The sequence below is a fragment of the Neospora caninum genome, chromosome VI (assembly GCF_000208865.1).
Source record: "Neospora caninum Liverpool complete genome, chromosome VI".
NCBI classification, from domain to species: domain Eukaryota; phylum Apicomplexa; class Conoidasida; order Eucoccidiorida; family Sarcocystidae; genus Neospora; species Neospora caninum.
This window is the reverse complement of record NC_018392.1, coordinates 3,050,161-3,117,985: the sequence shown is the minus strand read 5'-3', so window position 1 is coordinate 3,117,985 and position 67,825 is coordinate 3,050,161. Positions and strand designations below refer to the sequence as shown.

The following is a 67,825-nucleotide window of genomic DNA, read 5'->3' as shown; positions in this document are numbered from 1 at the left end:
GACTTTGGAATCAGCAAGCTCCTGGACCACACGAACGCCCAAGCGAAAACGTTCATCGGCAGCCCGTTCTACCTTAGTCCCGAGTTGTGTGCGGTGAGCGAAAAAAGCGGAAGGAAGTCCTCAGAAAGCGAGGCCTTCCCGTTACCTTGCTTCCATCAACCCCGTCGACAGATGACTCCAAAGCGTACAACGATTCGAATAGTCTGCGCTACATCTAGACTCGCTGCAGAGGCCGATACGTTGGTATTTAACTTTTCTGTTTGGAGCGCCTCCGCCAATTCCTCAGCGCACTCACATTTACTTCTGTTCCTGGAGGGAAGCTTCTAGAATGTGGATGCATGTGGAGGGCGAGACGCTACCCGCCGAGGCTTTTCCGTGTCTTTCGTTCTCATCTGCTCCCACTCCTCGTCTCTCTCTGGGGGTTCCGCCGGAGCGGCAGGTGTCCGGTTCGTTAAAAAAAGCTTCTCTTCATGTCTCCACATGCAGGGAAATCCGTACGCAACAGCGAGCGATATCTGGGCAGCGGGCTGCGTTCTCTACGAAATGGCCACATTCCACACGCCGTTCCACATGGCTACCAGCATCCCCGACCTCTGCTACAAAATCCAGAATATGCCGGTAAATCCCCCTTCACATCCATACGCTTTATCTGCATACAGAGCTACCGGACAGAGTCCATTTGTGCTTCTCCGTTTTTCCAGATATACATCTATATATATATATATATGCATATATGTATAAATGTGTATATATGTATATATGCATATGAAAATGGAGATAGGTGTACATCTATATTTTGCGGTATCATTGCGCATTGTTTTCGTTCCACGGGCGACACTAGCGGCACTGTTCTGATGGTACAAAACGCGTGTTTCGCTCTGTTTTTCTGTCCTCGTTGCGTGCCTGTTCTAGCCCTTGACAAAAGCCTGCGATTTTCGTCTGTGCTCTGTTCGCCTCCCTTTTCGCTCGTTTCTGCTGTGTGTCTGTCACCTGTTCTCCAGATAGCGCCGTTGCCGAAGATCTTCTCACCGGAGATCCAGGCTCTGGCGAACCTCATGCTTCAGCGGGATCCTCACAAGCGCGCAACCGCAGGCGAGCTCCTTGAGCGGCCTTCTATGCAGGTACATTTGAAGGATGTTTGTTTTACTGTTTTTGCTCCGGTGTCAAGACACCCCGCGACAACAATTCCTTTCAGCGTAGGGAGGTTTCTGAGCGCAAATAAGGCGGACGACGCGAACAAAAAGGAGAGGGAACTAAGTACCTCTCCATGGCGATGCAGAGTCCCTCTTGAAACCACACAGATGCCGCCCTGCTTCTAAAGCCTGCACATGACTTCCGATTCGCCAGCTGTAGAGAGCGGGGTTCTTTGCCGGGAACTTTATCGTCCGAATTCCGTTTCCTGGTCGTTTCGCCAGTGTTGTCCTGCAAATACCGAAAGGCACAAGCGAACGCGTTCTCAAACCTTCGCGTCAAAACATCCACACGCAGTGGCACGGCAGGGCTCTACAGCGACTTTGTGTGCGTGTGTGTGTGGAAAGAAAGTGCCTCCAAATCACTTCGGATCTTTTCTTCAACTGTTTCGTCTGCGACGCCTCGCATCTCTCTCGCTTCTCCCAGGCCGCAATTCGCGAGATGCTGAAGGAGACTCGGAGCAGGGGCAAAACGCTCTGACGGGCGCCAGCGAGACAAGGCGGAGACGAAGAAGCGGCAGGGAGAGAGAGGCAAGGAATACAGGAGCACAAAGAGGGGGGAAAAACGAGAGACCACGAAAGAGACTGAGGCACGATGCGGCGGCACACAGGGAGCGATGATAGACAGCAGGTCGGAAAAAGACAAGGGGGAGAAGGCGGGCGAAAGGCGAAGGCAACGGCAGAGGATATTCCGAAAGCATCGGGGAGGAAGAAGACGCAGGACAGGAAGGTGAGAGATATGGAACGGTTGTGGAGAGCCCGCATAGGAGCGTTTCGAGGAAAACTCAGAGGGAAGGAAGGTTCCGACAAAGGAAGAAAACGAAGCGCGGCAGAATACCGAAGAGCTGCTCAAAAAGGGTGAGCAAAAGCCGAAAAAGACGGTCAGAGGCGCAGGGAAGGAGCATTCCGCTCTCACCTCTGCTCTGTGTTGAGTTATCAGCGTCACGCCTGCTACCTGGAATGCAACACCACGAAAAGTAGACAGGCTTCTACAGAAAGAGACTTTCGTGCACCTGGAGAACCCGAAACTTTCGGCCGAGCTTTCAAAGCGCGAATACAACTCCTCGCCTAGTTGTTCATCACAGGCGTGCACGTACATGAAAGCAAATCTACAGGGATAAGTACCTCCAGATATGTTTGTACACGAACTGTCCAATATCGTCTGGGGCAGCGGTCTACTGAATGTTGATGAGGCATATGTGTGCGTGCAAAACAAGCATGTCTACGCTGAAAGGCAAATGCAACTCTGAAAAAAGCGCAAAGAACGGGCAGTCTGGTCTAGCAACAAAGACCCATCTACTCGGGGGTAATGTTTCATCGTTTGGAAAGAAACGGACGCTTGAGCGGCGATACGCCCTGTCGCTTGCCGCAACCGAGCCTCAAAAGAGCGGGGCGCCTTTCGAGCATCCGACATGCATCTGAAACAGGGATTGGAAACTGAACTTTCAACTCCAGTCGCTGCACTTCAACGCTTCTGTGGTGACCTCGCCACATGCATGTATACATAAAAATACATATGCACATAGACACAGACCAACGCATGCACATCCTCGTCATCATTTATCCATATATATATATATATATATATATATATATATGGCTCTAGTGTAAACAGAGTCGCTCGTACGATCGCCTCTCGACAAGATCTCCCAAAAACAGGCGTTCGCATCTACATCGTCTAGAGTGTATGCACACCGCTCTCCGAGGGTCTGCGTCGAACGGGGGATTATTTCCACTTTTGCTGTGGCAGTGAGGACCGTAATGGAGTTCCCCGTCGGGACGAAAAGGCGAGCGAAAAGTTCCTTCCCCACGTGGAGTCTGTGCCGCCTCTGGAACCTCGCTACAGAGGCACGACTCGCGTCTACCGGTGAAAGAAACAGACGGCGCCTGCTACCCGAAAAAGCTTCTCGGCGAGCCTCAGAACCACTGGATGCTTGTTTGATCCAGTCCCGCTAATCATGTTGAGGACACACACTTTGCATTGCACATGCGCAGGAAGTGTATTTACAAAACATCTCGGGCAAACGAGCGTGGTTTCTCATCACGGGATCTTGAACGATGAAGAGAGACGCGCTCGAGGACGAAACGGGTCGAGTCACCAGAAGGCATGACGCGGGGGACACCCCCAAAGCTTCAACTTCGCGCCCTCGACAGTCTCGGCCATAAAAGCGAAAATTCTCCAGAACTTCTGGTGCAGGCGACTCAAACCGCCATCGGGCAAGCCGGTAACGCGGAGCGTTCAAGACAAAAAGAAACGCCTCCTCGTCATGCTTATCATCCACGCTATCCCGCATATATTTATAGATTTATAGATGTATCGACACATGCAGTTAAATGCATTTAGATCTCCGTCCCCGTATACATGTATATATCGTATATACATGGATGCCTGTGGTTGTACTACATGCACACAATTAGCTATCTCTCTGTATACATGCCTACGCCTTTTAAAAAACAATTTCAACCTCTTTTTTCTTAAGACACGCGTGGTTCGGGCGCGTCGCGTATACCGCTCTAAAGTTCCGGTACTCCTGGGCCCTCGAGAACGTCGACTTGAATCGCCTGGTCGGCGCCTTCTTCCCTGGAAGTTGCGAGCGCGAGGTCGCGTCCCTGCTCTGGGGCGACACTCGACGGCGAGCGAGAAGGAGACAGTCGCGCCGCGGGGCGACTCGTCGGCGAGGCCTTTGCTCGGCGTGTCGGGACGCGCCTACCACTCCGCGTTTCCCTCCCACTCCGGGAGAGTTCTGAAGGCAAAAGAAAGAAAACGGAACGCTTGACGAAGAGACAGCCGCGAAGATACAAACTTGAGATGTCGAACGCCTCTTTGCAAAGCTGTTCCCCCACGTGCACGTGTGTCTTCCGCCCCCCGCCGCCCATCAACTCTACCGGCCCCAGGAGTCATCAGAGAGGCGTGCATGCAGACGTGGAAAAAACAGAAAAAACGCACGGGTCACATGACGAATGTGTGCTTCTCTCTCCGTCGCTTGCGCAACTCCACCGCAAAAACGAGACGCGGACTCTGCAAGTGTCTCGCGAGGTTCCCGCTTCTTTCCTTTTTTAACACCTGAGAACGGTTCTCTCCGCTCACTCGTGGCAAGGGAAACAGGCTTAAGAATGTTGTTTCGATCCGGCTGAAGACGGCGAGCGAACGCAAACGCCCGAATCCCCCCCGCGTCGGTTTCTCCCTTCGCACTCGCGCCGTTGGCCTCGGCAGCTTTGCTCGCGACGTTCTTCGCTCCAGGTCCCGGCTTTGCATGACGCGCTTTCCAGAGACAGACAGTCGTCGTCTGACCGCGACACAGGGGACAGGACCGGCTCTGACGGACCCACCTGGGAGGCGCAGAAAAACACGCAGTTACATGCATCGAAAAACGCTCAAGTTCCTTGAATCTAGCTGACAGCCCACGCTGGACCAGAAAAAGCCAGAGCTGACGCGGAGGCAGTGCAGAGCTGCTTTGTGCACGCAACCGGAGAAACCGGACGCCGAGAAAACACGGGAAACCTCTTTAAAACGGCCACTCAGAGCTCTTTTCTTCAATGGCCCATGAAAATGTATATATATATATATATATATATATATATATATATATATATGTATGTACAAACGATACGAGACGAGTATGCAGTTTCTTCTGCTTCGCTCCACGTGTTCCAGATGTTTGAGCACATGCATCTTCCGGCTGTTCCCTGTCTTTCTCACGAGGTACATGAACATACATATACAACAGAAATATATATATATATATATATAGATTCAGGTATCGAGTGTATGGTCAACTCATACATGTTTTAAATGCAAACATTGTGAATGCGTTGCGTGTATAGATCCCTACACCTATCCTATCAGATAGGCGCGACATTGGGCAGCGGCATGCATTCACGACAGGCGTTGGCTTTCGTTCTCACTTTGAAATGCAGCGGAGACAAAACGCGTGGCGGCAGTCGTCGACGGAAGCGACTTCCGCGACGGCTTCGAATTCAGTGAGGCAGACGGGACACTCTTGCGCTTTTCCGAAGAAGAGACAGGCGCCAGCCAGTAGCTTCGAGCCCGAAAGAGGAGCGCCTCTGAGGGGAAGTTGCCGCGTCTTTTCCGGCGGCGAAGCGGGAGCGCCCCGCACACTCTCGTGCTGTGGAGAGACACTGGGGAACGGCATGCGAGAAGCGCCTTCTGGGACAGAAGCGTTCGACGAGGAAAAGGAAGCCGAGGAAGAAGCCGAAGAAGGAGAAGGGGGAGAAGAGGGAGAAGAGCGAGCACGGAGCGGAGACGACGGAGGGGATATAGGAGGAGGAAAAGGAGAGGAAGGGTGAATTCTGCGCGGGGAGGCTGGGACAGGTGGAGCTCTCGGTCCCTGGGACACATCAGTCAGCAACGCACAACCTGAAGAAGCTGAAGAACCCGAAGAAACTGGAGCGACACGGACTCTCGATGTTGTCAGGGGGAGAGACGCTGCAGGTTCTGGCGTCGCTTGGCGCCCTGGTTCGTCGCCGTTTGAAGTCGAAACCTGCGACGTTCCAGTGCACCGGCGTCGCGACTGCTGCGCGACAGAAAAGTAATCGTCCAAGGACAGCGGTCTTCGCCGCAACCGCGAGGGACTCGAGTCTGCCTCGGCCTGTCCGGAGTGTTCATGCACTCGAGACGGGCGCGCTGACGGCGCCTCCGGGACGTCTCGACCGGGTCGCGGTTCCCGTTCTCTCTCAGCTGGACTGTTTCCCACTTCTCGCCGAAGGCCCTCCGCAGCCGAGGCCGAGGAGACCGCTGCATGCAGCGGAAGCGCATGCATCTGGCGGCGCGCCGCGCCCGGTACAGACAAGCCCGACGGCGGACAGGGACGGGGAGCAGCAACCGACGACGAAGACGAGCGAGAAGGAAGAGAAGGAAGAGGAGGACTGCGAGAGGAGAGAGAAGCAACGGGGCGACTCGCGCGCACAGGCGGAGGGGAGATGGGGGGACCGGGAGCGTGGAAAGCGAGGAAACGGGGCGCCGGCGAGGCGCAAGGCAGAGCAGGCGCAGGAGGCCTGTCTGCTTGCGAGAGAAGAAAGTCTGTCCAACTTTCCACGCTGGCAGGCGGGAGCGCCGCGTCGAAGAAGGCGCCTAAAGTGTCATCCAGATCGAACGGATCGTTCACGCGTTCTTCGCCTCCACTCAGTCCTCTTGCGCTCGCGGCCGTCTCGAGAAGAACCGGCGAAGTCTCCGCAGGTCGCAGATCCCCTCTCGGCCCCGCCGCGGAAGAAACTCCGCCTTGCGAAGCGAATCCTTCCCCGCCCCTCGCGGCGCTCTCTCGCTCACTGTCTCTCGCGCCGTCGCTCTCGCTTTCTTCTGGAGAACCCAAAAAGGCGACGCGGGGTCTGTCTCCTTCCCCTCCGTCCGCCCGTCGCTCTCTCTCGTCGGGAATCAACGAGGGAAAATCCAAAACAGCTCGCAGAGAAGGCGTGGAAACTTGCTCTGACCCCTCTCTTGACGTGAAACCAAGACGGGCGATCCTTTCTCCTCCCTCTCCAGCGGTTTCTCTCTCTCCCCCTGTCTGTCTCTCTCCCTCTATCTCTTGAGCGTTTTCGGGCTCTTCTCTTGACCTGTTTGCCGAAGAAGGAAAGTCTCTGTCGGAGTCGGTCTCTCTGTTGGAGAGCTCAGGGAGAGAGTCAAAAGCAGCCAAGAGGTCCGACAGATCTTCGGTCTCCATGGTGGAGACAGCAGCACGCTCCGCGTTTTTCTCGCTCTCCTCTGATCTGTTTCGACTTTTGCGTCTGCTCGATCCTCTAATCGCTGGCGTCATACCCGTGCCGGAAACCGTTTTTTTCGCTGTTTCCCCCCATTTTTACACCCGCACAGCTCGTGTCTCCTGTCTCTGCTGTCCCCTTCGACGTCGCCGACACAGGCGCCTCGCCCGCTGTTGTTGCCGCAGTCCCGCCTCCCTTTGGCGTCTGGCTCTTCGTTGCGGTCGTCCAACGCTTGTCTTCTTTCAGCCGTTCTTCCTGTCCCCGTTCTCTCTCGGATCTTGAGAGCAGAAGACGCAAAGGGTGCGAGAAAACGCCGGAAGAGACGCAACTGCAGCAGCGGAATCTTCGGAGGCTAGGCTGCGCCACGTCTTTATCGAAGAGAGGGAAAAAGAGACCCTTGTGAGAAGTTAAGGATCCAGATATCTTGAGAAGAAGCTTTTCCCCCGCCCCCCTTTTTCCCGCCTTTCTCTCCACTAAGCGAGTAGTTCGCGACCGAGCACAGAGGCAGCCGTACAAAGCCGAGAAGAAGCAAAAACCACACGAGAAGAAGAAGAGAAGAAACAGGACAAGCGAGGACAACGCGAGACTGAAGAAGTGTGCAGTCCTGTAGAGAAGAAAGACGAAAACGGCAGTATGCCTGGATGGCTGGTGAGTCCTGGTGAAGCGCACGAGGAAGGAAAGAAACCTCTCAAAGAAAGAGACAGCCTTTCTGTTTCGTCTCAAGAGCCGACTGCCGACCAGAAGTTTTGCCTCCGCGTTTGTCTCTCTCTCTCTCTCGCCTCAACGCGCATGCCCCAAGGAGGGGCGAACCCTTGCTGGCGCTCTCGGTCAAAAGAAAAGGTAGAGAGAGAACTTCGCGCTTCCGTTCCGCTCGCTTCTCTCTCTTCCAGGACATTCCTTTCTTCCGCTTTGCTCTCCGTCTCTATTCAAACACCACAAAAACACCAAGATCTCACGCACCTCTCCTTCACACCCGAGCTCTGCGTGACAGGTAGAGATACACATATTTGATTTACCTGGACCAAGAGATGCACGCCACCGCTTTCTGTAGCAAGCTGAGAATATTAGAGATGGTTGGCCACTGGTAATCTAGCAAAGAGCTGACATGCAAATCCATGGAGATTAACCTGGAATTCTTCTCGGTTCGTGTCCCTTTGTTTACACAAGGTTTGTCTTGCGCATTTCTTCCGTCGATTCGAGACTGCTAGCCTCACTCTGCGCTTCTCTACAAACGGCGCATCGTGCATGCGTTGCAATTTTCACGCTTTTCTGCGTGTCTCGCTCCGTTGCTCAGCTGTACGCGAATCGACCGTCCCTTTTTGTGTCTACCAGTTCGCTCGTTCTCCTTTTTCCCGCGTTTTCTTTTCTCCCTGTTTCGTTCTTCTCTCGTCGTTCTCCTCTTTTCTTTCCTCGTCCTTGCTCTCCAGGCGGCGGCGATTTCTCTCCTGCGGGCCGCTGAGTCGCCGCTCCGCGAAAGCTTTTTGCCCAAAGGAACTCACAGACTCTCCGGAAGGAAAAGAAACTTGAGAGAGAGGCTGCTTCTCTCCTCAACCAGACATTCTCCCTTCTGTCGAGCGCTTTCCTCTGTGTCGAGGACCGCTCTCGGGTTCCACGTCGTCCGGGGATTTCTCCAAGAGTCTTTCTTCTCCAGAGCCCCGTTTTTCCTTCTCCACAGTTTCGTCTTCACCTCCTTGCCCTCCTCTTCTTCTCCTTTTTCTTCCTTGCCTTTGTGACTTCTTTTTCTCTCCTTCGTCTTGATATTTTCCAGACGGGCAAGCGCAGCACGCCGCAATGCCTCAGACCCTCGCCTCCGCAGCATCTCTCCCGTCCACCGGTCTCGCTACCCCCGCCCTCGAAGAAGCTACAACTCGTCAGAGCAAAGACGACAGACAAGAAGGCAAAGAAGAGAAAGCGCATGCGGAATCTGAGGGGGAATCTGAGGCGGAATCGGGGGAGGAATCCGACGAGAAATTGGAAGAGAAATTCCAAGCCGAGGACGGCGCGTTGAAGGGTGGACCACCACCTTTCCTCGAAGACATCTCGCCTCATGTCTCCTCTTCTCTCTCCTTGTCTCTCAGTTCTTCTGCTTGCAGAGGCGAGCAGCCTCGTCTATCGACGACCTCTGAAACTTTAATCGGAGACGCGCCTGGTTCGTCTCTCGCCGCATCCACCGCGCGAGATGGCTCGCCTTCCGCGAGAAGCGAAGAAGGCACAGCTGAGGAGCTGACGTCTCCGATCTCTTGTGTGCGCCCGGTGTCTTCTTGCGAGAAAAGGGAAAACGAGTGCCTCTCTCAAGAGGCGCAAGCTGCGCACCTCCCGGCTTTCCTCTCTCAGGCGGAACCCTCAGTCCCTGCCTCGTTGATCGGCTCCCCGTCCTCTTTCTCTTCTTTCTCTTCCTTCTCCTCTGCGTCGTTCTCGTTCTTTTCGAGTGCCCACCTCGCGAAGAGTGAGAAGACGAGAGTGCTGTCGCATGCACTGGAGGAGAGAGAGGCTGTTCCTGAACGGGACGTCTCGACTCCTCTCTCTGTGATTTCGCGTCCTGTCTCGCTTGCCTCCTCTCTCGCATTGTCTGCTGGCTTGCCCGTCGCCGCCAACAAAGAGGCTTCCCTCAAGTCGTCTCTCATGTCTTTCTTCTCCCCTCCCTCTTTCCCATCCCTTGCTCCTGCCTCTTCTTCTGCCTCTTCTTCTGTCTCGTCTTCTCCCTCTTCTTCTCGCTGTTCTTCATCTGCCTCTTCTTTCCCTTCTGCGTCATCAGGGGTGGAGGGTGTTGGAGACGCGGGGACTGGAGCGAGGGAGACGGCGCGAGAGAAACCTGTCCGAAACGAAGGTCTAGAAATGCGCGCGATTTCCGAAGAAGGGCAACTGTCGGAAGAAGAAAGTCTCTCCCCGTCGTTCTCGCACCCCCGTGCGCTCAGTGTCTCTTGTCCTTCGTCTTATGCTTCGGGTTCTCTTGCGCCGTCGCCTTGTTTGAACGCGTCAGAGGAAAAGTTCGCACCCAGAGCCGCGGGCCTCCGAACAGCCTTTGCAGAAGGACGCTTCGGGAGAATTTTTCAACGCTTTGGGAGCCTCTCCTCCGGAACGGCGTTGATTTCTCGTTCCTCGTCGTCTGCCGTTTCCTCTTCGTCTTTCCTGCCTGCTTCCGACCAAGTCTCGTCTTCCTCTTCTTCGTCGTCGTCTCGTTCGTCTTCCTCCTCCTCTGCGGTCTCATCTTCTTCCTCTTCCTTGTCTGCCTATTCGTCTTCCCGTCCGCGTCCTGGTCGTGGAGGGGATGAGTTGGAGAGAGAAGAATCAGATCTTTTTCAGGGAAGAAAACACGCGGCTGCAATGTCGCTCGTCGCTTCTCGAACGCGTGCACAAGGCGCGCCCGAAGGCGCCGAAGAAACGCCACCGTCGGATTTCGTTCTTCAGCCGCCTCTCCTGTCGCGTCTCCACCCGAGGGCCGTAGCGGAAGACCCGAATTTCGTGAGGCATTCGCGCCTGTCTACCACAGGAAAAAAAGAAGAGAAACAAACAGACGCTTCCCGCAATTTGTCGCGTGCCCCTAGCTGAAGTAGCATATCTATATAGACATGAATGTACGGGTATATAGGTATATGTATGTATAAACATATCCATATTCCTACATTTACATGCATATGTATACATATATATACATATATATATATATAGAGAGAGAGAGGGAAACACCAGCATATATACATATATATGTATATGTATGGATTGTCGATCGATTTATTTTGTTGCGTATGTAGGGGTTTTTACGTTTTTTTCCACTTTTGCATCGAAGTGTGACAATGTGGAGATCGGTCTGTGAAATATGGAGCCTTTCTGTGGCCGTTCGAGGCCGGAGAAAGCGTTTTGGCGGAGGCACGGTTTCGCGCAGAGGCGTTGTGCTTCGGCTTTTTCAGTGAGCGTTTGGTTTTTCTCTCGCAACTGGAGTTTGCCTCTCGTTTTTTTTTCTCTGACTCAGTTTCCGTCGCCTCATGACGAGCGCGCACAAATGCTGATCTTGATGGAGCTGTCCCGCTTGAGAGGAGAAATGTTGCAGTTGCAGTTAGCGACTGCGTCGAAACCTGCCAATATCATCATTCAAAACAAGACCGAAGTTGCGGCATCCACGGAGACAAACATTCAACAGAGCGCGCGAGATGAGGAACCTCGCAGTCGATTTCTCGACTGCCTTAGCCGGTAAAAGTGACGTAAAAGGGAACCAAAAGAAAATAGGAACGAGTCAGCCTCTGCATGCCTAATTTTTTGTATATGCGCATTTATAGATGTAGATGTAGATGCATTTATCTCTGTTTTATACAGGGGTATATGCGTTCGTTGGGGGTGGGAGAGAACAGAGGCCGTTTCGTGAAAGGAGTGGTTGATCGGGGAGATAGCAGGAGGAACGACACAGACCTGTGAAGGTTAATCGCAAGCTGTGAGTGGAGACGCCAGGGAGGTCCACAGGAAGAGACGGGAGGGGAATAAAAAACCGGGTGTACAGAGGGTCTGTGATCGATGGACATCTCTTGGAGCTTGCGTACCCAATGGGGCAGTAAAGAGAGCGGAAAAGGCACAGGACAGCCAAGTGGGAGATGCGTTTCCGCTTTTAAGCAAGCATGTGAGTGGGTTTCATATCGTCATAGCGGTGGTGCGGAGGAGCCGTTGTGGACAGCGTTGTCCCTTTTCACTTCAGATTCTTCAGCAGTCGCGTGAATCAATTCGTTCTCCTTTGCGGAGTCGGCCTTGGGTGCTACATGCTGCTCGAACACTGGCGACACACTTGGCGGATGGCCCAGTTGCGGGTGAGACAAAAGCTAAGAAAGAAAGAAGGAGAGAAAGAAAGAAAGAAAGAAAGAAAGAAAGAAAGAAAGGCGCGTAGTCGGGCATTCTGCGATCGAAGGCCCGCAGAGGGAGCGACGAAACGCCTCCGCAGCAGGAAGGATCGTGCACACTCGCTTTTTTGTTTTCCTGGGGTGAGGAACGGGGTGAAACACGATTCCCGTGTAGCCTCTGCATCAGGAGCAGACGACCCCGAAAGGAAGTGCAACCGCCCAGAAGACAGGAGGAACTTTCTAGGAGACCAAGGGCTCCCGCACAGAGAGAAACAAACCACCATTAGCGGGAAAGGCTCACAAGCCTATATATACTTAGATATATACTTATATATACTTACATATATATATATGTATAAATGTATAGACATGCATACATATATATATATATATATATATATATATATATGTTTGTGTGGAGATATTGGTGTGTATTGAGATGTATCTGTTTGACTGCATTTCTCGCCCATCTGCAGCTTTTTGGAGACTTGCCTGTAGAATATCGAGATGGAGATGCGAGAGGGTGCGCCCGAAACTGTAGTGGAGACGATGTGTCTGTCCGAGATTCTCGAGTTTTTTTTCGCTGTGCGAAAAGGCTTGATGCGGCCGCTCGTCTCCTTTTTCCCCATTTCGCTCTTGCAAATGTGCGGCGCTCGTTCCATGATTTGCTTTTCGTGTCTTTCCAGAGACGCGTCGACAGCAACATTGTGCTCCGAGGCGTCCAGATGCTGGAGGAGACCATCGGAGTACGGCGGCCTTCTTCCATTTTTTGATGACCGATTTTCTTTTCTCCCCTCTTTCCTTGTCCTTTTCTTTCCTTCTGTCTCGGAATTCGTTTGTCCCTCTGTGCCTCTGGCCTTTCTCTTTTCGCGTCTTTGCGCTGTCTTCTCCGGTGGCGTTTGCTGTCCCTTCGGTTCGCCGTGGATGTGTGCACGTTTCGCTGCGGCTCCAGAGTTTTCCAAAGACGGGAAAGGAAATTTGCGCGAGAGAAGACCCGCTTTCTTCTTGGAGGGCAGACACGCAAGAGCGGAGGGTACAGGTGGTTTTCGCGTTTTTCTCGGTCTCAAGCACCAAACTCCCTTTCGTTGATCCGCTGGAGTCTCGCCGCGGCCTCATCCCGAAGAGCGAAAGTTGGAAGATAGTCTCGCTGCACTTTCCTCGGCAGCTTTGCGTCGACGATGTGGATAAAGCGTCGGTGGTTTTAGTTCTTTTGGGGCGTTTGAGTCTTTGGATCTGTCGCAGCACGCGGATGCAAGTTTTTTGAATTGTTTGTCGGCATCCGTCTCTCAGATGAACGGGGAGGTTTTTCTCGAACGCCGCTTTAGGTGTCTCCAAACTTTTAACATTGAGACCTAAAGCATTGCACGTGCCGCATGCTTCTCTCACAAAAGAAAGGCACGTCGAAATAGCCGACAAACGATTTCGAACCACGTGAAGCTGCTGAGGCCGATCAACGTTTTTCGCGGAGTCAACGCTCAACTCTCAAATAAGAATCCCAGATGCATTAGGCTCGCATTTCACTGGTGTGCTCCACCTCTAAATTCGTCTAAATCTTCCCTGTCTTTGTAATTTTTTAGGGGGGAGGAGGGGTTCCTTTAGCTCGCTGGTAACGTCCTTGCCGCTAAACTGTACACTTCTTTATTCGCCATTAAGATCCTTCCTCAGCGGCCACAAATTCGAGGCGTAACAGATGGAGGAGCCTTAACACTTGCCGAGAGGAGGTGTCGGAATTCTGACGTTCGCCAGATTAAATGATCAGCATTCCACGAGGAGAGGAGTCTTCATCCCAGTGGAGTTCTGGAGCGTGTGCGTGCCGTTGATTTTCAGGAGGTCTAGATTTTACGCATTTTCGCTTTTTGTGAGGGTGTCGCTCGATAAGCTGATACCTTCCTTTCGGGGGAGGGGTGTTTTAGCACGTGACGCTACAGAGCCGGTGGAAAAAGCAACCTTAGAGGAAGAGAGAAGACGCTCGAACCGTTGCATCTGTGTCTGTGTGCATATGCGGCGCCTCTGCACTGTGAAACACAGATCTTTCTCTTTGGAAAAGTTGACATGTTGCCTCGTGTCTGTGTATGTCTCTTTGGAGTCGCCTGTGGTGACCGGTTTTCTTCGAAAGAGTTGCCGTGGTTCGATGAGACAGACGAACAGCAAAAAGCCGTGTTTTCTAGACTGCCGCGTGCTTTTTGTCTAACCGCTTCTTGCCAAGTTCCCCAGCGCTCAGAGCCAGGGCGACAGGCTCCTCTGCTTCAACCTGAGATCCGGATTGTTCCTCACCCGGATTTCTCACTGGTTCTGTCGCCGTTTGGAAACTCCAGCGGCAGTTGCCCAGAAAACGTCTATCCATCTCTGTATCTTTTTATAGGAAGATATGCAGACACTTGATAAAGGTGTTCATATATATATATATATATATATATATATACTGAGAGAGACAAAGTGATGCATCTAGGCATGCATATAAATCTATAAAGATAGGAAAGTACAGCGACACATGGTCACCAGCTTAGGCTCGGCGTTTTTCTGTTCCCAGGAGCTAGGAACACGGAAACTCGCACATCAGCTGGACTGTGTGTGAGTCCAAGCGTCGACGCATTCTTCTCCTCTGTTCGGATCTTTCATCGGCTGCCAAACTCGGCGTTCCACCTCTCAAATTTCGCGATCTCTGCGGCATGCGTTGACGGGTTTGCTTTTTCGAGGGCCTGGTCGAAGTCTGCCATAGTAACCCGCGTTTCCTCCTGTCACAAGGAAGAAAATAACCTTGCAAACCCCACGAAAATGCTCCTATTGGCATTTGCTGTTCCACAAGCGTACCTCTGCCCTCGGTCCATGTGGAAATTTACTCGCACCTATATATATATATATATACATATATACATATATATATATATATATGTTTTTAGGAGGCGTGGATGCGTAGGTAATAGGAAAGGTGTGAATGCCCACAAAGGCATATAACCTGTTTAGAATTGAAGGCGTAGGCAGCGCAGCGGCCAAACAAGCAATTGAGTGGGAAGCACCGCATTCTTTCTTCACTGGTGGCGATAGGGATCTACACCTATACATAAATATATATATATATATATACATATATATGGGTACGTATAAACATGGAAATATCTATATATCTATGTACATGGATAATATATATATATATATATATATATATTTAAATCTGGGTGTCTTCATTACTGGACAGTTGCGCATGCAGGTGTGGGCGTGTCTCTGCATATCAAGGTGTCGGCCTTTTTTGAAGTTAATAGAGAACTGTGTTGTGAATTAAGTGTTCACAGTGTACCTCGACGAATGCGCCTGCCGCGCGTTTCGCTTTAATTTCGTCCAGAGCAAGATCATCGAAGACGCGACGCAGAGGATTCATGCAGGCCTCACGGCAGAGGTGCTGCAAATCCGCTCCAGAAAACTGTTCAGTCCGGTTGGCGATCGCCTTCAAATCAATGCCATCTGCTAGCTGAAAACGCAAGGAGGTTCACACATCTACGGGCACAGAACACTTGGACAAAATCTGGATTTGCGCGTCTGTCAGCGCACTAGCTCCGTGCATGTACACCGCAGCGCCGTTTTTGCTAAAACCACTGAGGTACACTCGCCGGCTCTCTTTAGAGTCTTATCCTTGCTGTTTTGCCTAAGAAAAGAAAATGGAGGTAGCGTTTCTCTACGCTGCCCCGCTCGTCTGCTTGTGCACACACTTCACACGGGTGCTGAAAGCGGGACGAACCGGAATGCCGTCGAGATGAATTCGCAGCATATCCTCCCTTGCTTGGACGCCTGGCAGCGGAATGTAGATCCGCTTTTCTAAACGGCGCCGAAACGCTTCGTCAATATCCCTGAAAACAACCGGGCGAGGAAGGATATCCGGAAGCAGGGAAAAGCGAGTTTTGAACGTGTGTGGACCACAGAACCCGGCAGTGATTTTTTCTCCTGCACTCCGTCAGCCAGCTCTGCAGACGTTAATGTGCACAGTTTTGTGTCCTGTAGACGTAAATGAGTGTACTGGTGCATGTAGATTTACACAAACATCGGTATATCAGCTTGTCGACCTGCCGCGCCGTTCTTCTCTCTTCTTCTCTCTCTCTGCATGAGTAACTTCTGAAGCCGCAGTCCCTCACGGTTTGTACAACCCCGTTCAGAACGATGTCTTTCCTTTCCTGCTGCGTGAAAGGCGTCTTTCCCCCCTTCCCCTGTTTCGGTCGTTCCCGAGACATCGTCGACATACGCATATCGTTTGCCTGCCGAAGAAGATAGGACCGAAGCTGGTTACGGGTTTTTTCACCACCGAAAGGACGTACCACGGCGTGTTTGATGTGGCGAGGACCATTACATGGTTGGAGAAGACTCCGCCGGCGCCGGCGTCTTCTTCCGGTCCTCTGTGCTTGGTGTGCCGACCGCCTGTTGCCAGACCGTCCAACTGGATAAGCAACTCGCTCTTTGTGCGCCGCGAGGCTTCGTGCTCGGACGCGGTCCCCCGCTTCGTTAACAAAGCGTCAATTTCGTCGAAAAAGAGAATGGAGGGAGCTCTGGTGCGGGCCATCTACAAGAGAAAAAGCCGCGGCGCGCACACGTTACAGGCATTTCCGTTTTCCTAATCGTTTTCTTTCACTTGGTGGAGGCAATTAACGGCAAACCGGAGGCGTTTTCCGAAGTGGAGAAGAGAACAAAAAACGCGTCTTCCGCTTGCAAACGACACACTGTCGTACGGCCGACGGAAGCCGGGGAGTCTCCAAACAAATCGTCACAACTGTGGTCGTTCTTGGCCGGAGAGTCACCTGCAGCTGTTGCCGAACACTATATATATATATATATATATATATGTGTGTGTGTGTAGTTGTGTAGGTTGGTGTGTAGTTGTGGACGGCTATGACGATTCTCGTCCGCACGTGTGGGTTCCTCTTTTTTTGTATAAAAAGTATGTCTCTTTCCCAGCTTGGAATGAAGTTTAGCGTGGATTCGCCTCCTGCGCACCTGGAAGAGGACACGGACGAGTTTCTCGGATTCCCCGCGCCACTTTGAGGTCAAGGTCGCCAGCGAACACGTGAAAAATGTCCACTGTGTCGCAGAGGCCACGGCTTTAGCCAGAAGCGTTTTCCCTGACAGTGTACGTGGGCACCGTGGAGCGCGGTCACCGAGTAGTATGCGGGAGTCTTTGGCAGTTTCGCAGGCTCTGCAGCTAGCCTGCTTGCTCAGAAGAATTCGGTTCTTTAGCGGCGGATTGCACGCACTTTCACGTGCTGTTTTACGAAGGTAGTTTCGACAAAAAAAAGTGGGTCAGGAACTACCGTGTGTAGGTCATGCTATCCTTTGCATAGGCCGTTACACAGCATGTGCTCAGGACCGATGTGTTTAGTTCGGATTTGTGTCACCTGTGCCAGGAGGTCCGAAGAGCAGAAAGCCTTTCCACGGCTGCCGAACACCTTGGAAAAGCTCGGGGAAAAGAGACGGGAGAACGACAGCTTCCTTGAGAAGCCTCTTCGCATGGGTCAGGCCAGCGACGTCGTCGAATGGCACGTCTGTGAAGAAGACACTTCCGGGAAAAAGAGCAATTTCAGGACGAAGGCCACTTCCTGGAAATATTCTAGACCGAAATACAGGACCACACGGTAAGAGGCGCCGAGAAGCGCGTGGCCTGTCTTCCGGTCTCCAGGTGGAATCTCCTGTTGACGCAGCGTGGGCAGAGAAGTGTTAATGGGCCAAGCAGATACCCGAAAGAGATGAGAGAAAGAGGAGAAGAGGAGATATTTTCGCATAACGGGATTAGAGAAGACGGTGAAATCCACAGGTCGTCGCTTACGAAGGGACTCCCGAAGAATGTCTTGCTCAATCATCGCCACGAGGTCAGAATCGCTCTGTGGGATCTCCTGCTCCTCCAGCCTGGAGCCGTTTGGACAGGAAAGGCACGCAACTCTCAAATCGATTTCCAGAGTGCCGTCGCGTTCCGTTGTAAAAACGTCCACCGCCTGTCTTCTCAGCTTCTGTTCCTCCGCACGGCAGCACGATTAGCATATGTCGCAGGTTCTTACTTTGCGTAAGGAACTGGGGGATCGAGACACTCATCGCAAATGATAGGCCTGGTGGTCAGACTATCCAATGAGCAGCCAAGGAGGTGCTCTGCGGCACACGCGCATACACAGCCATAAGACGCGTTCGCGATTCTCTTCGGTCGATTTCTCAACGATGCTACTCTTTCGGAAACAGTTCATTCTAAGCATCGAGCCTTCGGATAAACTCCGAGACTATTTTGGTATTGTGCCGTACATGGCAGGGGGTGGGACGCAGCGGTTTGCGTAGGAAAGCCTCTTGCGAAAACTCGTTTTCCTCTCACGGATTCCAGAGGTCTTTCTCAGTATCCATACAAAGCAGCCTCAACAAAGCAATTCATCAGATCGCCAATGTACACTATGTGATTCATGTTTAAGAAAGTTCTGCGGTGGAAACCCGCACGTTTTTCACCTGTCATCTAAAGAGGCGGTTGAGTGAAAAAGTGAGTGGCGAGGACCTCATGAGCAGACTTGTTCGCTACGCACGCAAGACAAAGAAGACGCGCCCGTACAGGCAAAATGTGCACGTGCGTATCGCCACGGGGCTGGCAGATTATCGAACCCCAATTTTCCGTCGGGAGACACTCCTGGAGCGGTTCGTTTTCGACGCCTCTACAGTGGAATACTCAAACTTGATATTGTTCCCGTGCTTACCCGGAACCCTCAAGGCTGGGCACTCTGAAGAGATCCAAAACTTTGAGATGAGCGCTCGGGTTCTCCCGTACACACCGACACCAACGCCGCGAGTGTAAGCGCTGTTTCCCAGAGGCAACGACGGCCAGCGTCCAACATGAAGGTTCGTCGTCACTTGGGTCTCGTTGATGTCGACTCTGAGAACCACGAGGACAGGCATTCATGGAGAAGCTGCGCAGTCTCAGTTCGCTCCCCAATTTCTTCGCCACATTCTTTCGGAATTTCCAGAATTCTGCTGAGGAAACCCTCGCAATCCTGTTACCGGCGATCGTACCTGATCACGTCGGCGTGGTACAGGAGCCGGACTGAGAAGGGATGGTGCGGCTGAAGCGCCGTTACGCCCGAAACCGTCTGAAGTTTTGTCGCCAGAACAGAAGTAAAGTCTCATGAAATTCCAAGTCCCACCGTTCTTCCTAAATAGCCGCATTGGCTACTGCCTGGCAAACACACTGCGTAGGGCCACACACTGCAAGCGAACGTTCCCCCATTCGAACCTGGAGAACGCGCAAATTTCCGCCCGCTCCGTAGCTCTCGACGCGATATTCCCTGAACGTCCAGGTGTAATCACAGAAGACCACACGCTCGTGCACACCGCCTGTCAGGCGCTAGTTCCATAGCCGAGCACCTGCCGCACCCTCTCAACACAAAGCCGTAGAGCGGTCAGGCGCAGGCTGGAGGTTTCCTCAGAACATCCTTTTGTCAATCTCGCAGCTACATCCAAAACAGACACCAAAAGACACAGTTCCGTACACTGACTTTCTAACTGTGAAGCCAACACTCGGAGGATTCGTAACTCTCGCGGGTGTAACCTCCATTCGATGTTTACCCCTCGCGACGGTTCTAGACGAATGATTCGTGAGAAGCATTTGCCGAGCTTCCGAGGCCCAAGTCGAACGCACGCGAACACGCTTCTCACAGGGGAGGATTCAAGACGATTCGCAAGTCAAGCGGCGTACCTAGTTGAGCAGTTCAAGTGAAGGGCGCAGAAGTCGCACGCCCCAGTCACGTCTCCTGCCTGCGATGAGTCACAGGCGGGAAGAGGCGGGACGTGAGACAGATTAGAAACGGCGTTTCCGTTTGCAAAAGGCCACTTGTGAAGCAGAAAGCAACTAAAAAACAGAAAAGGAGACTTCTGCGCAGCCGGGTTTTGTATCTAGGTAACAGCGCCTCCCGAGCGGCCCAGACCGGGACGTGTGATGGCGAGTCGTCAACACGTTTGGGCATCGGAAAAAGAACTCCGACACCCACTTTTAATTCTTTCCTGTGGAAACGTACTTGTCGGAGATCGAAGACGAGGTAAAGAGCTTGGCCGTCGCGCTGACCCGATGGAGAGGCCTACAGAACGAGTGTTTTCACACGATGCGTCGGAAAACCTCGTGTGTCGCTTTTCATGTGATGTGGACTCGCCTCGCACCGTGTCAGCCTCTTACCTCGAGAACAGCGTTCAAACAGAAACGCCCCGTTGCCTGTCTAGCTTTCTCTGCCGGCGGACCTTCGTATGTGGCGACACAGAATGCAGCGGGGTTCCCTTCGATCACCACAACTCTCTGGTCTCGCTGCGACAGAAAAACGCGTCCTCGGTCGGTATGTTTGAGCTGTCGTCACATGTGAACAGACACCAAGAACATCTACACTCCCCTCGCCACAAGCCGCACACTGGGACTGGGCTGCAATGGAACACTGCGTCAGTGATACGAACCCTCCATTCGTTGCAGCTTCCAGGCAAAAGGCACATATCGGCTCATGCTGGACCGCCGCGCCGGGGTCTGAGGGGTGTTGTATAGGCGACGCCGCATTCTCGGTGCCTGGAAGACCGAATGCTAGTCTACGGATTGGTGTCTGTCGGAGAACTGTGGCGCGGCGGGGACCGCTCGTTGTCTGCCGAGATTTGCTTTTCAGCCTACGGATCCTAAAAGCATGGGTGCTGCTTAATCTTCTTGGCTGCCAGTGTACGAGTCTACGGAGTGGAGCCTTCTTTGTTGAACGAAAAACGTGTTGACGCGATGAATTCCTGCCTCTGGTGGGCGTACCCAACCTCCGCAGCCTGCCGCGACGGCGCCTGTTTTCGCTAAAGCCTTGCTTTTCAGGGAGGACGCCCTGAGAGAAAGATGACAACGGTTCGAACGAAAGTCGATCGCGCTCCAACCTCCCTTTATTTTGCCAGGTGTATGCATATCCAGGTGAAAATGAGGTAAATCAGCCAGATGCCGGGACAAAAGAAGAGAAGCAAGAAGCCAGGGGAACCCTCGATTCGTTCATGCAAGTGCCAGGGACTAGAGAACTGTGGTGACGTATGCGTTTTAAGATATGTTGAGGTTTTACGAACCCGAAAAAGTGGTGCCTCCATTGGCAGTGGCAGATCTTCGTTTCTATGTGGGTGCACACTCTTCCCAGTCTCGACGTAGCTATCTGACCTTGAGACTTGAAATAAATACGGAAATGTTCGCACGTGGACGGCTCATGCTCAAGTACGTGAAATCTCTCGTCGAATCCGTTCTACCTCCGTACCCTCTTGAGCAACTAACGCCACTCTCTGCATACGATGCTGAGGAGCAGGGATCCAAGCTAAGGAAAGAAAGTCTTTTGTCGACACCTCTTGAAGTGAGGCCTTTTCTTGAAGATGACGCGGAAGCAGAACAAAATGAGGAAGCCTGCGTCGGGGCTTCTGCGACGTTTTGCGCCGAGTCAGGACTCAGGGTCAAGGCACCGTTTTTCTCGGTTGCTACGTTTGCGCGTTTCCTCCGGCCTCGAGGCGGCCGCGATGCAGGCGGCTTCAAACCCAGCTCGGCCTTTGCCGACGAAGATACCTGCGCGTCCGGAAACGCCATGGAAAGACAGGGCTTAAAAGACAGTTTTCGTTTTCGCCACAGACCGCGCAGCAGAATGATGGGAGAAAACCCTGTCGCGGAGATCGGCGTAAACGTTTCGACCGGATCGAATGCAAAAACGCTCCCTTCCCGTTTTCACACCTGCACACGCTGGGTGCGTGAACCAAGAAGGCAGAAGCAGAAAGCAAAGCGACTCAAAAAATTCCTTATATTTTCACACACGAGAATTTCTCGTCCGTTTCGTACCCTGTGCGTTCGGACTCACACACAGCGAACCGCCGCGCCACGGGTGTGTGCCACGCAGGTGACCTGAACAGTGGCGCAGCAACGCCCGTCCACCAGAAAAGCAGGGGCTTTCCGTAAAATAAAACATAGTTCTTCGACACTTCTCACGCATTCCGCTAGCACATGCAAACCGTGTGAGCTATTTGGCTTCGTGAGGACAAAAAGGAACGCATGCGGCCTCGTCCACCTCGTGTGGCCTCCGCAAAACCCAGCATGCGTACCGGAAAGTCGGAGTCTCAAACGACTGAAAGTGATCAATCACCACGACTGAGGATCTCCTGGCAGAAATTCGACTCGACTTTGTCGCTGCCTTCCCCTTTCAAGGGATATTTGTCGTTCCAGGTGTCGTTTGTTGTCCTCTGGGATGTTCCGCGGCCGCGCAAAAGCGCCCCTGTAGCTTTTCGGCTCCAGGCTTCGCAAGCACCTTCAAACCTGAGAATAAGTCTTTCCTTGACGCTCCGCCACTCAGATTCAAGGTTAAATGGCATCAGAAATTGCTCTATTGATAGACTCAACTTGCCTTTTGGTGTCAGTAACGTTAAGAAAAACGATGAGGGTGTTCGAAGGAACAAGGAATGCCGACGCGGTTCCTGCTGACGCTCTAAAAAGCAGCCGATCCTTGCCTGGCCCTGGCGTCATTAGCGAAGCTGTAACACGTTTCGGCATATGCAAACACAAAATGCCCCGCAGCTTACAGTTCCACATTGCAGCCTTCAAATTTCTCGAAAGGTGCTCCTGCACAGCCTGCGCACACCAGTACCATGTGCGGCTTCCGTCTGTTCTTTCCAAAAAGAGTGAAAGCGAAGCGTGGAAACTGGAACGGTTCGCCTGGCTTTGCCTCCCCCAATTTCAAACAACACGGCACGGTTTGCCCTCTTTCAGTCCAAGGCTTCTTCGATGCCTGCAAACAGAATTCCCCCGATACGGCTTCGGGCCAGCATCCAGGGTCTCCCTGCCGGGAGACCGGAAACCGGACTACGGTGTGCAAAATCGAAAACTGCACTCGAAGCTCGTCACTTATTCACTTGCCCTCGCTGAGGCGTGTTCGCACATCGACACACACGAACCTGGGCCACTGCCTGGAAAAAAAAACCAAACTTGTGATTGCTCGCGCGAAAACATGAGTCGCCTAGCGAAAGTTTCGGGGAGCGGTCTTTCGCCTGCGCGTGTTCGTAGCCGGTATTTCTCACACGTGAAGAAAAAGCAAATCTCAGCCGCGACATGCCGTTCCTGTTCTCGCGCGACGTCACTGAGTGCTGGTGTCTAGGGATATGCCTCCACAAGACACCAAGGATGGGGAAACCCGCGGGCGAGACGAGACATGAAGGGCGGAGCCCGACTGATGAAAACGCGTGTATCAGAAGTGCGGACCTAGAAACACCCGTTTCTCACCGCCCCCGAGATCTGACGCTCTAGCTCGCAGTGTCTATGTCTCGTGTGTTTCAGCGGCCTCTCTGGCCGCGTCCGGAAGCTGCAGAAAGTTTCACGTGGCGCATGTCGATGACAATGCCCGGTCCCATCGTCGAACTTATATGGACTTTGTTCAGGAACTTGTTTCCCGCTGTGGGTGGCCGCCGGGAATTGATGGAAGCGATGGCTGCGTCGAGATTTTCTCGGAGTTCCTCTTTACTCATCGACACCCAGCCAATGGGCATGTGGACAATATTGAACCGGTCCGCTTTATACGGTATCGTTGTTTGTCTGTAGAGACGAATGGCCTCTGCGAAATCGGCGGTTAAGGTTCCCCACGCCGCCTGAGGCATGAGATCTTTCGGGCCTGCGCAACACACATCCAAGTCGCAACACCGGGTGGGCGACATTGCCGGCTTGGAGACGCATCGCGTCGTGAAACACCAGCTTCCAGTCTGAGTCGACTACCGTCTCTTTCCGTAACGAATGCTGAAACACACAGCGTCATCCTGGCGGCCTCAGCTGCCCAGTGGTCTGGACGCGGGGCTTCAAAGCCCCCTCACACACGGGACACCCAAAAACACCCGCTCCTCGCGCCTTTAGGTTGCTCCAAGACGCTCTACCTGCAGGACTCCCCTGACCTTCTCGCACGAGCCTCTCTCCCGGGCATGGGTCTCTCGAGGAAAACACGCCACCGAACACGCAAAACTTTCTTTCTTTGAGAGGCGGCGCACGCACGCCGCCTCGCAGGGTCTCTGTACACTTGGACCTACCGAGGATCTTGCCATACCGCGTAAGGCGGGCTACCATGTCGGGAGTCGAAATGAGGATCTCAAAAGAGATTTTGTCTGTTCGTATTTCCTCCAGAATTCTCTCCGCACCCACAACATCGGCGCCTGCATGAAACAAGGAAAACCCAGCGGAATCAACCCAACACTGTCTATCGACGTGTCCATACACCTGCGCAGGCCCAAACGCATGCACAGCACAGTGGAAACGGGAGTCAGCAAAAAAACACGTCGATAAAGGTGGAGAGAGAATCGAGCAGACGTCGAGCCGGGGAAGATGCCGCGGACACCTCCGCCGGTAGATTGAGCACGACACATGTCTCTCTCTGAAAAGACGAACGCGCATCTGCGTCCGACGCCTCAATCAGCGTTCGCACCGAGTTCGGAAAAACACCTTACGCAAGGGCACTCCTCGAACCTGCACGTCTCCGCCATGCAGAACCCGACGGCGCCTGGACGCATCGCTGCAGCTGTTGCATGTTGCCTCTTCTGTGACTGAGACTTCTCACCCGCTTCCAGCGCAGCCGCTTCATCCTTTTTGTCCACGAACGCAGCAATGACACGCTTTCTCCTCCAAATGCCTCCTCGTTTGTTGCCTCGCACAATCCCCGATTCAGGCTTTTCGTTCACCACGCCTCCCAGAAGAGCCCCGTTCTTCGCGGCTGCTCCGGCCCCATCCGTCGCCATCGCTGTCTCTGCAGACTCCTCTCGGCTGGTTTGCTTCCGTTCCTCCGGTCCTTCTCCCTCGCCCAGCGGCCCGGTGTCGCTATCCTTTTCCCCTGTCTGTTCCTCCGTCTCTTCCTCCGTCCCTTCCTCCGTCTGTTCCTCCCTCTCTCCCTCCGTGTCTTTCATCTCTGCGTCTGCGTCTGTGTTTTCCCCCGCGGTTCCTAGCCCGTTTTGCTCCTTTGAGGTCGAGGACAACTGCCCCAGCTGGCCGTGAGGGAGCGTGACGAACCCCCTGACGCGCCCTGCGACGCTCGAGCCTCCGCCTTTCCGCGCCTTGCCTCGAGTTCCCGTCCCCAGATTCAGCTGTACATGCAGTTCGACGGTTTCGGTGAACTTTGCAGTGCTCAACTGTTTCACCAGGAACAGCGCGAGGTCCGGAGGGTACGCGGCGTCACGCGACGGATAGAGAACCGAGAGTAGCGACGCCGGCTGTCCTGAGGCTGCTGAGTCTGCCTGTTTCTCGCGATCGCCCTCGTCGGTCCGAGGACATGTCCCCGACGCGTTTGACTCCAAATCTCGGGAGCCCGAAGCGCTATCCGTCGTCTCGGAAGCGCGCGACACTCCCCCGCGCGCATGCAGGTCCTCTCCTGTCCCTCGTTCCCCCGCGGAGACAAGTTGCTCTGCAGATTCCGCAGCGGCCTTCAACGCGGCGAGGCCAGGGGCCTTGTGCGCTGCGACGGCGGCTGCGACGGCTGCACGAGCGAGCGCAATCTTTTTCATTTTCCGGTTTTTCCCTTTCCTTCGTCGAGGCATACCCCCGGCCTGGAGTGTACGCACAGCCTCGTGGGCCGCACTCACGGCGGCGTCCGCAGAAGCTGCCGTCACAGACGAAGGCGCGAGCGTTTCCGACAGAGCCTTCCACCGAAGCGAAGACGGCAGGCGCCTGGACGGCAGTGGCAGATGTGCCGGAGAAATTTTCGCAGGATCAATGTCGATTTTCGTCGTGCTCTTCTGCTTCGGCGGCGCGGGAGGCCCAGGCGCATACGGATACTGCTTGAACCAGTTCAACAGACGATCTTGTCGTCGACGTTCGCCAATGTTCAGACGGCGTTCTGGAGGAGTTCGAGCGCAAGACGGGGACGAAGAAGTAGAAGAGGAAGAGATAGACGAGGAGGAAGACAGGGAAGAGGACGTGGAGAAGAGAGGAGAGGAAACGAAAAAAGTAGCCTGTGAGCTGAGTAGCGAAGCGGACAGAGGAGACACGGCAGGAGACTGCGGGCTGGCGATTGAACGCGCAGAAGGTGTAAATTTGTGTCTCGATCGAGGACGTGGCGTCCCTGAGCGATGGAGGGCAAAAGCGAAGGTCGTCGGCGCGGCTCTGCAGGAGAGAGGCGCGGAAGCGAAATCGGTGCGTGAGCGCGAACAGCTGGCCAGAGACTCCGAGCAAAGGCTGAGACGCAGCCGCTGCTGAGGAGAGTTACCCCAGAGAGGCCGGCCCGCATCTGGTTGCCAAACGGAAGAGGACGAACCGAAAGACGAAAAAAAACAAGACGCAGAAGATGCGCAGAGGGAAGGAAGGCTCCAGTCAGAGTCGCGGGGGAAATGCAGTGTCTGGGAACGAAGAAAAGCACAGGGAGACTCCGGTCCGCTGGGCTCCTTCCACTTTGGCCTTCCCCAGGTGTCTGTACACCGCAGTCGGACAGTCTCATGACATTCGATGTGGTTTTCGACCCTGCCGCGCTGACCCGCGTCGGGTTGTATCGCCTCCAGACTGGAAGAGAGGAAAAGCCGAGGGGGAGAGAAGGCGCCCGACGAAGGAGAGGGGCCGAAGGCGAAAGACGGTGAGAGAGAACGGGAAGCCAGGAGAGAGGGAGAAGCTTCCCAGGGGAGCGAGGAAAGACGAGACCGATTCGGCAGGGCTTCCGTCTTGGCCAGAGACCAGCCACGCCTCGACTCTGCTCCCCAAGGCGCTGCGAGGCCGCACGCATGTTGGCTTCGCCACGTGCACAAGACACTGGCCTCGAGCAAAAAGAGAAAGGCCGGAATCGCGGAACGTCTGACGCAAAACCGAAGGCGAGACACTCTGTCTGTCTCCGTCCGGCCGCGTCCCTCTGTGTGTCTCTCCATTCTTGACCAGGAAGCGAGGAAGCCTTTGAAGCCCACCGGTGACCCAAAGGAAATGACCGGTCTCCGAGTCCTTTCACCGATGATTTTGTTTCTATCGGCTCGTTTGTTCCTATCGTCTCCTTTGTCTCTCGATCCTTTCTCTCCTCTATCTCCCCTCTCCCACCTCTTCTCTCTCTTGAATCCTCTCTTTCCTCTTCTTTGCTGTCTTTTCTCTTTCTTTTCTCTTCCGCCTCTTCCCTCCTCACCCTCTTTCCTCCTCACCCTCGTGCCTCTCTCCCTCTCCCTTCTCTCCTCTTCTCTCCTCTTCTCTCTTCTTCTCCCCTCTTCTCTCTTCTTCCCTCTCTTCTCTGTTCTTCCCTCTCTTCTCTGTTCTTCTCTCTCTTCACTTTTTCTCGCTTCCTCTGTTTGTGTGGTGACCTGACGGGGCGCCAGGATCGGGGCCCCGAGGAACCGGCAGCGTTTAGACGGGCAACCGGCTTTCTCCTGGGTCTGGGGAAAAGGCGAGAAGAAGCGTTGAAGATGAGAAAAAACTTAAATGCTGTGCAAGAAAAGGACTGAACCACCAAGAAGGCTCGTACACGCAGCCAGCCCCCGTGCATCTGACGAAAGAAGGCATGGCCGCCGACAAAGAGTGTGTAAGAAGACACTGCGGCGAAGGAGATAAAGTCGTGTGTTTCTACCTGTCTCCAGACACTAAAAAATCCACCTCCCTCTCTCTCAAGCACAAAAATATTCTCGCAGAGGGAAACAGCGTTCGAGAAGAACAGACTCGCCTCCCAGGGAGAGCCTCTGCATGCGGGGCATCTGTCTCCATCTGCCTCCTTTTCAGAGGAAGAGAGACAAGCCGGGCCATGTATCTTCTTCGTCCACCTCGAGAGCCTCGAGACCGCGCCTGAAGCAGGCCTAACGGAGACTGCAGAAAAACACAGAGAGCGGTCCACAGAGAACAGTCTTTTTGACAACACGGCTCTTCTTTCGGCCTATGTATCGGCCTCGAGGAAAACGAGTGTGTATGTCTTCCCTCCGTCTTTTTCCTCTCGATCCTGCGCGCTGTCCGCGCACCGCATGCTGGCTGTTTGAATCGGCGTCTCCCGGCAAACCGAGAGAAACGCTGGAAATGGCCTTTCTTCTCTCTTTCTTTTTTCCTCTTAAATGCTTTCTTCTCTCTCTATTTGAGACATCACGCCTCGCTCTCTCAACTCGCCGTCGCCGCGTCTTTTTCGTTTTGCCGCCGCAGGTGAATCGGCCAAGATGCTCGACTCGCCCTCTCTCTCCAGATCTATCGACTTGTCTCCTGTGGCCTTCGACTCCCTCACTTTCTCTGCCTTTTTGTTTTCGAAACGCAGCGCCGGAGTTCCTTTTAAATGCTCTTGGTCCTCTCCGCATCTCTCCCTGCGGAAGTCCTCTGTGTAACTCACTGCATGCCGCGATTTTCCACGTGCTCGGAACCGTCTGTCTGTTTCCATTCCTCTCTCACGTCTTGTCTTTCTCCCTTCATTCTCTCTCTCGCTTTCCCCCTTCCACTTCTCTTTCTCTCCATCACTCTCGCTCAACCTTCCATTCTCTTCTGATTCTCTCTCTCCTCTCTCCCCTCTCTTCTCTCTCTCCTCTCTCCCCTCGCTCTCTTCTCTCTCTTCTCTCTCTCCTCTCTCCCCTCGCTCTCTTCTCTCTCTTCTCTCTCTCCTCTCTCCCCTCTCTCTCTTCTCACTCCTCTCTCTCTTCTCTCCCTCATCTCTCCTCTCTCTCGTCGTCTCTCTTCTTCCTTTTCTCTTTCTGCGTTCTCTTCTCTTTTTCTCTCCATCATTCGCTCTCGTCCCTTTTCTCGTTTTGTTTTCTCTTCTCTTTCTCCCCTTCGTTCGCTCTCCTTGCATTCTCTCTCTTCCCTTTCCGCTTCTTTCTGGTTTCTTGTCTCTTTCTATCTGCGGGCTTTCTGCGTCTTCACTCACCTCGCGTTCCCCCGGAGAGACGAGGCCCAATCGCGATGGCGCCGAAATTGCGGTGGAGAGCATGCAAAGAGAAGCTTCTCTTCTGCAGGAGCGCGCGTTTTTCGCAAGGGCCGGAGGCCGCCGAATCCCCAGCTGGGGTGTCTCCCCCTGTCTCCGGAACGAAACGATGGAGAAGAAACAAACAACCCACGCTTGCGTGCTCTCCGCCCTCTTTCTCGTCTCTTCTCCATGCTTCACCGTCCTTCCCGTCCGTCTCCGTCCCTCAAATGGTGTCTTTGGTTCAGTCCTCGGGTCTCACGCCTGATTGTGTCCTTCCCTCTCCCACTGGAAACAGTCCTTTTCGCCATACCGAAGCATCTTCGCTTTCCTCTCGCTGTTCCTCTTCTTCTCTCGCCTCTTGGCGTATGACCATTCGGACGTCTCGGAGCTCACCTGCTTCCCTCTCTCCTTTTCCGTCTCTCGCGCTGCGTCTTCCCTCTGCGTCTCGCGTTGCGTCGTCACCTTCCAGCCGGCGTCTCCTCGGGGCATCTCCGACCAGGAAAACCCGCACGGTCTCGCCTGCTCTCTTCTCTTCCTTCCGGGGTTTTGCTTCCGTGTCGCCCGCACTGGGCCGTTCGCTCTCGAGAACTCGCGAGATTGCAGACTTGCTCAAGGCCGCCGACGACATCTCTTTCTCTTCCTCTTTCCTCCTGCCGTCTGCCTCTGCGTCGCGCGCGCCTCCGCGCAACGCAGCCCACCCGACTGTGGACGGCGTCTCTCCCGGGCGCCGCAGTTCCCCACAGACTTCCCACTCTCCTTCCCTTCCCCCGTCCTCTCCCCTGGTCTTGTGGGGGGATTTAATCTTCCAGGCGCACGGCAATCTGTCCCAGTTTTCCGTAAGAGACATCGCCGCGTTCCTCCAGGCGATGGCGCGTTTCGGGCCGGCCTGCCTCCTCAACTGTGCGCGATCAAAAAGAGGAAGAAGAGAAACAGCTCACGTCTCTCTCTCAGCGCCAACCTCTCCGTTAACCTCTTCTTCCTCTTCCTCTTCGTCCTCTTCGTCCTCTTCCTGTTGCTCTGCGTATGCTTCATCCACGTACAGTGTTGGTGAATCTCGTGACGCGCCGCCGGCGTCGCGTGAGGGCGTCTATCGGTCGTCCGGCTCTTCGATTCAGGAGATTCAGGAGCGCGCCTCTTCGCGTCGTCGCGTCGCGTTCACGCTCGACCAGCAAGGCTTCTCCTTCGACTTTCTGGAGGACGTGGAGACGACGCTGGTGTCGCGCATTGCGGAGCTTTCGGCCGAGGAGATTTGCGGCCTGTCGAACGCGTTTCAGCTTCTCCACGCTTCGCATGCGCGCCTCGTGATCGCCGCCAGAGAGAGGCTGCTGACACCCGCCGACGCAGACTGCCATCCGCGGCAGGAGAATGAGCGAGAAAGGGAAGGCGAAGAACGCAAAACGGAGGCTCCGGAACGGATCCAAGATCCTGCGCGTAAGTTCGGTTTGCCGCCGCTCGCTCTTCTAGCAACGGCGAGGACGCGGAGAGAAGGCACAGGTTGAAAATGCACGCCGAGTGCGGAAGCGGACCAGAACCAGACGCGATGAACGGAGAGAGAACGCCCTCACCTGGACCAAAAGACACGCGCCACGCATTCAGGCAGAATAGAGTGGAGCCGAACTTTCGCGCTGTGACCCCAGACAGGGGCGTGACGAACAGAAAAACGCATTCCCTGCCTTCACGGGAAACACCTTCTTCCTGCGACTGTGTTCTCTCTCCGACCTCTTCTCTCTTCGACTTCCGTCTTATCTTGTCGCTCGTCCCTCTCCTTATCTTTCTGGGCACGGGCACCGCGTGCCTCGCTTCCTACCTTTGTGTCGCTCCGTTTCCTGCTCGAGAGTCTTTTGCTGCAGCGCGTGCTTTCTAAGTCTCGGTTCGCCGGCTGTGTGTGAGACTGGGTTTTCACCCGCCCCTGGCCTCGACGCGCTTGCCGTTCCTTTTTTCGCGTTTCAGGAAGAATCGCCTCCGCGGCGCTCCACGCGAGCGGCGAGCAAACCGGAGACATGCAGGAGCTGTCTCCGCCCCGCCTCGTGCGCCTCTGGCATGGGGCCGGATCGCTCGGCCTCTCTGCCTCCGCGCTGGCCGCGGCAGTTGTCGAGGCGTTCCAGGGCGCTGCAGGCGACACGAAGATCGGCGGCGCGGAAGGTCCGAACTCGCAGAAACCCGACTCGAGGAGGAAAGCGACGCACTCTGGGAAGGGGGAGAGAGACGTGGCAGCTGCGAATACGTGTGAAGCTGTCGATCGGTCTTCTGGGACAAGTGCTCGTCAAGCTATCCTTCCGCTCTGTGCTCTGTCGCCTCGCGAACCCGAGTCTCTCTCGATCTCCGTCTAGGTAGACGTTTGCATATCCGTGTGAATCTGTACACACACGAGTGCATGCATATATGTGTATTTGCGTGTATATTTGTAGGTGGATGCAGATGTGTGTAAGGCGGTGGATTTGGCAGACGGCGTGCGTGCCTGGCTCTTGGCGTTTCGTCTCTTGCTTGGGCGGTGTCTGGTAATCTCAAGTTTTTTCCGCGGTGGTTCTTCTGCAGACTTGGTTTTCCTCGTTCGGTCCTGCGCGATGCATTTGGCTCGGCGAAGTCTTCTCCAAGAAGACGGGATTTCGCACGACCGTTCCGCATGCCGTCCCCCGGAAACGCCGTCGGCCGCTCGTCAGCCGCCTCTCTCTGTCTCCTCTGCGTCGCCGCCTGAATCAGAACGGGACGACGCACAAAAGGCAGAGACAGACAGAGAGAGCGCGCTCGACTGGGCTGTCGCGGGTCTCATGTACGAGGCGCTTGGCCGTGCGGAAGAACGGGTAAGTCGTTGCTGGCAACGAGATGCGTCTCGCGCTCCTTGTGTTTGGCGCGGTGTGACCGTGACCAGGCGTGTGGACTCTGCCGCAGAAAACGCTCGCTTTCTTCCACATCCCGAGTCAGCGCGATGCTTGAGCACGGCGCGAGGCGAGAGGGAAGGGAGAGAGAGGGAGGGCGATAGAGCGCTTTTCGTCTCCGCAGTGGAACCTGCGTGTTTTTTCCAGGCAGCCGAGGTCCAAGAGATGGGAAACGAACGATTTTGGACGGCAGCGCAGGAATGCCGCCCGCGAACGGATGAACCTAACGCATGTATAGGCACGCCGACACACATCTGTACACGCAGAAACCGTCTGCGCTGCGTGGCGGGGTTTTGGCCTTTGTGGAAAAACCTTTGTCTTCCGGCGTGTGTGGCTCTTTGATTTAGATCTCCAGTTTCGATAATCGGCATATCGTTCTTCTTTTCGAGGCTCTCGCTGTCGTCGGCTTCGCGGTAGGCTCCGTCACAAGTTTCGCCTCGCTTGCTTTCAAAACACGAGGCCGTGAGTGGAGAATCTGGAGGGAGGATGGGAATCTTCTGCTCGGGCCTTGCGCCTGTGCTGCGCAGAAATCGTTCTTCTCTTGCAGGCTGTCTCGCGGCCTTTGTCTCACCCCTGCGTAGACCTAGCCATATATATATATATATATATATATATATATATATCGGCACAAGTATAGACAGCGCTACATGGGGATGTGTATACGTAAAACACTGGCTATCTGAACATGGCCGAATTTAGGTATTTCTTGATACGAACCTATGCGAAGATGTGCATGCATGTGTGCTAAGCGTACACGTGTGTGTGTGTATATATATATGCAGGTGTATATTGTGCTTCTGACCGATCTTTGTTGTCCTGCTCTTGCCGCAAAACGTTTCTGTTCAGCCGGGATCGCTGGTCGACAAGACGCTTCAGACTTGCGTGCTGCCGCGCGTGCCTCACATGCGGTAGGGAGGCTTTCCGTGCCTGTCTCTCACCGCAGCTGTATACACTCGGTTGTCGAATCGCCGCTTCCAGGGTTCACTCAAAACCACATGTCCAGGCGTTTCAGGGTGGCATGCGCTCCGGTTAAAAATCACAACGCAGTCGCGTGTTTGAACCCGACCGCTTCTCTGGAATGCCGGGGTGATTCACCACGAAGCGTCTCTGCACGCTCTACGGAGACTCGTCACTTCACACCTTTCTGTGCGAAGCCGAAACTTCTAGGCGGTTCTTTGTGAGCAAATGTCCTTGTGATATAGAGTCACTGGAGCCCTACGTAAAGGGGGGGAAAGCTGCTATTTCCTGTGTGCAATAAAAAGTCGTGGCACACGTGAGAAACGAAGCCTTCGGCTGTTGCTGTGCCTCAAGCACAACCTAGGCAGAAACTGCATGCGCAGCTCTACGTCCTCCTTTTGGCGGAAACGAAAAAAAAACGGTACGAAGGCGCTCTTTTCGCGCGAGCACGAAACTCCCCTCCCAGTCGTCTGTTGTCCTGTGTATAAGCCGACCCCACGTTCGAATCAGAAGTTTTTGCACGCTTGCTTTGTCTTCTTCCTGAAGGATATGCCGCGTGCTTCTCCACCGATTCCACTGTCCTTTGTGTCTTTCTAGGCCCGAAGAAATCCTCGGTCTTCTCCAGGCTGTGGCAGCCTTGGATGTCCAGTTCGACGAACTTCTTCGGGTGAGAGGTGACTTCGGAAAGGCGCCCGTCGCAGCCTCCATGTCGTGCCGCGGCGTGTGTGTGCGGGAATCCCCTGTTTCACATTTTATTTTCTTGATAGCGAGAACAGCCCGGTTCCCAGCATGATGAAGAAGCGTGCATGCGTTCTCGAGTGCGTCCAACCGCACAAAAGGAGGGACGGAAACCTAGCCAGGGGGGTTGATCCTCACACGGGCTGCTCTCACCAATGTTGCGCGTCGCGCCTTTTTTCTAGGCACTCGGCGAACGAGTGACTGAACTTCTCCCCCAGTGCGAGCTGGCGGCTCTAGTCTCTCTCGCCTCACACTTCTCCGACCTCGACTTCCCTCCCAGTCTGCTCCTCAGCGAGGTACGTCTCGTGATTTCCCAAAGCTTGCGGCGTCAGTTGGATGTTTTCTGCTGTTTGACATGCACAGCCTTTTTCCTAGACGGAGGCGCAAACGCCATGTTATGCACGGGCGTCGACATCTCCGTGTATATATATATATATATATATAAAATGTACATACATATGTACATACAAATATACATATATATACATATATACATATATGTATGTATATATACATATTTACATATAAACATACATATATACATACATATTTACATGTTTATGGACATATATATACATATGTACATATATGTACCTATGCATATATGTGTATGTATACATATGAGCGTATGAATATCGGTATTTTTTACACGCACACGAGCGTCCGGGAGTGTATGCGCGTGGTTGTTTGGCCGTCACTGGTTCGTGCATGCAGCTCTCCGCGCGGTTGGGTGACGCCCTGGCAACGTTGGGTAAGTTCCGCTCGAGTGGGCTTTTGCCTTGGAGCGAAGCGTTGCGGTCTGGCGGCGGCGGATGCGAGGACGCGGTCGGGGAAACGGGAAGATGCGAGCGCGCTTTTTGACAGGGTCGGGGGACTGCGTCCGTCCCTGAGTCTCCAACCTAGACAGGTTCCTCGCGTTTTTATGAGGAGCTCGGGCGCCTGGGAAACCAGCGCGGGGGGATCTAACGCTTTTCGACAACGCGCTTCTACGCGTCTCCCTGTCCCAGTAGCCCCCCTGACATTGCTCGCGGATGTGTATGCGCGGATGTGGAGCGCCTTTTCTGCTGCTCTGGTTCTTTCTCTATCTTCGTTTTGCGTTTTCACGGACTTGAGGTTGTCTTTTTCCTACCACAGACGAGGCCAGCGTGAGACAGCTGCAGGCGCTGTTTGCTCGCCACGGGTTGCCGTAAGTTCTTCACTTTTTTCGGGGGGAACGTGCCTTGTGTTGGACCGTCCCCAGAGGCGTTACGACGACGCCCACGAGACTGTCTCGTCGGAGGCCTACCCTGGACCTTCCGTCGTCTTTTTTCGCCGGGGCAACGACAGGCCGACGCACTACGAGACTCAGCATTCAGACGCGTGGCGCTCCGCGAAGTGGTCCGGTGGGAAATCTGGCTGAACGTTTGTGAAAAATGCTGGACGACCTCGCGGGCGTCAAGGGGCGTCTCCCGGCTGGGCTCGCGTCTAGACAGCCCGCAGAAACCGCGACAACTCACCTGGTGCCGCCGCTATCTGATTTGCCTTTTTTCGTCTGTTTAAGGCGTGTGCGGCCGCGTCTCGCAACGGTTCGGGCCACACAACCACCGGCAACTGAAGTTTACTGTCGGCACAATATTACGTCTAAAAACGCGTGTGTGCATTCTGTTCCTTCAGCCACGAGAAACTCGCCACGCGCCTCGAAGCTTTCTAAAGGCAAGTATCTTTGAAAGGGAGGACGAGATGGCCTGACGCGTAGACCTTGAGCACCTTTACATACCTGCAATCATAAACAGGATCAACTGCGCCTTGGACGCAGCGGTGTTCGCAGTAGACGAGAGAAACTCAAATCGGGGCTGCCGCAGCGCGGAATCCACACAAGGAAGACGATAAACAAAGGACGGTTTCTCCGGGCGAAATTTCGACGCCGTTTTGCTCAGCGTGGATGCGTGTCTTGAAACTGCTGACATCTCTCTCTCGTTTTCTACGCGTTCACAGCGTCTCGCCCGAGCAGTTCTCTGCGTAACAGAGGTTCATTGTTTGTAAAGGTTTACAGGCATCTCGGCGCCGTTTTCGTTTTTCGCCGGACGATATGCGAACCTTCGCCCACTGCAAATCCCACTCTCCTGGCAGGACGAAACGTGGGTTGGTGTAGAATGGACTGTTGTTTAATATTTACGATGCGAGTCTGCGAGCATTCTGGCCCGTGTACGAGCGTGGGCGTTTCAGAGGTCTGATGGTGGCGCCCCTTCGTGGGTAGGCACTGAAGTTTCTATAGGCAGTGTATTTATCTACCCTTTAAAATCGGGGAAACATTTTCAACGGAACTGGAGAGTAATGAGGCGCTGCTGAGGGGTTCCGAAGATCAGAAATCCCAAACGAGTGTCCGGGCTCTTGTCCCCCCCCCCGCGTACCTTACGGCCGTATCCTCTAACTACGAAACACGGCCGTAGGAACGGATGTCGCTGTCTTGTTGCGGTTTTGACGACACCAGTTTTGAAGGTGAACGATGTAGTACGTACGCATTCCTACCGCCCGTAGAATCTACCGCTTGCTCAGCAGTTCAGGCCCCGGGTTTTTCCACGTGGCAATCCGTGGAAACATGAAAGGCCGAGGCAAACTTGAAAACGCCGAGGCAAACTCTTTGGGAAACTTGTCTCTCGCTGAATGGAGTAGATTCACGAGAGAACGTTAATACGCATAAAGGACGGAGAGGCTCTTTCGTTAGTGTTTCGAGCGCGAAGTCGCGAAACCTCCAAAGTCTAAAACGAAAAGGAACGCATTCTGTCGCTTGCGATTTCCACGCCCAGAAAAAACCGATAGGAGACAGTGCGAGGCCAGTGGAAGTACCGAGGCGTTTCGAGAGCCAAATGGGAGAAAAATAAGATGGGAACCGCACGAAGATTGTGAACACGCGAGGACGGCTCGAACCGTCGCTCTGCACAATATATTGCTGCGCACGGAGTTTATGCGCCCGCGCTTTGATATACGCATCCATGCATATGCATGCCTGGACCTCCTGTAAGCACGGAAGTGCAAGGCATATACGTTTGCAGAAAACGTGTACAGGGACGGATATGCGCGTGACGCAAATCGGGCGAGAGGCGTTTATCATCGTGTAGAAAGCTCGGGTTTTAACTGCTCCAAGCCACGCTCGATCTGTTTTCTCTCTCTCCACTCAGGTAACATTTTGGATTGCAAATGCGCGATTACCTCTCGTGAAAAAGCCGTGTCCGACGCCTACACAAAAGTAGGTGGAGGTGCGGGTTCCCTCTCTCCAGATCTCGCTTTCTGTGCTCTCTAGCCGGCGCAGTGCACGGTTGCGAAGAGACAGAAGAGAGAAAAGAGCATGATTCTATCAGTAGCGCTCGCGTCTCAGTCTCTCCTTTCAGCAACAAGGCACTTACGCTTTTCCAGCTCTATGCAGAAAGAACGACCTGGAAAATGCGTGGCGCTCGTCGTGTCCTTTTTCGAAGAAACTATTACAGGCTAAGAACAAAGATAGAGAAGCGTGTGTGTCATGCACATGCACAGGTAGAAATAAAAAAATATACAGAGAAAGATACAGTGGACAGATATCTCCGGGGAGTGGCGATTCCCTTTTCTCACTGTGCATTTCGCTGCTGCTCAACCCCCGTCCAACCCCCTCCGCGCCGGACCCAACGGTGTCTCTGCAACTGCTCCCCCTTCCAAAACTCGCGTGACCCATACACCGGTCCTCACTCCCGGAAGCCGAGTTCCTTTTTCTTTCACATATCTGTGGATCTGTCAGAAGCGTTTTCCGAGACTCGGAACCCGTCCTTGATTTTCCGTTTTCGATCCTCCGACCTTTACATTTTTATCTTCATCTGCACGCCCGTCCCTCGCCACCCCACGAAAAACCTGGGCGTCTCTCGCCTTCCGCGCGCTCTTCCCCGCCCGCTTGTTTGTCTGTTTTTCTTCCAACTGCCCCTCCCACTGTTTTTACAACTCGTCGTGCTTGTCAACTGGTTCTTCGGAGTCCTTGACGTCGTCAGCTTCGCCCTCTTCGTCCTTCTCCTCGTCCTTTTCCTCGTCCTTAGTCTCGTCCTTCTCCTCGTCGCCCACCTTCACGTCTTCTTCCTCACGCGGCAGTTCGTACTCGGAGACCATCGACTCGTCTGTGGGCAAGCTCAGGTCCGCGGCGACGGCCCTGTACAAACTCGCTGCAACGTCCTTCGGCTCCTCGACTTCGAAACCTGACGCGAGCTTCGCGACTTCAAAGAGCAGCCGGGCCATCTGCGTCACCTTCGGGCTCACATTCTCGCCGTCCTTTGTGACTTGCGTCAAAAGGTACTGAATCATGCGGTGGTGCGGGTTGATCTCAAACACCTTCTGACCCGCCATCATGCGCACGTGGCGAGGATCCGCAAAGGTCTGCGTCTTCATGATCTTCTCCATCTGGGCCGAGTAGCCCCACTCGGAAGCCACCACGGCGCACGGCGCGTCCACGAGGCGCTTGGACACCTCCACCTTGGTCACCTTCTCGCCAAGCAACTTCTTCATCCAAGACAACAAAGGCTCAAACGCCTTCTTCAACCGCTTCTCCGTCTTCTTCTCCTCCTCAGTCTGGTCCAGCTGCACATCGCCCTTCTGAATCGACACAAACTTCTTTCCTGCGGAACGCACGCAGAAAAACAGCGCCCGATTTCTCCAATGCAGCCCACCCAGGGACACGAGGCACAAGCCCCGGGCGAGAGACGAGAGACGCAAAACGCGGGCTTTAAGCCGAAAGAAAACGCGGCGAACGAGATGGAAAATCACCAACAAATCGCTGGTGCAAGACACGAACCGCCCTGCGCGTACATGTGGAGAATAAACACAAATACATCTAAGCATATAAAAACACAGAGAGATCGATATTTAGATATAGATATAGATATAAATAGATACAGATATTTAGATATAGATAGATATTTAGATATAGATATAGATAGATGAAAAAAGGAGAGAAATGGGAGTTCAGCTTGTGTGTGGTTCCCGCGGGCCTCGTGGAAGAGTTGGGGCGGCCTGTGGTTTGTTGGCTCTGTCGCTCTTCCAGCGTCTTTTGCCTACCTTCAAAGTCCATGACGCGCTGAATGCAGGGTTCGTCCATGGCCTCGAGGAGGAAGAGGACTTCGATGTCCTTCTTGAGGAAGATTTGCATTTCCGGCGCCTTCATCAGTTGCTCGACAGACTCGCCTGCAGCGTAGTAGATGTTGGGTTGGTTCTCGGGCAGTTTGGAGACGTAGCTCTCGAGGGTGACGGTTGCATCGGGTCCCGTTTTGCTGGTGTGGAAGCGCAGGAGTTTCAAGATTTTGTTTCGGTTCGTGTCGTCTTCGTAGCAGCCGAGCTTGAGGTTGCGAGAGAACTCGTCGTAGAACTTCTCGTACAAGCTCTTCTCCTTCAGTTTCCTCTCCAGTTCCTTCTTCTTCTCCTCGTCTTCTTCCGCCGCCAGAGCCTTCTCCATCTCCTCCCGCTCCTTCAGCGAGTCGAGGGACAACTTGCGCATCGTGTCCAGAGTCTTCCGCACCAGCTTCTTCGAGATCACATTCAGAATCTTGTGTTGCTGAAGCTGTTCGCGCGACACATTCAGAGGCAAGTCGTCGCTGTCGACGACACCCTTGATGAAGTGCAGATACTTTGGGAGAAGATCGTCGAACTGGTCGGCCACCAACACACGCCGCACGTACACCTTCACAGACGTCTGTTTGTCGAAGTAGTTGCTGTAGATGTCCGACGGCGCCCTCTTGGGAATGTACAACAGCGCCTTGAACTCGACCTCGCCTTCCGCTGTGAAGTGGATGTGCGCCAGCGGGTCGGACCAGTCCTTGCTCACGCTCTTGTAGAACTCGTTGTACTCCTTGTCCTCGATCTCTTCCTTCGGACGCAACCAAATCGCCTTCTGCGTGTTCACTTGCTCCCATTCCTCCTTCTTCTTCTCGACCTTCTTCGTCTTGGGCTGAACAAAATGCGCGCATGCACCGGCTCAACGAGCTCCACAGAGCGACTTGCCCGCGCCGCAAAATGCGCAGATCCACTCGAGAAGAAATCCCCAAATCATATACATATATATATATATATATATATACATATGTACCTGCATGCACGCCTACTCCTCAAGGCAGACGACCAGAAACAGCGAGGAGGGCACCTCGAGATACACACACACTTCCCCCCGGGCGGAGAGAAAACGATGTCAAAGAGAGATCAGCTCGTGGCGGTGGATCTATGCACCATTTCACCAGATGACCGCCTTTTTTTCCTTCTCCTTTCTTCTTCCCCACCCCCCACCCCCCACCCTCAACCCCCCACCCCCACCCCTTCCCGTTTCCCCGCTGCGGGTCTGGTCGTGTACCTTGTCTTTCTTTTCGTCTTTGTCTTCCTCGGTGACTTCGACGTCGTCTTTTTCTTTCGCGTCTTCTGTCTTCTCTGTCTCTTCGTCTTCGACGGGGACTTCTTCCGTGACGGTTCGCGAGGTTCGGACGTAGATTGGGTAGCTCATGAACTGGCTGAAGCGCGTGGTCAGATCCTTCAACTTCCACTCGTTGAGGAACTCCGTGGCGTCTTCCTTAAGATGCAATGTCACGCAGGTTCCGCGCCCGAGGGTGTTGCCGCGAGGGTCTTTGGCGACGTGGAATTTCGCGTCTGCGGAGCTCTCCCAGATGTGCTGGTCGTCCTCGATGTTCTTCGAGATGACGGTAACCCTGTCGGCGACCAGGAACGCGCTGTAGAAGCCCACACCAAACTGGCCGATCAGGTTCACGTCGTTCCCCTGGGCCATGGCCTCGAGGAAGTTGCTTGTTCCGGACTTGGCGACCGTTCCCAAGTTGTTGATCAAGTCTTGCTTGGTCATGCCGATACCCGTGTCGATGATGCTCAGCGTCTTGGCATCGGCGTCGAACTCGATGCGGATATCCAAGTTCTTCTTCGGCTCCATCACTTCCGGGCGACTCAGCGCCGTGAACCGGACTTTCTCCAGCGCGTCGACGGCGTTCGAGATCAACTCGCGAAGAAACACTTCGCGCTGCGTGTACAGCGAGTTGATGATGATGTCCATCAACCTGGACACCTCCGTCTGGTACTGGTGACTCTCTTGGCTCTTCTGGACTGCCTCCTGCTCTTCAGCAGTCAGCGGCGCGGCAGCCTTCTCGCTCTCTTCCACGGGCAGCGAGCGCGGGGCCTCGTCCGCGGTCAGAGGCTCGGATGCGTCCGCCTCTGTCGCCACAGTCTCCAGGAGAAACGGGGCAGATAACGAGGCCGGAGAAGACGAGAAAAGAGTGGCGCACGCAACCGCGACGCCCAGGAAAGCCGCCACGGCCAGCGCCTTCGGGGCGCGCACGCCGAGAGGAGACATGGTGGAGAGAGGGAAAAGCGGTTTAGAAAGAAAAGAGAGTCTCAGAGACCTACGCAACTGCCAACCTTCCCGAGTGGAGCACACCGACGAGTGGAGCCGAGCTCAGGAACAGTTCGGCTGGCTCCGGGGCGCAACACACTCGCGAGAAGCCTGCACAAAAAAAAACAAAAAAAGCATGTGGATGAGAGGGAAACTCGCGAGTGTTCAACCTTCTCCGGACAAGGCGCGGAAGGATCGAGAGACGAGCGCGGGTCTCTCAGCACGAACGGAGTTCCGCAAGACAGCCGTGTGCGTGTACGGAAAGACCCAAAGTGACAAACAGCGCGCTAAACAACGGGATGCATGCACACGTCACACACGCTTGCAGCCGGAAGTAGAAACGCGAATGTACCGGAACGCACAGGAGGCAGCCAGAGCAAACAGCCCGAGAACTGACGACGGCGAACCCAGATTCTCGACGAAAACACACACCTGCATCGATTCACCCGGATGTACGTACACCCAACTGCCTTTCCTGTCACATCCAAAGATCTGTGTTGACACATGGATAAATGCGTATATCTGCGTTGGAAACTCCAGAAAAATTCTTGTTTCGCTGTAGACATGATCCGGACCCGACACCCTGCCCCTCGATCTCCAACGGCGGGAACTCCCGTGGGTTCCTCTTGCGCCGTTCCACGAAAAAGGGGAAATCACGGCGTGGACTTGCGCAGCGAATCGAAGTGAAGCCGAGGCTCGGCTCCCCCCCTCCCCCAGTGTGGTTGACGTGAAGTGGACAACGAACACTCGTTCCTTCCCAGGAGGAAGTCCCCTGCTTGCCGACGTCGCACACGGCTAAACCTCTGTGGACGGAGTGCCGTCACGGCGTGCGCGTCGTCTCACACAAAGATCCTGGACGGTTTCCTCTCTCTCGGTTCCTTTTGTCTTCCTCTTTTACCGGGAAAGAGCCGGAGGAAAGAGAGCACCCTGTCCTCCCGAAAGATCGCGGGAAGTGCAAAACCGGCCTGGCCTCTTTTGCGGTGTTTGCGCCCTCATTTTCGCTCTGACAATGCAACGTGCGCGTCAACCAGAAAAGAAACGAGACGGCGTCTAGCAAATCTGAAAAGAGCCGACTCGTCTCCCGACCGGCTCTCCTCTCGGTCATCTCTGTGTTTCCCGACTTCCTCGCGAGTTTTTCGACTCACCAGAAGAAACGCCGAGGCGAGAACACGCAGTGCGAGTGTCCGGGTGATTTGCGCTCTCGAGTGTCTTTTTGACGGAAAGGTGCACGAAACCGGAACGGAACGGCAGGCGAAAAAACCAATCGGTTCACAGCCGTCAGAGGAAAGTCTTCCCCAAGGCGAAAACGGAAGGCCGCGTCTCTCTCAGGTGTTCTTTGCACTTCTCTAAAGCGCCAACCTGTGCGCCACGCTCGGCCACACTCGCTGCCACCCCCCAGGATTTTCGTGGGCGTAAGCGAGACACGCGAACAGACGAGAGGAGAGAGATGCGAGCAGCTGCGTTGTTTGCGCAACCCCAGGCAAGAACCAAGGAACCACCAACCCCACACAATGTGTCTCTAGAGCCTCAGTTACACGTCGCTGCCACGTGCAGGGATCGAGAACACCGTTCCGGAAAATTCATTCCCGTCAGGAAAGCCTCCACACATTTCGCCGCGTTCACTGGCCTCGCCCACGCGACGGCACAAACATGACCCAAACATGAAACTTCCACAAATCCGAAAACACACCACAAACAACACAGATCTACTGCATATACAGCTACGTATATTCATATAGATAATGAAGGTGTGTAAACGCATTTGCACATGCATATACTCACTATACGTAGGAACAGAAACGTCTTACTGTACGAAAATTTAATATCCACATACATATATATATATATATATATGTCTTAGACAGGAACGTTTTTGTTTCACGCTTGATTTTCTCTTGCTGTCTTTCCCTTTTCTCTCCACCTCTCTTTGGGGCCTGTGTTGACCTGTGCGCCGTCTCCCCCCGTCTGTCCGCTCATTCCCCTCGCGTTCCTTCCGACGCCTCCTCTCTCTCTCCGTCTCCGTTTTCCTCTCTTCCTCTCGCTCTCTCGCTTTCTTTTTCCGCGTGGAAAAGTGACTGTGCACTCCGTGCGAGCTGGAAGTTCGTTTCGGCGGCTGCTTCAGAAGACACGGCGCTCGTTCAACTGTCGCTTCCCCCGGAGCGCCCGTTTTTTTTCTCCCTCTTTCGTGCACTCGATATCTGGAACAGTAGAGTATGATTAGAGAGTGAAACAAGGAGAGGGTTTTCGAGTTTTACGCAGAAAAGCGAGGCTCGGTTTATCAGAACGACGGACTGGTCGTCTCGCGCTCAGAGCAGAGGCGGAAAAGCGCGAAATTCCAGTTTCTAACCTAGGTCACTATGTTTCCCGTCAATTTGCACACGCGCGCGAATGTGCGGCCCGACCATTCCCTACCGGCAGGCTTTTTCCTCGGACTCCTCAATTGAAACGCATCTTTGGACAAAGCATGACAGAGAGATAAATCGATGAGACTCTGATCGTTTGGGCCTCGGAACTGTTTCTAAATCGAAGTGTAGAAAATTGGTCGCAACGCTGAACCCTCCTGCCCGACGTGACCCGTCGATCTCTTGACTTTGGCAGTCAGCCGGGAAAAGGCCCAGCAAGGCATAAGAGGGTCTTTTTGACAAGCTCTACAGCTTCGAAAGCGACGACGGAAAGTTTTCTTGAGCCGATAAAACCGCCTCCTGTGCTCTTTTTCCTCGTACTCTTCTCTCTCTGTTTCTCGCGCTCTTCCCGAATCCCCGTTTTCCGCGATGGCGCCCCAGCTGACCGGAACGGCGCTTTCCCTCTCTCAGCAAGCATTTGAATAAAATCCTGCGAGTCGGGTATTTGAGGTTTTTCGAGCTCAAACCACTTGGAGTGAACCTAGCTTGTTTTCCGAGGCTTCCAACCTCGAAACAACTGCGGCGTTCCTGCCGCCCGTATCCTCTGCGGTCCACACCCTCACACTCGCTTACCACTCTCGTTTCTTCCCTCCATGCATCTCAGTTATTTCCTCTCCGTCCGCCTCTCTCGCCTACCGCTTGCCGTCTTTTTCCTTCGTCCAAAGCGCGCCGTGCGCTCTCTCCCCCCTGACCTGTCCTCTCTGGAACCTTCCGGCTCCGCCCGTACCTCCGTGTGTGGCGAAGAGTCGCTTGACCGCTAGACCACTTCCTCCCCAGACATGGCGAAGGACAAGCGTGGGACGAGTGCGAAGAAGACGACTTCTGAGTCTTCGGGCGCTCCTCTCTCTTCCGGATTTGCCTCTGTCATCCTTCCTTCCTCGCTGCTCCACGAGGCGCTCGCTGCCGAGGCGTATCCGTTCGGTGTAGTGGTGACCACCAGCCCTGTATCCTCTGGTGGTTCGCCCTCGCTTCCGGTGGTTCTTCTGCCTCCTGCGTCTCCCCTCTCCTCCGACGCAAAAAATGCGCTCGTGAAGACCGACTTCTTCTCCTTCCATCGCTCTCTCGCCTCCTCGGCCGCAGCGTCTCCCTCGGATCTGCTGAGCAGGCGACTGCCGAGACAGGCCAACTTAGCTCTTCAGCACTTGCCTGGCGGCTGCTCGATTCGCGGCCTCTGGCTGCGCGTCCCGCCGGATCAACTCGAAGAAATCAGTCGGAACTTCCCTTCGACCTTTTCCCTCCCTGCGCTCGCCGCTGCCTTTTCTTCGCTCCCCGGACCCGCATTCATGGTGGTCTTGCTTCTGCCTGTCGGAAACGAAGGCGACCGGCCAAGCCAGGACTCGGCGTCTTGCGTCTCTGCGCCGCCTCGCTGTCTCGTCTTCTCTGCCGCTGGAAACGCCCTCCCAGCGTCGCCTGTTTCTGTCCCCGTGACGCTCTCGCTCGCGGCCCCCAGCCCTCTGAGAGCCTACGTCTCTGTGCTGCCTCTCCGAGTGGAAGTCTCTTTTTCGCCGAGTGAACTCTCGGCGGCAGCGTCTCTCAAACCCGAAAACGTCGCAGGCTTCTTGGCGTCGGAGCTGAGTCTCGCCCTCGAGGAGTGTTTCGACGGCCCGCTGCTGTACGTCGAAGCGCCGGTCGGACACAGGGGCGACGCCTGTTCGGAGGCCGCCACGGGGACCGGATCAGCTGTGGTGATCTCGGACAAACACGCCTCGCTGCCACCGTCCTCGTGCCGCCTCGCCTACCTCCAGCCTTTGCTGTCCTCGCGCGCGCCTCTCCGATTCGCTCTCTCTGCTTCCTCGTGCAGTCGTCTTCCTTCCCTGGCCGTTGCCTCGGCTCTGCACAGCCCTCCGGAGGAGGTGCGTGCGCGTGCACACGACACCACGCAAATCGTGGCGATCGACGGGAACTTTGTGGCGGCCGCCTTAGAGCCGCTCTCTTCTCCCTCGCCGTCTCTCGCTTCGTCGGCTTCTCTCGCGTCGTCTTCGCTCGCTGGCGTGTGCAGTGCACTTCGCACCGATCTGGCCGTTTCCCTTTCTCGGCGACTCGTTCAATCGCTCTCAGACGCCGCCGGGGCAAGTGACGAGACGGGCGGAACGGGCGGCGCAGACCTGCACGCCTTGGCGCCCCGCGCTTTTGCTCGCCGCCAGTTCTTTTGGAAGGACGTCTCGAACCGGGTTCTCCTGGGAAACGGCCTTTCGGCGACGGAGACAGGGGACCCGACGACGGCGAGCGAAACCGGACGGCGCGTCGACGTGCCTTTGCTGCTGTCGGATGTCAACTCGCCCGCCGCTGAGGGCGAGGAAGAGGACGACCTCGAGGTCGCCCGAGACACTTTCGGCTTTCTCCTGGGCGTACCGAACCCTGTGCTGGAACGGGAACTGGCGGACGGCGTCTTCCCCCCTTCTCTCGTTTCCGCGACTCAGGGTTTCGACGGCGTCCACGGCCGCGGAGCGGGACGGGCGAACAACGTGAATTCTCGGAGCGCCAAAGAACTCTGTCACCGGGACGAGTTCTGGGCAACACTTGAAGCCAAAATGGGCGGGAAAGCAGACAAGGGCCGAGGGAAAAGTGCGTCAAAAGGCGGGGGTGAATGTACCAAAACCGCGACGTTCCTGACTGCCGTGCTTGGCGCGGTTGTTGTCTTTGTGGCTGCTGCTCTCCTCTTTTTCCCCAAACTGGCGGCGCAGAAACGCGCGCAAGAGGATCTGTAGACGTGGCGATGCTCCGGAAGCCAATCAAGCAACACAGACAGTGGGAATGGCCTGTCGTCCACGTTTTTTTCCAGGTTCCAGCTCTGTTCGTCGGTGTCCTCCTGGTTTCTGTTCTGACGGTGCGGAGCTTTTCTCGCTCCTGTAGTTCAAGAGTATGTTTTAGAAACAGAGCACCTTCTCCAAAGTCATTTTTTCACTCTCCGGTTGCGTAGAAATATCACACTAATGAGACCCGTTCCACGGAGATGAGGTGAAGATCGGGTTTGCACACACGTCCGGAGGCAGAGCAAACCAGGAATGAGAATGCTGATCCGTTCGTGTCCTGTTCTTCGCATATCTGCAACTCCATGCAAATAGCGCAAACGTGCAGATTTTTGCACTCGTCGAGAGAACGAAAAAGTAATGCAGCGCTTTGCGGCAACAAAAGAACGGGCTCCTCAGATGGGGAACTCACAAGAAAGACGGGAAAATGCCTCTTCTCAATCTAAAAAGAGGCTGTTTTGCCTAATCCTTTCGGAGCTTCGAAAGGGTACACAGATGCGCTTTGTGCGATGATGTGGACGCCGCAGCCAACCTTTTGGCACAGCATTGTTTTTTCTGCATAGCGAAGACCTGGAGGGATAAGTCGCGTCTCACGGGTGGCGAGAAGGGAAGTGTTTTTCAAAGAAAAAGGATGTTTAGCCGGGAAGCTCGCGTCTAAAATATCTAGAACCCAGCGGCGGATCGTCTGCGACGGACAGTGGAGAAATCTGCAAAGTTCCTTTTGCGCCTAGCGAACCCCTTACTCAAGGTTCTCACCCTAATGACATCCTTGAAAGCGTGACATCGTATCTGCCGTGCACAGTCACGCGGCATAATTTTACAGCGTTTGGCCGGTTTGCGGCACCAGATGATTCATGCAGGCACCGTAAACAACTGCGCCGATACTCATGCCTATCGAAGCCCGCACGGTTCCCCATCCGACACGCAGTCGATCCGCGATAATGACGACACCGCGAACTGTGGGATGGCAGACGAGGAATCTCGGCACTTTCTGTTGAATGTCGTGAGGGATTGCATCAGCCGCTGTCTTCGGCGATGGAGAAACACCGACACTCGACTTTGGCGGCTGTGAAAACCCCCGTCTGTCTGCAGCTCCACGGCTGCTTCTCAGCTTGGACTGTTCGTTGCCATTTGGCGCGCTCTGTGGGTGAAAAGCTTCTCGCCAGAGATCGCACAGCGTGGACCAGGTGGTGGGCGTCGGCGAACTTAGCGGCGCCGACAGCTGCATATTGCGGGCGTAGTTGAACGGGGAAGAAAGCACGACTCCGACAGCGGCGGCAATAAAGTTCTCGATGAACGGATTGCACACTTGGAGAAGGGACCCAGTCGGCGGGGAAGAGGGAGGAGAAGATGTCGGTGTGTCACTAGCCGTAGCGCCACTTGGAGACGCAGCGGGGAATGATGGCCGGTCCGGATGGGGTGAAGTCTTTGAGAAGCAAAACCCGTGACGAAGAAGACTGAAAATGCCGCCAAAAGTTCCTTCCCTCAAGATCGTAGGTCCCAAACCCCGGTACAGTTGGTGGACGCCTAAAAGCAGAATCCCACATGAGCAAACAGACTGCCAGGTGCTCGCGCATTACCTGTATCGACATGTGGAGACAGTCTACTAGATCGAAGATTGCTCGGATTCGCGTACTTACGGGGGAGTTCGTAGACGGTAAAACAACAGAGATGCACCACATACATCTGTAACAGGCGTGGTGTGTGCCAATGCGTAGAGCAAAGGATACTCTGAAAGTGTCGCTTGTCAGTCGGAGACGAGTCGATGTCGACGGCTCGAGAAAATGCAAGAACAGAATCCTGCGTTGAGACTCTCTCCTTCGTAACGTGAGGCTGCTTTTTGAGATACAGCATCCATGCCGTATAAGCTGGAGCAACGAGGAGTCGCCTAAAAGTAATCGCTAGGTCCCAACCAACTGGGCACCTCCGCAGTGTAGAAAATGGAGGTTTTGGCTTCCAGCTCCAATCCAGCTGCTTTACGAAGTCCGGTTCTCTGCATCTCACCTCCACTGCAGACCGACTGAAGGAAAACCCGCGAAGACGTGTCGGTGTGGCCGCTCCAACTGGCGCACTTTACCATGTTAAACGGATGGCAGACGACTGCACTCGTGAGACCGACAAGCTGACCAGATGCCAAAAAAATCCATTTGGGAGGAGCTGAAGCCAATCCCGTGTCTGTTTCGTCAGCTTTGGCAGGGCCCGAGACTCTGTTTGCATCGCGTCTGCTGCCTTCCGCTTGACGGGCTCCACGAGCATCATTTCGTTCTCGCTGCTCAGACTCTGTGTCATTCTGAACTCCGGCGGAAGTGTATAGGGCGGAGAGGACGTTGGTGAAAATGCTTTCTGAAGTGAATGAAACACACAAACGGAACTGCCAATTAGAAACCGAAAGCCTGTGCCACACTCAGTTCAAGGCGGCAACGCAGTCAGAGCTCCAAGAAACCACCGAAGGTTCAAGTGCAGGGAAAAGGAACATGCAAAATGTTTTCGCAACGGTCAGTTGGAATTGAGGCCAAACAGATCCACAATGAGGTAGTTTGACTTCTTCACGGCTATGAAATACGCCTACACCGCAAGGACTGGAACTCCCAGGTAAAAAATAGAAGTAGAGCGAAACTTCAGAAGATACAAAGGCATGTGTAGCTCTTCATAGCTGCCTCAGAAACTCAGAACTCGCCCAGTATAACGCCCCGTTATGGGGTTCCATAGGACGTTACAGCACAGCAACGCCACACAGAACGACAATAGAACTCAATCATACGCACATTAGTGCATTCAGTACAAATATATAAGCGTGTTTGAAAATAACGTGCATGAAGTCTGGGGAAAGAATGTGCACGTAACGTCTGTGCATTGGAAAAAAACGTGCGATTTTTTGGTTGTCCATGAAATCTATTTGAAAGAAGAGGAACTCTTTTGGTCTGATCCTCAGTGCATAATGAGCTAACGAGATACAAGAAACTTGATACTCTTTGACCAACCCACTCGTTGCGACTCGTGCCCACTTGATATGACAAGTGTGTGTTAGATGAGCGCTCCACAATCTTTGGGAGTTCCACTAACACTGCAGAAACGCAGCTCTGCCTTCTTCTAGAAGAACATCCAGAGACAGAAGGTGAAGGCCTTGAAAGCAGACGTACCGAGGGGATAGTAGAGCCCAGTGTTTATCGCCCGAGAGGTGAATGTGTTCAAAAGACCTTGGTACGGCCGTGACCAATTTCGTCTATCGAGGAGAGGTCGACGGGCGGTGACGGAGAGATACAAAGCTGAGACAAGCACAGTCAAACTAGTGGCGATACCAAGGGATAAAACCACAAGCCCAGTTCAGCACTATCGCTTCTGGCGTCGACGGATGCTCCTGGTTGATGAGACACGAACACCCCGGGGATACAGCCGCCTTCACAGACAACGCCTAGGTAACCAAGACGCACGACCTCTGTGTTCACATGAAATCGGTGTACAGTCACGCGCACATCCGTAGCTACGTTAACGGTCCTACAATACCAATCTGCTTTCCGCTGTACGGAAATCCAGGAATGAAAAACGTGGTGGGCAGTACTTTTGACTGAAGATAAGAACGTGGGCAGAGTCACGAAACGCGTTTCACGTCCGAACCAGATTGACTGGCAGAGCCTCAGTATCGCGACGTAGCGTTATTAAATCGACGTAGCCATGGGAGGAACAAGCATCACTCGTTTTTTCCTTCTTTGCTTATGTGGGCAGATGTACACGTGCCCGGTGTTGCCTTGTTTGTCCTCTTCCGCAAGAATACGAAAATTCAGGCGAACCACGATCTCTAAACCTGAATTCGTCCTTTTTCCCCACCTCTGTCGAACGGGGTGAAGACACTGGAAGAGACGGCTCCCGTTAAAATCCCGCAAGCGAGGCAGCCGGTAGGAACGACCGATTCGGTCCTCGTGCTTGTTATATCTGCCGATAACCCTTTTTCGTCCATCGCCATGGTGACCTCCCTTTTCACACGAGTGATTGACACAGCGTTGCGGAGCGTCGAACCGGCAAACGTACTCCACCCCAGATGTCCCAGGAGTTTAATAAAACAACCAAAGAGTGGCTTTCAAAGAAAACATGACGAAGCGTAATCGCTTCAGAGCCGTTGCTTTGCAGAGGGCGCCCCATAATTTGTGGCACACACCCACACAGCCATGTAGGCAAGCATGGACCGGCACAATTACATCACATGATTCGCGAACCGAACGAAAGTGTATCGATGCTCTCCGCGGAAGAAGAGGCAGGCACGGCCCAGAGGAAACGGCCTCTCCAACTGGAACGGGCTGACCAACTAGCTAAAGCGAAAAAAAGGTGTTCTCAGGATGTCTTATGAGCGAAAATCCACAATGGATGCGTGCTGACGGGCGTAAGCCAAAAGCAATAAAGAGCAGTCGAAACCTTCGCTTTCCCACCGGTTTTACCGAACTGACGGCGCTCCGCTCGAGAAACGACTGAGAGGCACAACTACTACCCCGCTTTGTCACGCGCCGTTCTTTCCCTTCTCGCGATACCGGTTGTTCATTTCGGCCCTTCTCTTAATCCAAAAAGGCGCATGCCGAGTGTCCCTCGCTGGCGTTGCCCAGGGGTTTCGTTACCACACCTACCGCACAAGTAGCACCGTAGAGTATCCTCAGAAAACTACCCGCGGTAAAGAACATATTTCAAGAGCACGAGAAGTAAGGGCACCTTTCGTGGAGGTACTTTCAGATCCGACAATTTGTTAAACGGGTGGTCTTGCGTTGGGACGAAAAACTGGAGGCGGAAAGCCTCATTATGCAGTGACAGCCCACTGTCAATCCACGAACGGTATATAGTTGCATAGAACAGAGAATCCTTTGGGAATGCACACACAATGAGCAAAAGCAGCATGTGGAGAATCCGAGACGCTGTGTATAGGCCTGAGCATCTCGGACGTTACTGAACTTTCGCGTGTGCACTTCGCAAACAGCTGTACTTATATTGCAGAGACGTGGACTACGGCACATTTTCGAGCCTTTTTTGTTCCTCGTGAGTGTTTCTGGCCTTATTCGCAAATGCAGGACGACATCAGCCCGTCTGTGCTCAAGTTGTGATATAACGTTCGCCGGAGGCGACAGCGGCTTTAGCTTGGAATACTCCTGATTGCGTCTAGAGGCACGTAAACGCCTGGTTCTCTGTCTCGTTGCGCTTTTTTATACGAACCTTTTCTCCAGGAATTCTCGGGCCGGATGCATACATGTGTCGCTACAGATGTGTCGGCTCGAGTCGACATTCGCATAAGTTGTTCCGTTGAAGGCTTATCCTTCCCTTTCCACCCGGAGGAGGCCCCGCTCGTCGAGTGATGGCTGTGTCGCGGCCGCCCGAAGCCTCTGAGAGTGGAAGATCGTTCTCTCTGAACCGAAGGAAGAAAGGACGATTGTACGTCAGTGTTTTCTATGGATGGCACCGTTTTTTCCGCCAGCAGTTCCGGAAGATCTCGCCTTTTCGGTGCACGAGCGTTTGGGACACCGTCCAAGCCCGCAGTCCCCTAATCTCGCTCCTCGTCCATGACCTGTCCCGTGGATGGAATGCCGAGCGGACCAAGATGCTGACGAGTTCTGTGTTGGCCTCTGGCCCAGGTACTGTTGTGCGACTCTCCGCAGCTCTCGCCCCTGTGGACGGAGACCATGAGTCGCTTGCCTTTTTCCGGAGATAGCAAGAGGTGCACGTTTATTCACCCTCGGTTGGTTCCCCCACGCAGAGCTGCTGGGAGCGCACGACCCCCTGTGCAGAGAAGACGGGAAGACGGCACGCCCTGTCGGGCAGAGTTTCGGTGACAGTTTTCCACGGTTGTTTCTCGCAACAGCCGAGCAGGCGACCGAAATCGAGAACGGGCGCAGTTTCCCATTCGGGGTTCGAAGGAAAGAGACAGAGAACCCTTTGCGGAAGTTGAAAAGGTGCGTAGACAGCCTGCGTTCTTTTGAATGGCAGGAGTCCACGCTTTTGACCGTGTCCTCTCTCTTCCTCGTTTGGCCCCCCTGTCTCTGTTGTGGAAGGAAGTAGCTGCACTTCCGCGCTTTTCTGCGGTGCAATAGCTTTTTCCGGTTTCCTGTCGACCGACTTCCCCCTTCTCTTAGGCTGCGGCTGTGTGTTTCAGGAGTATCAGTTCGGCACGTCTTTTCCACGCTCCATTGTGTCGCGCTGCCGGAAAAAGCGGACGGAGACGGGAACCCACAAACACGGCAGCTCCAGAGTTGTGCAAAATGGCGGCACCGCGCCACCGTCCAACAGACGATTTTGATCCCTCAACTTTCTCTGCCTCTTTTGCGCGAAAAAAAGCCTCTCTCGCCTCCTCCGCTAAAAAATGTCTCGCCTCCTCGTTGGTCTTCTTGCTCGCTTCCTTTCTGCTGGCGTGGCGCGTGCCCGTGCTCGCCAGCACTGCCGCGCCTGCTGTAGACGGCCTGGAAGGTAAAGAAACTGCCGGAGTCCTGAACGATGGCGAACATGCTGGGTCCGCAGAAGAAAAGTTGGTGGGGGCGGCTGTGGCAAACAGCCGTGCAGAAAGCGCAGCCCTGTCTGGGGACCTAGACGACGGCCACGACGCCGCCTCGTCCGGGTCGGCTCAGGGAGAGGCTGAAGAGGGGGAATTCGCTGCAGTTGACGGTCCATCTGACGTCGGCATGGACGACTTTTCCTCTCTGCCTCCCTTCTTTGCCGACAAAGAACACGCGGCGTTTGCCGACCTCGTTTCATCAACAGATAACTCGGACGTCAGCGGCCTGATCAACAGCCTCTTGTCGGTGATGATGGAGAACGCCGAGGAAGTTGGTATCAAAGATGAAACCTCCCAGCCGGAAGACGAAGGGATTCGGGAAACGGAGACCCTCGTGCGAGGAGGTCTGTCGGAACCGTTTACAATCGATGGCTATTCCCAGTTGGCAGCTCAGGAGCTTTCTCCCGGCATGCTGGAGGCGCTGGATGTTGGAGGGGCCGTGTTTCCGGCGGGCCCTGAAGAGACAGGGGAGAGCGGGAAGGTGTTTGCAGCAGTGGAGGAGGCAGAGCACGAGGAAGGAATGCTTCAAAAGGCGGTGGAGCTGGAGCGTTTGGGAGACCACACAGGAAGCCGAGGCGCCGCCCTGAGGGGCGGGAGGAACCTCTCCGAGGACAGCCCGTCGGAGGTCAACGCGCCTCTCCCGGCAGAAGGAGTTGAGATGAACCACGACCTGGAAGGCTCGACACATCCAGCAGGAGCAGCCCTTGCGGAGGCACTGGCCGTCGGAAGCGTCTTGGAAGGTTTCCCAGACTCGACGGCGTTGCTCGGAGATCCTACGCAGGCAGACCTGAAGGATGAGGCGAGCAATGCGGTCGCGCTCGACGCCCAGGCGGTCCAAGACGCCTCCAGTGTCTCGGCCTCCACAGAAGCTGAGGGTCTCCGAGCCGATTCGGTTTCCGGAAACGCAGAAACAGCGCACTCTGGTGCCGAGAACGGACCGTGGGAAAGTGACGGCGCGGCAGGCAACCGAGAGGCCGAAGCGGCTGACGAATCCGGAGCAGCCGCTGGAGACGTGCCCACTGCGTCTGCAGTCGGGGTTGAGGAAGAGCCGACGGCTGCGGCTCAGAGCCATCGAAGCAGAGGATCTGCCAGGCAACCGTCACGCCGTTCCAGGGCGTCACGTGTGGGCGCTGCGCAACGAGAGAGCAAACGCAAGACAGCCGCAAAGACGCTTGCCTCCGTTGTAGCGGCTCTCGCAGTTCTTGGAGGAGGGGTAGCCGCATACGGCCATGTCAGGAGCAAACAAAGGGAGAGTACAATCACGGAGAGTCCCGGAGCGAGTCCCGGGGCGAGTACCACGGGTGTGCCCACCGCTGCTGTTTAGAGGTTCGCGTGTAGAGAGGCTGTGCCAGCGTTTCGTTCGAGTAGCCAGATGATTGGCTCTACGAGATGCTGTGTGCAGACCCAGAGATCAAAACAGCTGTGTTATGCCGTCGTGCAAAACACTGGAAAAAGAGAGCTTGAAAATAATGGAAAAGGGCAAAGCTGTCCAAAATGCGAAACATATGTATGTTCTCGACTCCATTCAGGCAGAGTCGCTGCATGGCAGCGTTTTTTTTTCGAATGCAAAAATACATCCGAGATGTCCAACAACCTGTTGGGAACGTCCTCATGTTAAACATCCGTGCACATGTTTGCACGTCCATACTCAATAGCTGTGTGGCTATTGCGACTCCTGCGGCGGGTGGAGCAAGGGGACTGAGTTCCTGATGTCTGTTGATCTACCATTTGATTCCCGTTTTCAATTCGGTCTCGTTGGGTTTATCTGTGCCGCTATATGAGGCTGTTTCTTCGTTTTGCTGGAGGCTCTCTCCGGTATTCGCTTTGTATACCCCTCCACCAGGCGCGGCAAGACCCGGTGGCAAGTATCCACAGACGTTTGTTTCCTGTCTGGGACTCTACAACAGATACGTCACACTCCCACGGGACGCTGCGGAGTCGGAATTGCCTTGGCCCTCTCCGTCCTGTGTCTCAGGATGCGAGTGAACACTGTTCATCACCAGGGCCTTCTCGTACGCCTTCAGGCCTCTCCTCCACTCGATGCTGGCGTAGCAGTAAAAACGCAGCAGGAACGATTGCAAAGATAAGCGTACGAATTTCACCATGAACCACACAGTTCGCGCGCATACCGGGCGTCCCAAGCAATGTCCATGTCAAATGCCTTGTCGCCCGGTTCAGAAAGTAACGAAAATTCAGACTGGCCTTGGGTCCGGTGCTACACGATGCGAACCAGTGAGAGTTGAGAAAGGTCCAATATTTTCTCTAATTTCTCGAAACAGTCCCTGTGAGATTCGTATCCCTAAAGCGAAAGGATGATGAAACCATGCGGGCACGACCATTTCGGCAAAGTGTCCGGCATTTGTCGCTGGCGTGATTCTACGCTGAACAAGAAACGACGGTCAGCTCCAAGCTGGGAAAAACCTTGCTCAGAACCTTTTTCGCCTGGCATGACGGATTTAGCCGTTGCCGTTCAGCCACTTCCTAAGCGAAAAGGGTTCCAATGTTTTCTTGTGCCATCCAGTGAGAGATCTATTAACGGCCACTGACGTAAAGAAGTGCATTTCCAGGCCCTTGCTTCGATGCAGACGTAAGTTAATTTGTACAGAGATACGTGGTGTGGATGGCTACCCAAATCGGCAAGAATGTGCACAAACATATATGTATCTGTATAAATGTGATCTGAGACATATCTGCTTGCAGGTAAGTCTAAGGGCGTTTTCCGCTTTCGCGAGAATTCTTCATTTCAGACAAAGCCTTCTGGCACCTGGGAGCTAAAGCCGTCGACGTTAGGAGCGGCGTGCCCGACGAACAATGATGAGTTGCCGGCTATCCTGTTGACGCCAGACAACAAACAACGGTTTTCTCTCCAAGCTTTCAAACTGAACCACCCTGTGTGGAAATACTAAACCCGCTCAGAAAAACAACATTCGCACAAAAACAAAGGGGTTTCGTACTGCGTGCATGTTCCCGTTCCCCGCTTGCCTTTGTGCAGGCAGAAGCGCACATCGGCACGTCCCCTCTGATCACGTAAAGACTAAAACACACAACAAACTTCATTTCGTGTATCAGTGTATATGTCTGCTTGTAGTGGCCCAAAACCGGAAGCCAGGAGCAGATGGAGCGCTTTAGGGCGTTTTCTATTCTGTGCGCTCGGCTCTCAGAGGAAAAACATGTGAATCCCCGAGGAATAGCGAATCAGAAGGCCGACGGAACAAGAGCATAACTGGAGGGCGATGAGGACAAGAAGCAATTTCCTCTCCGTCATGGGTCCCGCGACCTGAGAAGAGCCACAGGTACAGGTTAAATGCACTCGACCTTATATCTATATTTATCTGGTCAGGACGTGTGCACGAAATTCGGGGGAAATCGAACCTAAACAGACAAGCCGTCAAAAACTGTGGTTTGAGAGGCACGCATGCAGAGGCGCGCAGTCACACATATAAGGAGTGCGGCGCAGAGATGATGAATACAGATGTATGTTTCCACAAATGAATTCCTTGTGGGCGAGCATATAGACTTGAGAACACCCCATGACGCCAACCCACACTCGCACATACAGCAAACCTCACAGGATCTCGAGACACGCACCTGTGTGTACTCACTTTCTGAAGAAAACAGTGACCATGCTGGCCCATCTCTCGCAGACGGAGAATCGTAGACGCTTTGGAATCGATAGTGCAACAGATCAGACCGGAAAAGAAATGTGTTTTCGGCTGCTCTTCCGAGTTTTTCTCATCTCCACAGATTCCACGACCTACCATCAGAATAAGGTTGATGAGAGTGAGATTTCCCGAGCTCTCCAGTTTCCCCGTGGCCGCGTTGTACCTGTACAACGACACCAAGATGAAAAATCCGCTTTATGGGGCTGTCCAGCACTCCTCTGCTTCGCACCACGAGTCTCGCTTTGGGGCGGGCTACGTTTCCTGGGAAGCACGCGGCGACGGGTCTATGCGGCCCCTAGTCACGCACATGTTCACCTAAAACGAGAACCACGCAAATATGGGTGCATCGCATTCTACCTTCCACAGCAAAAAGGCCATACTGGGGAACGGAAAGCCACCATAGCGTCTTCGCCGCGAGGGACACATCGCGCACTGCGAACGCACCTTGGAGTCCGGTGTCTGGGACACGAGACGAGACCGAAGAGCTGATTCGAAACAAAGGAAAGGCGAGGAGCAAGGAACACGTGGCGAATGGGTGCACAGGCGACTGCGACACACCATTCACTTTTTCAACTCCCCACAAACTGGTTCCTGGAGAGCTAGCGATATGAAAAGGCGTGACCCTATGTTTTTCACCGGTCGAGAGTGAAAGGTTTCTTGTCTGAGCTCCGGCAACCGGAAAAAACAGGCAGCTTCTGTTAGGTTGCGGCACCGGATCCCTGAAGCACAGTGCGTGTGTACATACACCCGTCAGCCGAAACAGCCCAGAAATACGGTGTAGATGCTTCGTGCTTTTCGACAGCTTCCCGTTACTCTGTCCGCGAAAAACGGGTTCTGTGAAAGGCGTCCAAGCTGAGAAGGGAAACCAACCTGTGGGAGGGACAAGACGAAGTTCAGCAGTTGCGGGAGGAAAAGGAGGAGGAGCGTCTTAGAAAAGTGGCCGAGAATTCCGACGACAGCAAAGTAGATGCCCTGACAGCGACGCCGAGCGACGAAACAGAAACAGCAAGGCCTGTTAACTGTGGAGGAAGATGAATGCGGATCGAAAATGCCGTTGCCGCAGCGAACGTTTCGAGAAGAACCGTGAAGCGACCGTAATTTGAAGTCCAAACAAGCATCTGCGGGAAGTATGTTTTGAACAGACACGCCACGGAGCCCGGAGAAGAGACAGTCGTGACTCACCGCGAAGCACGTGTAGGTGTCGCCGACGAAGACTTGAGAAGGGTACCTGCGCAGAATAACCGCCTCTCACAGAAATCCTGTTTCTCGAAAGACTCACTGCACACATCTTCGCACATACGCCATACAGGTATACACACATACACATAGGTACACGCGCAGACAGGTTCACACGGATGATAGTTGGCGCCCTTGATATACACCCGACTTCGCTAGAGATTCCGCAATACCGATCCTTGAGCCTTCCACCTCAGACTAGTAAGCTCAGCTATTCATATATATATATATATGTATATCTATATGTAGTATATGCATACATTTGCGTATCCGCCAGTGCATATTTGCCCGCGTTGTCTTTCGTGTGTGTTGCGAGTATGCACTGCATCCAGTCGTCTGCTCGGGCGACACGGATCCCCTGCGGCACCTGAAAGGCAACGCCCCTTTCTTGTCTCTGTGGCTACGCAACACCGCACACCACGACTACGCTCCGAGTTTCCATCTTTCGAACATGGCTCGGTTCGGGTCCGTCATGTCGGCCTTACCAGTTGAAGGAGAGGAGACCGAGAGAAGACGCGAAGAAGAAGAGTGAGAGAATGAGAGAGAAGTAATTCTGTGTACAGCCGCACACGCAAGCCGAGGGTGCATGCTTTAAAAGCCGAAAGGAGCCTCACGGCTGTCCCCGTTTCTTCGTTTTTTCCGACTCTTCCGCTTGATCACCCAAGGCAACTCAGGTGGGACGGCGAGAGAGCACGGGCGAGGACGGGAAAAGCAAGAGAAAACGCAAAGCCGAGGTCAGCGGGAAGTGAAACGGGGCGACACAGCGCCTCGGAATGCGCGAAAGAGAAACAGAAGAAACAGAAGGAAAGAAGGCAGAATGACGGCGCTTTCAGGGAGACAGCTCGCATCGAGGGGACTTGCCTGGCGCCAAACCAGTGTGGCCTCAGTAGACGCATGTCCAAGAACCCAGTTGTTGGCGATTTCCTGCACACATGGGAAAGAGGAGTGGGACGCGGGCCAAAAGGTTTTCCCCGTAACGATGAAGCGCCGGGTCTTAAAGCACAAAAGCCCCCTTGCTACACACGCATATATATATATATATATATACATAACACGCCTATACATATAACACGTATGTATATATGTATAGGCCTCGAGTCCTACACGAAGAACCCTCTGTCGGAGAGAGGTGTTTTCGAGACGAGGCATCTATGGCAGTCGCTGCGGAGTTGGTCTTTTTCGTGACGGGGCCGGGCAGAACGGCTGACGGGCTGCGAGAGGACTTCCTGAGAGGTACAGAAGCGCCACGAAACTGAGAGCGACAAGGGCTGGCGCCTCACCACGACATTGTGCAGAATGACGAAAGCGCTCATGACCACCGACTGGCCGACCTCAAGTCCGTTGATCCCTGAGGAACAGACAGTGAACCAAGCCAGCGCGGATTCCATTCGAGTACCGCTGACGCAACTGTAGCTACTCGCGCTGGACGGAACGTTCTCTTGGAGTGGACAGAGCGCTCAACCGCGGGGGGCTGTGCAGCGGCGGCTCTCAGTCCGCGGGGCGGCGGAACTCGGGTTTGACGTCTCTTTCCCGGCGGCCTGTGCTGCCGCCCAAGTGACTGGATGCGCGCGCAGGAAGACTGTGAAACACCTACCGGCGTAAATGTTGATGGCGTTCGTGCAAAAGACCGTAAGTAGGGCCATGTAGACGTAGTAGAACGCACCTAGGTCCACCACGACAGGCGGCCCCGTTCCCCAGCCGGCAGTTCTCCCGCCGAGATAGGTCTCCGTGGGAGCGGGAAAACGCGTGTGGTTTCTGCTCAAGCGGAGGGCGTCTGTTGCGTTGCAAATTGTGGCAGGGACAGGACTGGCATGCGCCGCCTCCTCTAGATAGTGCACTGAGAAATGTTCGGGCGACAGGTAAGTCGCATTGGAGTCGAGCGAGGCAAGAAGAGAAGACGGGGCCGTAGGGAAAGGAAGCAGCGGCGAAGCGACGGCAAAGGCCTCGGTGGGGGCTGCAGTCGGAACGAGATGGTAGCCGGCGAGGAGACTCGAGAGCGAACTCGAGACGGTTTGAAGAGACGCTGTGAAAGACGCGTGAAGGGACGAAAGAGATGAACCAAGAGAAGACTCGACGGCGCTGCTTATCGCCGTGAGCGGAGAAAAGAAAGCGAAATCTTCCGGGAGAGCACCGAATCTGCTGAACACGCCAGAGGTGACAAGCTGGCTATACACTGAATCAGGTGAAGACGCGAACGAGGCCCAGAATGTGTGTACAGGCCCCATCAACGGATCGATCCAAACGGATAGAGACTGGCCAACCACAGCTGGGAGGCAAGCGACCGAGTCGAGAAAGGGGAAAACCCAGTCGGGAAGAAGAATAGTAGTGCGGCCTGTGTACGCGACAAGAAGAGGAACCGAGGCAACGAGGGGGGTCAGCATCTTGGCTCTCCACGGTAATTCCAAGAGGTCGTCGGCAAAACCGAGGAATGTCATGAGCGTGATGGACAAAAGGCCTGCGTTATATTCCACCAGCTGCAAGAGAAAGACGAAAGGGAACGGAGGGAAAATGTAGGAGAGAGAAAACCCAAACGAAACGGGTGCTGTTCGTGCTGTTCGTGCTGTCCAAGACTGCGTCAGCCCCGCGTTTAAAACACAGAATTGGGAACCGGGGAAAGTGTTCCTGTTGAAACAGAGATAACTGACGTCCGCGTTGATACGGGTGCACGTATGCATTTGAAAACGATGGACATTCTCTGGTGTACAAGACACCTGTTCCAGGGAACGAACTGTACTTGTGGATGTGGCGATCTGGCCTGCGAAAAAGTGTGTTGCCGGTATTAAGGACGTAAAGATCAAAAAGCTAGACCACGTACTGCACGTCCCGTTCGAAGTACAGAAACAAGAACGCCTGTGTAGCATGTAGGCTGCAGAGAAGCCCAAGGGCTCCGTCCCTCCGAATTACTCCAGAGATGCCGCATGCAAAATCTCACCTTTTTGTCGTCATTTTTGAGGAGAACCTGCGAGGCCACCGCAGCAAGGACAAACACCAACGCCGAGACGAGGCCCATGCCCTCGGAGAGAACCGGCACGGGAGGCGGTTTATGCAAGTCTCTTCCTGTGACGCCTACAAAAGCAAGAAAAAAAGCGGCACAGACATAATGGCAGGCTCGCACCGAGAACATTGAGAGCTTCTAGAAATAAGAGCGAAAGCTGCTGGGAAATCGTGGATGCTAGCATTCGAAAGCGGATCGCTGTATATGCACATCAGATGAATATACATCCGCGTAAACAGATACATGTACCCGTGGATAGAAACGTGGGTAGGCAGCAAATAGATCGGCACCTCGAGAAAAGCATGGGTAGATACGAGTTCAAACATGTGGAGAGGCGGATTGAAAGATGCCAGAGAGAATGTGCATGGACAGATCTACTTTCTGGAGCAAGCTACGTTACTCCTGGACATGTTTGTCGTGGCAACTGTAACGCTTCGACTCTTGAGGCGTAGTCAACGGTGTACAAGCAGGAAATTCGGTGAGTCACGCATGCGTGACCAAGAGTGATGACAGACGCAAAGGGAAGCAAGGAGAAGGGGCCCAGGAAAAAAGAGGGAGAAGGACATAATGTCCTACCTTTCGTCTTCATTCTCTCGTCCCAGTACGGAATGAAATGGCGAACGAAACCGAAGCAGAGAACGGCAAGGAGCACGACCCCTGCAATGGGTCGGACGAAGGGAGTAGGAAGAATAAAAAAAGGTAAAGAAAGAGGGGCTATCAGCAGGAGTAGACATCTTGACAGAGAGAGGGAGGGCCGCAGTTTGCCGTTGGGTCCATCCTGGCCAGCAGTCAACTCTGCCTTCACCATTTCTTCTGCGGAAGAGGACAGTCAGACAATGATTGTTTACAGAAACACACTCTCCGTAGTGCCTTTCTACCGCATGAGTTAAAATTTCAAGGGATGCAAGAACAGAAGAGAATGTGAGTGGAGAGCGAAGAAGAACATGCACCGCGCCAGTCGGTAACGTCCACCGTTTACCGCCGTCGAGCGCAGCGCAGACGAACGTGTCCCTGTGTCTACCGGCGCAGATCGATAAGCAAAAAACATCCAGATGGAAGGAGGAAAATGAGGAAAAGACTAAACAAAGACAGAGGAGGAAATGGACGAAGACAACGGATCCCTGAAGTACATCACTGGCGGTTTTGAACCTTTGGACAGGAGTAAATATCGCTCGCTCAGGTCGATGGTACCGTCAGACATGTCGTGCGGAGGAGGTTTTCAGGTGATATCGGTTTGAGGAGCAAACCAGGAAATCTCCTATACTCGGTTTCCTGGTCTCTCCGTGGCTACACACTCGGTGAGGTTCGTGGTCCTGCCGAGCTTCGTAGTCGGGGAGGGTGCGATAAATGCGGAAAGGTTCGGGGAAAACCACAAGGAATCCACAACAAAGAATCCTGCAAAATGTATGTGCGCCTCGACAAAGCTGCAGGCTTTCTTTCCACAAAGGGAAATGAGATTTTATTATATCTTTCGCAAGTCGCGTTACAATCAACGGTTTTGTTATCATGCAAGAAATCAACACACGATTTGGAGAAGTAATACCCGCTTCTTTTCGGTGATACCTTTTCTCCATGTGGTTGTACTTTTTCCGTCACCTGAGAATTTGTTCTCAACCGTTTCGGTAAATGTCTGCAGAAAATTTAGCGCGCAGGCGTCCTTTCAGCCTGAATTCCTCCGTACTTGTGCTCAGCTTGCGGTCTCGTGTGCATGTGCAGGTTGGTTGAAAACAGCCGTGCATGCGTGTGCAAAAATGAGTGACCATGATTCTACCAAATGCTGCCGAGAGACGGTTCCTGTCTGGTGGCCAGAGCTACCTTCTCTTTCCCCGACTTTTGAGGACTATCCAGTGCACTACTATTGAGTGTAGATTCGCCAAGATGCACATGCAGAAAAGAGAGAAACGTCACGAAGCATCCGGGAGGGACGATGCCGACTAGAAAGCCGCTATCTACTAAGACAGAACATACAGTGCTTGATGTGTCAACTTTTCAAGGTCCCCACTAAAATGTTTGAGCGGCCAGCCAGAGGGGTACATCCACCTGCAGGCGGGCTAATATTAGCGCGAAGGCTCGCTTCAGGTCTCGGGGTGGTAACACAGTGCGAATCAATTGCCTGATTCGTAGTTGCAGTAGCGATTGTAATTACTCATTTTCTGGGGTTGAGGACGAGTGAATATGGGTTGCGGAATAAGGACGTGAGTCATCTGAGAGCCTTATTCAATTTGGCCTTTTGTTGATCCACAGTAGCGTCCGCGGTTCCCGTGAGCCTTTCCGTTGTTTCCCTCTGCAGGCACCGCTTCAGCTTTGTGCTATTTATAAGACCAGAAAAGCGTTTTTTTTAAGGCAGCGAGTAAGCATTGCCTGGATCAACGTTTGTCACCCACCGCTAAACTGGGCGCAACTTGATTTTGGTTCGAGGCTCATGGACCTGTAATTAACTGTTGGCTTTTGCGGGTGGACAGGATCCGGTTGTCTCGTATTGTATCAGCTGCGGTGTAAGTACAGTCTGTTTTGCCTTCGCACTGGCTTGAACAGGTTTTAGAAGTTGCCGTTCGAAAACAGCATACCACCCCCATGCTTTTTCCGTATAATACACTATCTCCTGAGTACATAGAGTCATAGAATTATGTATTTACATGTAAATCTGAAGGCCAGAAGACACAATGAGACCCTTGTGCGTATGCTCTGGTTTAGTAGTAGCCATGGTATCTTGGCCGCCCGTGGTGGGGCACTTCCTTCAGGTGCATCGGACAGCTGATGGAGATCTGGTTTCACCGGCGAGAAATGGCGTCGCCAACGAGCACAGCATCTTAGCTGCTCCACAGAAAGTTCTTTGGAAGCGGACCACACAAGCCGATTGGGCTGTCGCGGAAAGGCCAGGTCCGACGTGAATTCTTAGAATTTTAAGTGAGCCCCCGTTTACACTATTTCCCCTCAACAGAAACCAGTGGTGTTCCTTCCTCGTCCCTGCCAAGCCGGAAACTGGAGCATGAATATGTGCACCTCACGGACATGTGAGTCGTAGTCCGCACTTGCACAGGCCGCCATTGTGATGCTCTCGTGCAGCGATGCCGACTGCATTGATCCTATTCCGGTGGATCCCCCTGTACTGTCCATACCTGAGGCCGAAGACAAGTAGGCTGCTTCAGCACGTCCACGCTTGCTCTAACGAGTCCTTGTTCTTCCATGCCAAAGGTGCTCAGCTGCACCGTACTGCAACTTCTTCGTCGCTACTCCATCGAAAGTTACCCTCTGTAAATCGGGTTCGTATTCGAGCCCCAGAAAAAAGAAGGGTTCAGCGGTATGCTGTCATGGTGTCGCCGGGATTTCTCTGTGAAATCCAAATTTTTTGACAGGTCTATGTCAAAGCCTCCAAGGGTAAATGTGATGGTTTTCGACAGCGATTTGAATCGTGATCCTCGTGCCTCCAGCCGCAGGGAGCGCCGCATCTGCGTTCACAATCACACCGAGTAGGATGTGTTTCAAGACAGCCACCTAATATTGAGCGTCTTATCAATTGATATGCAGATGTGCAGAGCCTGTGCGAGCGAGATCAACTCATTGCTGAAGCTAGTCCGGTGCAGAACATCGCGTAAGCCGAAAGCGTCTCTCTCACAGGATACAGCATGGCCGCCCCCTTTTGTTTTGCAGTGACGCAGCAAGCGCATGCAAGAGGGTCAACTGTGATTTTTTTGTCTTATCCACGACAAATGGGTGAGAGACTGCGGACATCAAAGGGGTTCCAGTCACCCATCTCCCTTCCTGCCCAGATTGAAGGGAGCAAACAAGCCTTTCACTAATCACGCGTGGCTGTGCAAGGGGGAAGCCGTACACGTAAGTCCGACAGTATTTACCGCCGATTGCTGTTACTATGCCTGACGATGGAACCAGATCCCCCACCAAGGCTTCATAACAGGACAGAGTGTCGTAACTTCGAATTTAGGTCAGATTGGCAAAACCAATCGTTCGTACTTCCAATTTCTGATGAGAATTTTGTAGGCAATCTTTTGGACGGTGCCATTCAATATCCTTGAGGAATCTACAAACCTCCGGGCGGTCACTCATACTAAAACTCATGTGCTTCATTCAGGGGCAGTAGACCTGCCGTACACACTCCCGAAGTGGCAACGTGCCGAAACTGCACACAAATGAAGTGTTTAAACGGTTGGTACGAATGACCGGTGCGCAACACGTGACACGCAGGGCGTTTTAGTACCTGTTGGGCGCGTGCCCACACTTCGACAGCCAACAGCTGACAAACATGTTGCGCTCTGGTGTTGCCATATGTATGTAGATCATAAGAATTCATACGGATCGAGTAACAGCCGTAGCATTGGAGGACAGGCAGGTCGCCAAATCCTGGTTGCTCTCATTGTTAGCCTGTGTTTGAACTTATCACGACAAAACATCAACATACAATCTCCGAGACCGACGCCGGGCACGAGGTACTCCAGACTCGCGCATATACAGCATGGCACCATCTCAAGATTGTCCAGGGAAAACCTGTGGCATGTACGGTCCAACGGGTTCCTGAACCCCGCGTACAGAGGAAATCCATACGGTTCCGTGTACGTGTCACCGGACACGAAGGCTTCTTTATAGATGTTTGACCATCCCCTGTAGTTCTTATCCGCCACCAGCATGTCTCGGCATTCGAATGAGAAGTCGTTCCAAGGTGACACTCACTTTTTAGAGTGGTAGGTTGGATTGTAAAACGCATCTCTAGGATCCTTCGCCAGAGAACATCAACGGGTCATTGGCTACGGCGTACTACAGCAGCTTGTGGTTCGCCACAGCAGCGTCCTGCCAGTGTGTTCACTGCTGCTGTCGCATCAAAGAGTAGCCCAAAGTCGGATAGTGAGTTTCCTGAACAAGCTGGCGAGGTGTTCGGATCCGTTTGAGTTACTAGAGTGAACTTTCTAGTTTCTCTCTCGATCCTTTATTGCCAGGCGGTGCACAGGGGCGAGTAGTGTGACTTGCCGTGAAGGTTCCGGCTGGGAGACGACATATCCTAATCTTTGAGAACGAAGTTCATGAATGTCCTTACAAAGCACATCCTGCTCCAATGCACCCGCTGCGATATTATTGAACCGACAAGTCAGCATCCAAGTCCAAGGGCGCCAGAGAGAGTTGGCACGTGCCCTCGGAAAAGGAAAAGAGAAGCAACTACCGGAGCATGCTGTAGTTGAAGGGAAGATTGTCTAACACCTCGAGAACAAAAGATGGCAAATGTCCTCATAAAACTCCCATTACTGCTGGGCAACTGCAAGTCATTCTGAGGCGAGAAAGCAAATGATGTCGTGCACACAGTGGACGGCTCCTAGCCGGAAGCAGGCAGCTAACACAGGATGGCCATGACCTGCAGCAGCTACACAACACGCTTGACAAGGTGAAGAGCATGCGGTTCAAAGGATAATTGCCCACGACTCAAGTGCAAGCGACTGTGCTGGGCTAACTCGGAACCGCTTTCAAAATCGCCGAAGAACTCGCATTACTAAGAGCAGACTAGAGTATTTGGCTCTGCTGAAGAAAGAGAGGTCGACCAGCAACGCTAGCCCCACGAGAAAAGATCTCAGTTCTTCGCCTGAGGCGTCGCACCTTCACACGCTCTGGTCAGGCATGAACACACCCAGATTTGTGGAAAGGCTCGGAAGAGCACGGCCTATGGGGGGGAGGCTCCCCCATAAAAGAAAGCGCGTCTTCGGACTAAGCTTCCGTTTTGATTTTCTTCGCTTTTGGAGCGCCTTGGCTTTGGACACCGCGGAGACCCCTGGAGCCGACAGAAACATGTCCAGCTCGGGCTCTATGATACCAGTCCTCGGCAAGTTGCTGGGCACGCTCTTTGCCAAATTTTTTTGCCTGGAAGACTTTGTATCGCGCTAGTCTATCTTCAACCCAGAAAACCCTGCAGCGCAAAAAGTGAAGACACAACAGAGACCAAACCATCTGAAGAATAGGCTGACCCTCCCCTGTCCACCTTACGCCTTGATCCTTCCACCTGCAACTCTTTGAGACTGGCTGTGTCAGCATCACAAGGTGCCTTCCACCGAAACACTATGGGGGGGCTGCACGGCCACCGGATGCATCGGCGTACCTCCACTCGCGAGAAGCTGCATCGTACTGAAGTACAGGCTCATTGCCTCGTTCCGCGTCTCCGACATCTCCAGGGCATGCCAGCATCTCCTGCGGCAGAGGAAGAGGTTTGCGAAATCCCTTTCGGGTTCTGATGGGGACCGCAGTCGGGCCACCAAAGTCGAAGGTTGTCTCGCGTTGCGTCTCGCCATGCTCATGCTCTTCGAAAGTTGGAGGCTCATCCTTTGCCAAACAACTGACATTTCCAAACGGCGGCGCCCCTGTCGGCCGACCGAGGTGAGCAGCTGGGGGACAAAAATAGGGGTACTTCATTGCTGACAAATTCGTGCAATCAGCGTGTGATGCGCCTGTCGCTGCCAACAAATTCGAAGATGCCCCGACGCCGTTGAGAGGCGCACGAGTCGGGCAGAACTGGGGCGGTGTGCTGACGCCTTGTTGAATGCTCACTTCTGTCGGAGCCCATGCCTTTCCAGCTGCTGGAGCCTTGGCGATCTGCGGCATCGACTGCTGCAGGACGGCGGGCTGCCTGGGAAGTTGGCCGTCTCCGGTCGTCCTTGGCGTCACAAAAGGCTGTGGGCGAACTGCAAAATTCTCTGGGGAACAAGGCGGAACTGAAGGAGCTGGCTGCGTACGTTGCTGGGTTACGGGCACACTGGCGACAAAAGAAGACGCACAGCGAATAAGCCCAGCAGCGACAGCCGGTTTTGAGGCTACGCTCCCCGGCATTCCACGAACGAAGCTCCACGCAGCTGCACCGGTCGAAGACAAGTGGGATGCCCGCACGAGAGACGAGTAATTCGCTGCCTGGGCAAAGGTCTGATACGACTCGCCGTCACCACACGGGACTGCGGACTTGTTCGCAGGCAATGCTGCACTATGAGCGAGCGCAGAAAAACAAGACGTGCCAGCAGGGATCGAGGGCAGACCTAAGTTGCTGCCGTTGCCTCCATGGCATGAGGCAATGGTAGCGGGAGAAAAACCAGAGCAGGAAACGGGCGACATGGTTCCGGCCGAGTCCTGCCTCTCCGTCCGGACTGCAGGAAACGGTGTAGGCGCCGCTGCTCCACTCTCTGACGACAGTGAAGAACACGCCGTCGAGATCGAATGTGGAGCTGTCCCCGGTGGAGCGACCGACGCAAGCGTCCCAACATGGCACGCGTTGGCGGTTCCTTCTGCAGATCCAGTCGTGTCCGACTGCGGAATCGCCGCGAAGCCCTGGCCAGAACTGCACGAGGCTGTCGGAATTCCTCCTTCCGCCTTACAGTCCCCGGCGCCTTTGCCTTCACTGCATTCACCAGAAACGTAACTGTCTTGACATGCCGAATGGCACGACGCTGTCCCAGGAACTCCACTACTGATTGAATCCCGTGTCGCCGCTGCGTCCGGGCTTCCAGAAATACATGGATTTTCTGCAGGACAGCTGCTTCCATTGCCCTTTTGACTTCTGGAAGACGCCGCAGCGTCTCCGCAGGTTCCTTCTGGGAGGCATCGTGACTGCTCGGGGAGTCGCTGCTGGCCGGTCGAGTTTTCCTCCCACCACGCACTCGCCTCTAAGCCTCGCTTAGCAGTTGAACTAGATACTGCTTCTGGAGTCACAGTGGCGAATTGGTAGGAGGGATGGCCGACGGGAACCGGGAGAGCGGCCCCAGGTCTGTCAGTGTCAGCGA

At 54.0% G+C, this 67,825-nt stretch overlaps 12 protein-coding genes across 12 annotated transcripts in view; 5 read left to right on the top strand and 7 right to left on the bottom strand.

The window, feature by feature from the left end:
* NCLIV_019170 (hypothetical protein) overlaps positions 1-1,671 on the top strand; it is a gene marked incomplete at both ends in the record, with an annotated part of 3,787 nt that extends 2,116 nt beyond the window's left edge. The window contains 4 exons of the mRNA XM_003882111.1: positions 2-93; positions 487-618; positions 1,002-1,121; positions 1,618-1,671. Coding sequence (XP_003882160.1) covers positions 2-93; positions 487-618; positions 1,002-1,121; positions 1,618-1,671 — 398 coding nt within the window. The remainder of the gene's footprint in view (position 1; positions 94-486; positions 619-1,001; positions 1,122-1,617) is intronic.
* Positions 1,672-3,704: 2,033 nt separating this feature from the next.
* Positions 3,705-6,868, bottom strand: NCLIV_019160 (putative zinc finger (C3HC4 type RING finger) protein; the record flags this gene model as incomplete). The annotated part of the gene is made up of 3 exons (XM_003882110.1): positions 3,705-3,934; positions 4,279-4,520; positions 5,097-6,868. The coding sequence occupies 3 exons, from the start codon at positions 6,866-6,868 to the stop codon at positions 3,705-3,707; spliced, it is 2,244 nt and encodes a 747-aa protein (XP_003882159.1).
* A 1,828-nt stretch (positions 6,869-8,696) lies between these two features.
* On the top strand, positions 8,697-13,084 carry NCLIV_019150 (conserved hypothetical protein; the record flags this gene model as incomplete). The annotated part of the gene is made up of 5 exons (XM_003882109.1): positions 8,697-10,367; positions 10,876-11,093; positions 11,590-11,698; positions 12,415-12,474; positions 13,019-13,084. 5 exons carry the CDS (start codon positions 8,697-8,699, stop codon positions 13,082-13,084), a joined length of 2,124 nt encoding a protein of 707 aa, XP_003882158.1.
* A 1,259-nt stretch (positions 13,085-14,343) lies between these two features.
* NCLIV_019140 (putative p60 katanin) lies at positions 14,344-22,347 on the bottom strand (the record flags this gene model as incomplete). Its single annotated transcript, XM_003882108.1, has 17 exons — positions 14,344-14,463; positions 15,024-15,194; positions 15,462-15,570; positions 16,033-16,274; positions 16,706-16,830; positions 17,104-17,250; positions 17,532-17,611; positions 17,761-17,848; positions 18,433-18,608; positions 18,746-18,822; positions 18,966-19,017; positions 19,428-19,486; positions 19,747-19,806; positions 19,902-20,066; positions 20,502-20,568; positions 21,546-21,608; positions 22,280-22,347. 17 exons carry the CDS (start codon positions 22,345-22,347, stop codon positions 14,344-14,346), a joined length of 1,869 nt encoding a protein of 622 aa, XP_003882157.1.
* Positions 22,348-23,026: 679 nt separating this feature from the next.
* NCLIV_019130 (hypothetical protein) lies at positions 23,027-26,575 on the bottom strand (the record flags this gene model as incomplete). Its single annotated transcript, XM_003882107.1, has 4 exons — positions 23,027-23,361; positions 23,768-23,890; positions 24,292-25,560; positions 26,194-26,575. The coding sequence occupies 4 exons, from the start codon at positions 26,573-26,575 to the stop codon at positions 23,027-23,029; spliced, it is 2,109 nt and encodes a 702-aa protein (XP_003882156.1).
* Positions 26,576-28,925: 2,350 nt separating this feature from the next.
* NCLIV_019120 (conserved hypothetical protein) lies at positions 28,926-34,821 on the top strand (the record flags this gene model as incomplete). Its single annotated transcript, XM_003882106.1, has 10 exons — positions 28,926-29,991; positions 30,511-30,702; positions 31,261-31,361; positions 31,784-31,849; positions 32,283-32,344; positions 32,991-33,060; positions 33,314-33,427; positions 33,846-33,882; positions 34,266-34,317; positions 34,785-34,821. 10 exons carry the CDS (start codon positions 28,926-28,928, stop codon positions 34,819-34,821), a joined length of 1,797 nt encoding a protein of 598 aa, XP_003882155.1.
* A 2,249-nt stretch (positions 34,822-37,070) lies between these two features.
* NCLIV_019110 (HSP90-like protein, related) lies at positions 37,071-40,461 on the bottom strand (the record flags this gene model as incomplete). The annotated part of the gene is made up of 3 exons (XM_003882105.1): positions 37,071-37,741; positions 38,181-39,066; positions 39,463-40,461. The coding sequence occupies 3 exons, from the start codon at positions 40,459-40,461 to the stop codon at positions 37,071-37,073; spliced, it is 2,556 nt and encodes an 851-aa protein (XP_003882154.1).
* A 3,220-nt stretch (positions 40,462-43,681) lies between these two features.
* Positions 43,682-45,610, top strand: NCLIV_019100 (conserved hypothetical protein; the record flags this gene model as incomplete). The annotated part of the gene is made up of 1 exon (XM_003882104.1): positions 43,682-45,610. The coding sequence occupies one exon, from the start codon at positions 43,682-43,684 to the stop codon at positions 45,608-45,610; it is 1,929 nt and encodes a 642-aa protein (XP_003882153.1).
* Positions 45,611-46,469: 859 nt separating this feature from the next.
* NCLIV_019090 (putative mitochondrial carrier domain-containing protein) lies at positions 46,470-49,613 on the bottom strand (the record flags this gene model as incomplete). The annotated part of the gene is made up of 4 exons (XM_003882103.1): positions 46,470-47,179; positions 47,657-47,995; positions 48,793-48,918; positions 49,478-49,613. The coding sequence occupies 4 exons, from the start codon at positions 49,611-49,613 to the stop codon at positions 46,470-46,472; spliced, it is 1,311 nt and encodes a 436-aa protein (XP_003882152.1).
* Positions 49,614-51,882: 2,269 nt separating this feature from the next.
* NCLIV_019080 (hypothetical protein) lies at positions 51,883-53,496 on the top strand (the record flags this gene model as incomplete). Its single annotated transcript, XM_003882102.1, has 2 exons — positions 51,883-52,516; positions 52,634-53,496. 2 exons carry the CDS (start codon positions 51,883-51,885, stop codon positions 53,494-53,496), a joined length of 1,497 nt encoding a protein of 498 aa, XP_003882151.1.
* Positions 53,497-55,329: 1,833 nt separating this feature from the next.
* On the bottom strand, positions 55,330-60,873 carry NCLIV_019070 (Os07g0661100 protein, related; the record flags this gene model as incomplete). Its single annotated transcript, XM_003882101.1, has 10 exons — positions 55,330-55,449; positions 55,931-55,997; positions 56,279-56,319; positions 56,705-56,806; positions 57,017-57,062; positions 57,556-57,623; positions 58,351-58,418; positions 58,665-59,544; positions 60,003-60,136; positions 60,642-60,873. 10 exons carry the CDS (start codon positions 60,871-60,873, stop codon positions 55,330-55,332), a joined length of 1,758 nt encoding a protein of 585 aa, XP_003882150.1.
* Positions 60,874-65,771: 4,898 nt separating this feature from the next.
* NCLIV_019060 (uncharacterized protein) overlaps positions 65,772-67,825 on the bottom strand; it is a gene marked incomplete at both ends in the record, with an annotated part of 4,259 nt that continues 2,205 nt past the window's right edge. Inside the window, 2 exons of the mRNA XM_003882100.1 lie at positions 65,772-65,970; positions 66,160-67,825. The exon at positions 66,160-67,825 is cut by the window's right edge and continues 406 nt beyond it. Of these exons, the coding sequence (XP_003882149.1) occupies positions 65,772-65,970; positions 66,160-67,825 (1,865 nt within the window). The remainder of the gene's footprint in view (positions 65,971-66,159) is intronic.